The sequence below is a fragment of the Schistocerca nitens genome, chromosome 6 (genome assembly GCF_023898315.1).
Source record: "Schistocerca nitens isolate TAMUIC-IGC-003100 chromosome 6, iqSchNite1.1, whole genome shotgun sequence".
Classification (NCBI taxonomy): Eukaryota; Metazoa; Arthropoda; class Insecta; order Orthoptera; family Acrididae; genus Schistocerca; species Schistocerca nitens.
In genome coordinates this window covers 552,480,704-552,552,792 of record NC_064619.1, presented here as the reverse complement: position 1 = coordinate 552,552,792, position 72,089 = coordinate 552,480,704, and positions in this window count along the sequence as shown.

The following is a 72,089-nucleotide window of genomic DNA, read 5'->3' as shown; positions in this document are numbered from 1 at the left end:
AGATGTAGTTTACAGGAGTTATTCTGAGATGCTAGGCTCGCATAGAATACAGTAGCATGGAGAGCTGCATCAAATAAGTTTTAGGACTGAAGACTACAACAGCAACTGTCCTCCTAATTCGATTTCTCTCTGCAAAAAATTCTTTAGCGAAACGAGTTTCACCTGGTTGCAGCAATTTTCTCCCATAGCAAAAGGACGAAGTGACGAGAACCAATCTCAGTTCATGCCTTACAAAGGCGCATAAACTTTGCCATGCTCAAGACACTAATGTTTCCTGTAGCGCAATGAGACGGGCACTTAGCACTGTTTCAGCCAGTTGTTCTACAGTTTCTACGGGAATTTTCTACACCAACAGCTTCATGTAACCCTATAGAAAAAAGCGGAGGTACCTGTGTATTAATGATCTAGGTGGCACGACTAACAACGACGCAGTTCATTCTGTATAAACATCTGTACAGTTTGTATTGCGATGCGCAGAACATAACCTCTGCTCACGAAATACATTATAGACTACACTCCTGGAAATTGAAATAAGAACACCGTGAATTCATTGTCCCAGGAAGGGGAAACTTTATTGACACATTCCTGGGGTCAGATACATCACATGATCACACTGACAGAACCACAGGCACATAGACACAGGCAACAGAGCATGCACAATGTCGGCACTAGTACAGTGTATATCCACCTTTCGCAGCAATGCAGGCTGCTATTCTCCCATGGAGACGATCGTAGAGATGCTGGATGTAGTCCTGTAGAACGGCTTGCCATGCCATTTCCACCTGGCGCCTCAGTTGGACCAGCGTTCGCGCTGGACGTGCAGACTGCGTGAGACGACGCTTCATCCAGTCCCAAACATGCTCAATGGGGGACAGATCCGGAGATCTTGCTGGCCAGGGTAGTTGACTTACACCTTCTAGAGCACGTTGGGTGGCACGGGATACATGCGGACGTGCATTGTCCTGTTGGAACAGCAAGTTCCCTTGCCGGTCTAGGAATGGTAGAACGATGGGTTCGATGACGGTTTGGATGTACCGTGCACTATTCAGTGTCCCCTCGACGATCACCAGTGGTGTACGGCCAGTGTAGGAGATCGCTCCCCACACCATGATGCCGGGTGTTGGCCCTGTGTGCCTCGGTCGTATGCAGTCCTGATTGTGGCGCTCACCTGCACGGCGCCAAACACGCATACGACCATCATTGGCACCAAGGCAGAAGCGACTCTCATCGCTGAAGACGACACGTCTCCATTCGTCCCTCCATTCACGCCTGTCGCGACACCACTGGAGGCGGGCTGCACGATGTTGGGGCGTGAGCGGAAGACGGCCTAACGGTGTGCGGGACCGTAGCCCAGCTTCATGGAGACGGTTGCGAATGGTCCTCGCCGATACCCCAGGAGCAAGAGTGTCCCTAATTTGCTGGGAAGTGGCGGTGCGGTCCCCTACGGCACTGCGTAGGATCCTACGGTCTTGGCGTGCATCCGTGCGTCGCTGCGGTCCGGTCCCAGGTCGACGGGCACGTGCACCTTCCGCCGACCACTGGCGACAACATCGATGTACTGTGGAGACCTCACGCCCCACGTGTTGAGCAATTCGGCGGTACGTCCATCCGGCCTCCCGCATGCCCACTATACGCCCTCGCTCAAAGTCCGTCAACTGCACATACGGTTCACGTCCACGCTGTCGCGGCATGCTACCAGTGTTAAAGACTGCGATGGAGCTCCGTATGCCACGGCAAACTGGCTGACACTGACGGCGGCGGTGCACAAATGCTGCGCAGCTAGCGCCATTCGACGGCCAACACCGCGGTTCCTGGTGTGTCCGCTGTGCCGTGCGTGGGATCATTGCTTGTACAGCCCTCTCGCAGTGTCCGGAGCAAGTATGGTGGGTCTGACACACCGGTGTCAATGTGTTCTTTTTTCCATTTCCAGGAGTGTATATCAAGTGAATTTTGGTTGGCGCAGGTTTTCCCGTAAAATTCGATGTAGAATGATATTACGTCGGTAGGGAGACCTAGTTAGAAAGTAAATTTTGTACACTGATTCACAGGTGGCTTAACCGTCGATTGTCTATTTTTTTATTTCTCAGTTTTTCTTTATTTATTTTCCTCTTTCCTAGAGGTTAGCGTCTGCAACAAGATAACGTATTTGGAGCATTTTGTGCACAAGTCACCAGCACATTACAGATTAAATAACATATTAAAATATTGAAAAATGACAACCGAATTTAAAATTGAAGAAGTTTTATACAGACACTCTAACACATACAAAAAAATTTTACTAACTTCTTGTGACATGAATTTACGTTGCAAAATTTCCATTACTCGTCCAGTGTCACCTGTTAATTGGACTTTTGATGTGACAGCATAAAAAGAGTGAACAATAAGACAATCATGAAGGAGTTAAATGAATTCTTGTACATCAACATTTTGCACATGCTGATTAAATTGTGGAGACAATAATGTGAAGGGCAAATTCTCAAAAGTTTCTGGAATGATAACATAGCATATGTGTGTTCCTCATTACTACGATTTGCAATCAGTGTGTCGATATCTCAGATTCTCTCTCTCCCTCTCCCTCTCTCTCTCTCTCTCTCTCTCTCTCACACATACACACACACACAGGGAGAGAAACAACTCTGGAGTCAGGTCTGTTGAGATCCGTAAACGAGTTCATTTCAGAGCAAGAGGGGCGCATATCAGCCGAACAGCTCATGCAGCATGTCGCTCAATATAGGGACAGTCAATGACAAGTAACGATGGATTTGAACACGTCTGTGCCAGTGCCATCGCAGCCTTAACTTGGTTGTCTGTTGTTTTCATTCTGATCAGGCAGGGAGCCAAATCCAAGAGGGAAGCAACGGTAATCCAAATCCCAGTGGATTGGATACCGAGGGTGTAAGATGGTTAGGTGAGGGGTTGGTCGAGCATTGAGTGGAATTGTCATCCAGTAAGGAATTTTTATGTTTTGCCTCATATCATGTGTTCAAGAGGACTACACCACATCTGAGTTTTCTAGTAGTAGTAGTAAATATGTCATAAGTACGTGCCGGTCAAAACAAGTTTAAGAGTAGTTAGAGGTTGACCCAGGGATTGGGTCTTTCCGAAGGGGGGGATAATGTAGTGGCACCACCGTTTAAGATGGGAAAGTTAGATTCGGTGCAATATTTCTGAGTGCACAAGTTACAGCCAGGCGCAGGCCTGTTGACAGTATGCTACGCTGACCAGCGGCTGCGAAGTAGAATGGAGGCCATCAAGTGCTGAAAAGAGTAAATGCAGCAGTTTGCATGGCGCAAGTTACAGGTAGAAGGGGCCCACTGGCGCAACCTAGGTGTTATGAGTACGTGACTCGGAGCAGCGCATTAGCAAAACAGAGGCGCACTGGTGCATATAAATAGGAGCCAGTTTTTGGTCGTGGGGGTTTCAAGTGTGGCAACTCTCCTGGATGGTGGTGGCGTGTCACACCACTAGCTACATGCAGCAGCAGATGGGACACCAACATTCCAGTCCACAGCTGATCGCTGGTTCGACCCTCTGAGGTCAATGCAGTGCCTGTAGCCAGCCAGCGACGGGCCACTCGACATCTTGCTACCGCGGGCAGTCTTGTTGGCTCCCGACCCGCGGCCAGAGACATTCTGAGGCGAGGACCGCAGATTTGGCTGTTGGATCACAGGCACTTGTGTTGCCCGCGATCTTAACCATTTCGGCAAAGAAGCATGCAACAGGCTGCCCTGCGGCTCCCAGCGAGTGGCGCTGAGGCAACAAGGACAAAGGCCACTGAGTCGGCTGGCGGTGCATCCTGACGTCGCAAAAACTTCGTGGCTGTACATGGCCGGCACGCCGCAGTATGTTGCACTGGTCGCTGAGGTGTCCCTTCAATAGCAAGTTGTTTTGCAGACAGCAAAGTGGCGTCCTCGGCATCAAGGGACCCTGTGGCGTATACAGAGAGGACTGTAGATGCGAATAATAAAACACTTGAATAAGTTTGCTGAGTTTTAATACGCGCATCCTGACGGTTTCCATCCACGTCCTACATTCCTCCACTGCACGCCAACATCTACATTTGGCAGTGACAGCTACACCTTCAGTGTGCACAGGATGCTGCATAATGCAACCGGCTCATGAAGGAAATGTGCCATATTTATATATTTCCCAAAATATGGGTGCCATGCTTAGGATGAAATGGTTCAGGATCCACAATCTGCCTACAAAGTCGTTATTGTACAGGTTGTGCCCAAAATTCAGATAAAAAGGCTGTCTCAAATTGTTCATATGCGATGCATCTGTCGGCTTCATTATGCGCTCATACAGCTGTGTCGCCTTGGATATAACTGACAACATAAGATATCCTCTTATGGTCACTTCACATACAATGAAATGCTTTTTTGAAGGCTTTAAGAAAGATGGCACGATGTATGGTTCTTTTTTCAGGTATAAATGGTGGAAATTGTCTGTGTTTTATGAGGCTCTCCTCTCCCTTGGCATTATAATAGTGTTTAGTTTCAGAATGATTACTGTGTAAGTAGGCTGCTTAGGTTTTTATAATGGTAACGCCACATAGCGCTCTGTATGAAAACCACTGGCTGTGCTGTGTGCAGTCTGTTGCTGGTTTGCATTGTTGTTTGCTATTGTAGTGTTTGGCAGCTGGATGTTGACGGCGCGTAGCGTTGCGCAATTGGAGGTGAGCCGCCAGCAGCTGTGGATGTGGAGAGAGATACGGCGGAATTTTGAGAGCGGACGATCTGGACGTGTGTCCATCAGAAAGAGTAAATTTGTAATATTGGATATCATGGACTTTTATATATATTATCACTTTTGAACACTACTAAGGTAAATACATTGTATGTTCTCTATCAAAATCTTTCATTTGCTAACTATGCCTATCAGTAGTTAGTGCCTTCAGTTGTTTGAATCTTTTATTTAGCTGGCAGTATTGGTGCTCGCTGTATTGCAGTAGTTTGAGTAACGAAGATTTTTGTGAGATAAGTGATTGACGAAAGGTATAGGTTATTGTCAGTCAGGGCCATTCTTTTGTAGGGATTATTGAAAGACAGATTGCGTTGCGCTAAAAATATTGTGTGTCGGTTTAGTGTTGATCAGAATAGGTAAAGAGCGAAATGTCTGAGTACGTTAAGCTGCGCTCAGCTGTTTGAAAATCAAATAATGTAAGAGGTTTATCAGCACAGTAATTCATTAATTGCCGGCCGAAGTGGCCGTGCGGTTAAAGGCGCTGCAGCCTGGAACCGCAAGACCGCTACGGTCGCAGGTTCGAATCCTGCCTCGGGCATGGATGTTTTTGATGTCCTTAGGTTAGTTAGGTTTAACTAGTTCTAAGTTCTAGGGGACTAATGACCTCAGCAGTTGAGTCCCATAGTGCTCAGAGCCATTTGAACCATTTTTGAATTCATTAATTTTTCGAAGGGGACGTTTCATATATCACTCTGCAAGTACTGACAGGGATCATATCGACGGCGCATTTGATACTAATGAGTTAATTCAGAATAAAATTCAAACAATTGAGAATTGTAATGACACTGATAGGCAGGACCTATTCGAGATTTTACAAGCACATTCCACAGTTTTTACTCACAAAACAGGAACAATCAAGGGATTTCAATACCAATTTCGTGTTCGTGACCTACTAAATTTCGTGTTAGACCCTACGTAATTCCGGCACATTATAGGGACCGTGTCAGAACAGAAATACGACTACAATCTATGCTTGACGAGGGCACTATTGAGCCTGCAGTAAGCTCATACAAAAATCCATTAGCTGCTGTTGAGAAGAAAAATGGATCGATCAGGCTTGTCTTAGATTCGAGACAAATCAATACTATCATCATTCCTGAAACAGACAGGCTGCAAACGTTGGGAGAACTTCTTAAAAATTTTAATGGTGTAAAAGTGTTATCTTCCATTGATCTCAGATCCAGCTTTTATCAGATCGAACTTCATCCAGAATGTAGAAAATACACAGCTTTCCTTTGTTTCGCCGTTTGTTATCAGTTTCGGAAACTTCCTTTTGGTTTGAACATTTCTTCGGCAGCATTCATTCGCGGACTAAATTCCATATTACCTGAGTTCTTAAAACGTCACATCACCTTATATGTGGACGATATTCTAATAGCAGAAGCCTCATGGGAACAACACAATCACATCCTCAACAGCGTGTTACATATTTTTGCAGAATCTGGAATTACAGTTAACTTGGAAAAGTCTGAATTCGGTAGGACAAAGGTGAAGTTTTTGGGACATATTATTTCTTCTGAAGGCATTCAGCCGGATCCTGAAAAGTTAGAAGCAATCAGAGCCATTCCAGTTCCATCCACAAAAAAACAAGTCCGCAGCTTTCTAGGTCTCGTAAATTTTTACCGTCGTTTTCTGAATATGCAAATTCTAGTTACACCAAAACTTTGTTCTCTCACTGGAAAGAATACTATTTGGAACTGGGACGAACAAGCACAGTTTGAATTCAATTCTTTGAAAGAATCGCTACTTAACGCGCCAATACTAGCTCATCCAGATCTGTCACAAGATTTCTGCCTTAGCACGGATTCTTCAAAAGTCGGTCTTGGTGCCCATTTATTTCAAGAAACCACAGAAAATGACACTACTGTTCAGAAAACCATTGCTTTTGCTAGCCGAGTGCTAACAAAATCTGAAAAAAATTATTCCGTTACTGAATTAGAAGCTTTAGCTATCGTTTGGGCATTTAACAAATTCCGTCTCTTTCTTTCTGGTAAGCACGTAAAAGTATACAGGGATCATCGTGTATTACAATTTCTTATGTCTTCAAAAGTAAATCATGACAGGTTAAAACGTTGGGCATTGTTTCTGCAAGAATTCCACTTCACAATAGTCTACATTCCCGGCAAGGAGAACATTGTTGCGGACGCACTGTCACGCGCACCGGCTGGGCTTGAGAAAAGTAACACAGGAGGCAACCTCGAGAAAAATTTCAGTATTCTTTACATTCAGAAGGTCGCCTTTGAAAACTTCATCACCACATCTTTAAAGGGCATCGCTCATGAACAAGATAAAGATCCGATTTGGAAAGACATCAAAAGTAAATGGCATGAAAAGACACACACTCAGATTCGGCATTATTATCTTGTTAGAAACAACATACTCTTCAAACGCTGCACTGTCGATGACAAGCTATGGGTACTTTGCATTCCAGACGATTTTGTTAATAAGCTCATTTGGTACATTCATTTCAGCTACGCACATTTTGGTCCACGAAAATGTTATCATATTCTTCGAACGACTTGTTATTTTAACAATATGGAAAAGAGAATTCGAAGAGTCTTGTCTATTTGTAAACTTTGTCAAAAGGCGAAACCATCTACTATGTCACATTGTGCTCCATTCTTTCCTATCATTCCTTCTAAATTAAAAAAATTGCTGCTGTTGATCTCTTGGGACCCCTTGTCAGAACATCGAATGGATTTTCGTACGTTCTAGTCGCTGTTGAACTTACTTCAAAATTTGTTTCTTTCACTCCGTTACGTAAAGCCACTGGACGGTCTGTATCCAACGCCTTTGTTAAAAATTTATTACGTGAGGTTGGCCACATTGCTAAAGTCATTTCAGATAACGGACCGCAATTCAGATCTGCTGTTTGGTCACGCACGCTTCGGAACCATAAAATCAAACCTGTTTTTTTTTCATTGTACTCACCACATTGTACCCCGTCTGAACGGATTATGAAAGAAATCAATTAGCTTTGCAGACTTTATTGTCACAGAAAGCATCAGCATTGGGACAGATATTTACACTTATTTCAAAATGTGCTGAATGAAATGCCTCATGACTCCACTGCTTTACCACCTACTCTTGTACTGAAGAATGAAGAACCACCTAACAGAATCAGAGAGATTGTACCTTTTCCGAGTACACGTAAACTTCGACACAAAGACACAATTGATTTGGCTATTAAAAATATAAAACCTGCAGCAAACAAAAGGAGAAAACTACACGGTAAAGCAAATGCAAAGAAATTATATATTGGTCAGAAAGTTCTCATTAAAGCTCATATCAGATTCCCTAGGTGCATTTATTGTGGCGTCCTCATTACTAGTGCACGTGGGATAGCTTTCTTCAGGAGTCTCTACTCGATCCCGTGTTGTCTCGGACGCATTAGTGACGAGTAAAGACTCGTGAGGAATGCGAGCCCACGTGTACTAGTTAACGAGGACTCCACAATAAATGCGCCTACGGAATCAAATTCTCTTTTGGCAGTGGTGGAGCCTGAGAATGGCGGTAATGTGCCGCTGGCACTAGTCGTGTGAGACAATAAAGTCTTTCTCAAGATGCAGCTGTTGCGCTACTTTTTCTCACATGCACTGAAGCGTCAAAGAAACTTCTATAGGCATGCGTATCCATATACAGAGATACGTAGACAGGCAGAATATGGCGCTGCGGTCGGAAACGCCTATACAAGACTACAAGTGCCTGGCGCACTTGTTAGATCGGTTACTGCTGCTAGAATGGCACGTTATGAATATTTAAGTGAGTTTGACCGTGTCGCTGTAGTCGGCGCACGAGTGATTGGACACAGCATCTTTGAGAAGCGATGAAGTGGGAATTTTCCCGTGCAACGATTTCACGAGTGTACCGTGAATATCAGGAATCCAGTAAAACAACAAGTCTCCGACATAGCTGCGGTCGTAAGAAGATCCTGCAACGACAACTGTAGAGACTCGTTCAACGTGACAGAAGTGCAACCTTTCCGCAAATTGCTGAAGATATCAATTCTGGGCCAACATAAGTGTCAGCGTGCGAACCATCCAACGAAACATCATCGTTATGGGCATTCCTAGACGATGGCCCACTCGTGTACCTTTGATGACTGCCAACACAAAACCTTACGCCTCACCTGGGTCCGTCAACGCCGACATTGAACTGTTGATGACTGGAAACATGTTGCCTAGTCGGACGAGTCTTGTTTCAAATTGTATCGAGTGGCTCGACGTGTACGGGTATGTAGACAACCTCATGGTCCATGGATGCTGCATGTCGGTAGGGGAGTGTTAAATCTGGTGGAGGCTCTGTAATGGTGTGGGGCATGTCATTCTCAATGGAGAGAAGTCTTCCCAAGTAAGAGTGAATTCAAGTGTGCTTCAGGGGAGTATCGTAGGACCGTTGCTATTTACAATATACATAAATGACCTTGTGGATGACATCGGAAGTTCACTGAGGCTTTTTGCAGATGATCCTGTGGTATATCGAGAGGTTGTAACAATGGAAAATTGTGTTGAAATGCAGGAGGATCTGAAGCGAAATGACGCATGGTGCAGGGAATGGCAATTGAATCTGAATGTAGACAAGTGTAATGTGCTGCGAATACATAGAAAGATAGATCCCTTATCATTTAGCTACAAAATAGCAGATCAGAAACTGGAAGCAATTAATTGCATAAATTATCTGGGAGTACGCATTAGGAGTGATTTAAAATGGAATTATCATATAAAGTTGATCGTTGGTAAATCAGATGCCAGACTGAGATTCATTGGAAGAATCCTAAGGAAATGCAATCCGAAAACAAAGAAAGTAGGTTACAGTACGCTTGTTCGCACCCTGCTTGAATACTGCTCAGAAGGATCATTTAGTAATCGCGAAAACGTTACGGAGACGATAGATAAACTCCAATGGAAGACTCTGCAGGAGAGACGCTCAGTATCTCGGTTCGGGCTTTTGTTGAAGTTTCGAGAACATACCTTCACCGAAGAGTCAAGCAGCATATTGCTCCCTCCTACGTATATCTCGCGAAGAGACCATGAGGATAAAATCAGAGAGATTAGAGCCCACACAGAGGCATCCCGACAATCCTTCTTTCCACGAACAATACGAGACTGGAATAGAAGGGAGAACCGTTAGAGGTACTCAGGGTACATTCCGCCACACACCGTCAGGTGGCTTGCGGAGTATGGATGTAGATGTAGATGTAGATGTGCAGTTTGAGTGACACTCTGACAGGTGACACGTACGGAAGCATCCTGTCTGATCACCTGCATCCATTCATGTCCATTGTGCATTCCTACGAACGTGGGCAATTCTAGTAGGGTTAAGTTACACCCGACACGACCAGCATCGCCACAGAGTGCGTCCAGGAACACTTTTCTGAGTTTAAATACTTCAGCTGGCCACCGGACTCCCCATATATGAACATTATCGAGCATATCTGGGACGCCTTGCAACGCGCTGTTCAGTAGAGATCTCCTATCCCACGTACTCTTATGGTTTTATCGACAGCCCTGTGGGATTCATGGTGTCAGTTCCCGCCAGCACTACTTCAGCATTAATCCAGTCCATGCCACGCCATTTTGAGGCTGTTCTGCGTGCTCGCGGGGGCGCTATGCGACATTGGGCAGGTGTTCCACTTCCTTTGGTTCATCAGTGTATATTATAAGCTGAAGCCCCTCGTCCATGCTTTAGGATGGACATCCATAAATTGAAATGAAGCTTCGTACTCCATTCTTACGACGCTCCGCAGAAATATCTGCAGACTAGGATTGGTGCCATTCCGCAGTACAGCGGATGTCCAGCGACGACAGCGAGGAACAACAGCATACACCAGGTGGGGGAGGTCTTGAACACTGCAAGTACACACGTACCTGGAGACACGACACTCGGCAACAGGGCGATTAGTTTCTTATCAACGCTGTATCAGTTCTTATACCACGCGTTTGTTGCCCGTTTCTGCCGGTATGGTTATTAGAGCAGGACTGATCGCTTTTTCCATTTTCTCTAATAACGCAGAACTTCAAACCAATAGAAATTACAGGAATAAAAACTATTCCTTTGTTAAAAAGGTTTGTTTAAGAACGAAAAATGTTAGCACTGCTGCTATAGCTAACTGATATTCCGGTTTTAAACTAGATTATTAGTTAAAGTAAAAAATAAAAACACCTGTTGTAACCGAAACGCAAGAAATGCCAAAAAATGCTGGTTACTGAGAACTAAAATATCGGTGTCGATTTTAACCGATAGGCTGAATGGAAATGGTACTTCATTGTGAGTCTTCGTGAACTTGTACAAGGGAAACGTTCGTGTGGCACTGGCAACAGTACGCAGCGCCGCCTTTCCCCTGCCGTGGCGACGCCGCCGTCCCTCCGTGGTGTCGGCGTCACCAGCCGTCGCTCACGCGAAGTACGAGTGCGGCCGGCCGACCCAAACTGCCGGCGTAATTGTTTTAAATTACGGTGCGGCCGCGTGGCGTGGCCTTTCTGGCCGAGATACGGTAAACGCCACGCGCCCGCCGGCGTCCGCGCAACCACCTCTGGACACGACACGCCACCGCGCCGCGCTCCGTGCCGAAAGATACGCCCCCCTAACTGGCTGACGTCTGTGGTTAAGTAGCGACCAGGCGGCGGGGCGACGGGCGAGCCCGGCGAGAAAAGGAAAAACGTCGCACCACGACAGCCGTACAAGAGCCGACTAGATGCACGTTCTAGCCATTATCCAAAGCGGCAGTTGCTTTCCTAGAATAGACAGTCCCAACCTTGGTGAGGCAATCGCGCACCATTTAAGGCTACACTGGCAGTGTTATAACATTTGCTTTCAATATTAACGCTGCAGAGGAGATAAATCAGTTAGGTGCACTAACAGCGTTACAATGTACAGGATGTCCCAAAAACGCCGACAACACTTTGTATGTTGTGTGGGAAGGCATACTGTTACACTGATCAGTCGTCGAGAAGGAACCAATATCTGAAAACGCGCGGCTTGGGCTTTGAAGAAGGTGCGAGCGAATTCCACAGTAGCTAAACTTAAGTTTTTGTCTAAATTAAACATAATCATGAAACTGGTCCTTCTCTGTCGGCCTTTAAAATTGCTACACCAATAAGAAATGCAGATGATAAACGGGTATTCATTGGGCAAATATATTATACTAGAACTGAAATGTGATTACATTTTCACGCAATTTGGGTACATTGATCCTGAGAAATCAGTACCCAGAAAAACCACCTCTGGCCGTAATAACAGCCCTGATACGCCTGGGCATTGAGTCAAACAGAGCTTGGATGGCGTGTACAGGTACAGCTGCCTATGCAGCTTCAACACGATACCACAGTTCATCAAGAGTAGTGACTGGCGTATTGTGACGAGCCAGTTGCTCGGCCACCATGGACCAGACGTTTTCAATTGGTGAGAGATCTGGAGAATGTGCTGGCCAGGGCAGCAGTCGAACATTTTCTGTATCCAGAAAGGCCCGTATAGGATCTGCAACATGCGTTCGTGTTTTATCCTGCTGAAATGTAGGGTTTCGCAGGGATCGAATGAAGCGTAGAGCCGCGGGTCGTAACACATTTAAAATTTAACATCCACTGTTCAAAGAGCCGTCAATGCGAACAAGAGGTGACCGAGACGTGTAACCAATGGCACCCCATTCCATCACGCCGGGTGATACACCAGTATGGCGATGACGAATACATGCTTCCAATGTGATTTCACCGCGATGTCGCCAAACACGGACGCGACTATCATGATGCTGTAAACAGAACCTGGATTCATCCGAAAAAATGACTTTTTGCCATTCCTGCACGCAGGTTCATTGTTCAGTACAGCATCGCAGGCGCTCCTGTCTGTGATGCAGCGTCAAGGGTAACCGCAGGCACGGTCCCCAGCTGATAGTCCATGCTGCTGCAAACGTCGTCGAACTGTTCGTGCAGATGGTTGTTGTCTTGAAAACGTCCCCATCTGTTGACTCAGGGATCGAGACGTGGCTACACGATCCGTTACAGCCTTGCGGGTAAGATGCCTGTCATCTCGACTGCTAGTGATACGAGGCCGTTGGCATCCAGCACGGCGTTCCGTATTACCCTCCTGAACAGGGTCGCGATACTATAAACCGCAATCGCAATAGGCTACAATATGACCTTTAGCAAAGTCGGAAACGTGACAGTACGAATTTCGCCTCCTTACACAAGGCATCACAACAACGTTTCACCAGGCAACGCCGTTCAACTGCTGTTTGTGTAAGAGAAATCGGTTGGAAACTTTCCTCATGTCAGTACGTTGTAGGTGTCGACACCGGCGCCAACATTGTGTGCCTATCACAGTATCTTCTTCTTATCGGTTAAATTTCGCGTCTGTAGCACGTCGTCTTCGTGGTGTAGCAATTTTAATGGCCAGAAGTGTAAGATCTATTATTGGCACTACATCCGACAGTGCTGGATAAACCTCTGTAAATGATAGGCTGATCGGTCGTGTCAGTCTATTTCGCAGGAGGTGTGGGCTAATTATGTGATCACCAATTATCCTGGCCCACATGTCAATACCAACTCTGTGTTATGATTTTAAATCACCTGCACGCGCGGACGTTCGTCTGCCCAAACATGCATCTTGTGCAAGTTTGATATGCCGTCTCTACTAAACGTACATTTATCTCTGAACAGCACCAAGCTGGGGAATTGTGGAAGGAGTATGCACTGTTGCAAATACCACTGCACAAACTGTACCCGTCATGGGTAGTTCTCCTCCCACAGTACCTGGACTTTCTGCTGATGGTATGGCTGCAGCTGTCGTACATGGACAACCCGCCACACGGCACCTTTACCAGTGTGCAGCGACTGTGCCACCTGCCAAATGCTGGTGTAGCGTCCTTTTCGAACAATGTCAGCACGTCCACCTCCAACTGTAGTCTTCCAGCCGAACGTATACGTCCGCCATCACGTTTCGGCACCTAACATACGACAATCGGTAGACTGGGGATAGTATTCGTAAGTACCAAGCAGAAAGTGCTATTACTTTATTCTACAATGGGCACCACTCAGGTAGAAAATAAGTACTTACAACTTTCTGGCTTCTTTGAGGTGTCTCTCGATGGTCGCGAACGTGGAATGATGTAGGGTACAACAGTCAATAAAATTCTTCTGGGTTTGAGACCGCATTGCCATCTGTGAAATTCCGACGTTTGGGCGACTGTTGCAAGGCGCCTTCCTCAGGGTGTATTGCTAGTTAACAATACACCCTGAGGAGGAGTCTTGCAACAGTCGCCGAAACGTTGGAATTTTAAAGATGAAAATGCGGCCCCGTAACCAGAAGAATTTTATTGACTGTGACAACGGCCGCGGAAGCCTACATTTACATTTAGGGTACAACAGTTTGGAAAACGTTCCGCATACCATCTACCAGCAGCTCTCCCATTGCAGTCCGCTATGCCGTACGCAAACACCTAGTCGGTAATTTCAGCAGCTGTGTACTGGCAGACGTCGCACTACTTTCAACAACGTTACTACACCAGAAGACTACCAAAGACCGCAGAAGGGTTGTGTGGAAGAATGTAGCGCATGTCCACGAATGTTGTTGGGCTCAGGGAGTCCATGCGCAGTATACAGATGGCTTAAGAGATGCCTATCTTCCGTATTCTAATACCGAAATGAATCGAAGCAAACCGATCCTTCTTGAAAACCGCTCAGGATCCCTCCCTGCAGAACACACTCATCCTTGTTCTTCAGGATACACTGTATTTCAAGAGTAGTAGGAACATTGCAAATAAAGTTCGAGAGATATACACAATATATCAGTACTCCACCTACAAAATTTCGGAGTTCACTCACGGATACGTTCTGAGTAGTTTGATATATGTGATCCACGGTATTTGGCGCCTCGTCATAAAATAATAATACACTACTGGGCATTACAATTGCTACACCAGGAATAAATGCAGATGATAAACGGGTATTCATTGGACAAATATACTGTACTAGAACTAACATGTGATTACATTTTCACGCAATTTGGGTGCATAGGTCCTGAGAAATTAGTGCCCAGAACAACCACCTCTGGCCGTAATAACGGCCTTGACATGCCTGGGCATTGAGTCAAACAGAGCTTGGATGGCGTGTACAGGTACAGCTGCCTATGTAGCTTCAACACGATACCACAGTTCATCAAGAGTAGTGTCTGGCGTATTGTGACGAGCCAGTTGCTCGGCCACCATTGACCAGACGTTTTCAATTGGTGAGAGATCTGGAGAATGTGCTGGCCAGGGCAGCAGTCGAACATTTTATGTATCCCGAAAGGACTGTACAGGACCTGCAACATGCGGTCGTGCATTATCCTGCTGAAATGTATGGTTTCGCAGGGATCGAATGAAGGTTAGAGCCAGGAGTCGTAACGCATCTGAAATGTAACGTCCACTGTTGGAATTACCATCAATGCGAACAAGAGGTGACCGATACGTGTAACCAATGGCACCCCATACCATCATGCCGGGAGATACACCAGTATGGCGATAGCGAATACACGCTTCCAATGTGTGGTCACCTCGATGTCGCCAGACACGGATACGACCATCACGATGATGTAAACAGAACCTGGATTCATTCGAAAAAATGACGTTTTGCCATTCGAGTACCCAGGTTCGTCGTTGAGTACACCATCGCAGGCGCTCCTGTCTATGATGCAGCATCATGGGTTAACCGCAGCCATAGTCTCCGAGCTGGTGGTCCATGCTGCTGCAAACGTCGTCAAACTGTTCGCGCAGATGGTTGTTGTCTTGCAAACGTCCCCATCTGTTGACTCAGGGATCGAGACGTGGCTGCACGATCCGTTACAGCCATGCGGATAAGATGCCTGTCATGTCGACTGCTAGTGATACGAGGCCGTTCGGATCCGGCATGGCGTTCCGTATTACCCTCCTGAACCCACCGATTCCATATTCTGCTAACAGTCACTAGATCTAGACCAACGGGAGCAGCAATGTCGGGATACTATAAACCGCAATCGCTGTAGGCTACAATCCGACCTTTATCAAAGTCGGAAACGTGATGGTACGCATTTCTCCTCCTTACACGAGGCATCAGAATAACGTTTCACCAGGCAACTCCGGTCAACTGCTTTTTGTGTATCAGAAATCGGTTGAAAACTTTCCTCATATCATCACGTTGTAGGTGACGCCGACGGCGCCAACCTTGTGTGAATGTTCTGAAAAGCTAATCATTTGCATATCACAGTATCTTCTTCCTGTCGGTTAAATTTCGCGGCTGTAGCACGTCATCTTCGTGGTGTAGAAATTTTAATGGCCAGTAGTGTATATTAGTGGTGGTCAAGAAATTAGTTTTTGAGGGCGTTTCTGCAGCGTATATGCAACGTAGCGAGACTATGATAAAATTATACAAGCACCAACATGAGCAAGACATTAGGGTTTCTCTCGTGCCTCTTCGACGTTGTTAACAAATGGGTCCAAACAGGACCAACGTACAGTTGTCTTGGCTGCTGAAGAACGAACACCAGTAGACGTCCATCAGAGAGTGAGGATTCTGTACGGAGGAGAAAGTTGTCGAAATCCACCGGCTGAGGAATGGTGCTTCACTGTCCGTAATGGTCGCGATTCGACGGGAGGCACCACTCGATCTGGGAGGTGAGATTCATCTTTCAAGTGGGAGAGACTCGAGCACCAGCCTTATGGCCCTAATCTTTCGCCAAGCCGTTATAACGCCTTCTGTCTCTTAAAGAAGGCTTTGTAGCTTTGGCGATTACTGACGGAGGAGGATTTGCACCAGGCAATAACGGACATTTTCATGCAGAAGGAGACTGTGAATTACCAAACGGGTATTTTCAACCTGGAGCGACGGCGGGAAAACTGCCTCAACGCTAACGGCGAATTTTTCTGACTGGAGTCTACAGCCTTCGAATAGAAACTCTTTGATCGCATATTCGGGTTACTGGATTCAGCCAAGGTTCTGTAAAAGTACCTTCAGAATGGTGAAAAAAACGGTAATATTCAATACAAAAATGTACGATACACAACAACACAAGAACCCTAAGTACTGTTACGCCTTCTGCACCACTTGTTAGCAGCAGATCCAGTGGCTGCGCCAAAGACTGAGATGGCGCGCAGTTTTACAATTATTTATTGAACTTTGTTTACAATTTCTCCCTCGTCATCGCTGCCCAGCTCTGCGGATAACTCCGCCTGACTGCTGCTGTGTAGATTCTCCGACAGTGCGCGCAAAGCGCGCCGCAGATCACACTCGGGAGCTGAAGTCAGGATACCCTATGGTTGAGATGAACTCGGTTCCGCTCGGCGCCCCAGTACGGGCACGCCCACGGAGCCGCACGGCCGTGAGGTCAGCTGCCGACGCCTGCTGCACCGGCAGCTGGGAAGCCATCAGTCGCGATATCCGCGAGGTCATTGACGGACCACACGCCGTGGGTCCGGGTTGCCGTGAAGTCCGGGCGTCAGTCCCTGGCGGCACCTGTGACCAAGTCCGCGTTGCAGCCGGTCCTGCTGGAAGTTCTAGCTGAAGTTAGTCAGCCATGGTGCCGACCGATCTCGGGCCGACCTCCAGAGCTGAAGCTCATATCTGGCAGCGAATGGATGACTCCTGTGAGCTGGAACAGACTTCCGGAATCGTCACCTACGAAGATTGAACATTCGGACGCGGATCACGTCAGTCCTGAGATCAGAACTGCTTCCTAATGGCTTCTGTCTGTTGCTGCTTGAGCTCCATTATTTATATCCAGCAGGAGGCCGTTTTTTACCGCAGTATATTGCAGCGTAACTTAGCTTGCTGACTCACTTCTCCTTACTCAGCACTCTCCAGGCTTTGCTCAGCGCTCGGTCTGTGTGCGTCCTTGCATCAGCCTGTTGTAGACTGCAGCTGTCAGCAAAGCTCTGTGCCTGCTTACTTCACAAGACTTCCGTCGCCTGTGTGCCTCTGTTTTGCCATTCTCCACTGCGTGAAGCAACGCTTACTACATGTGGCATCAACAATACCTCTTCCTAAAAATTAAATTCGTCTCCGAATTTATCCTATACGTTAACTCTAGTTTTTCCTAAATTCTAAAATTCTACTTCTTTCCTATATACATCCAGGTTGCCGTGACTCATGCCCTACTGGTAATCCATTCTACAGGAATCTCATGGAGCGGTCTTGCATTAACATGCTGGATCCTCCGTTTCAATAAGACATATACCACAACGATAAATACAGGGTGCATTCAAGTTCTAAGGCCTCCGATTTTTTTTCTCCGGACTGGAAAGAGATAGAAACATGCGCATTGTTTTAAAATGAGGCCGCGTTCATTGTCAATACGTCCCAGAGATGTTAGCACCGTATGGCAGATGGAATTTTACCGCCAGCGGCGAGAATGAGAACTGTTTTAAATACTTAAAATGGCGACGTTTTCCTTACTTGAACAGCGTGCAATCATTCGTTTTCTGAATTTGCGTGGTGTGAAACCAACTGAAATTCATCGACAGTTGAAGGAGACATGTGGTGATGGAGTTATGGATGTGTCGAAAGTGCGTTCGTGGGGCGACAGTTTAATGAAGGCAGAACATCGTGTGACAACAAACCGAAACAACCTCGGGCTCGCACAAGCCGGTCTGACGACATGATCGAGAAAGTGGAGAGAATTGTTTTGGGGGATCGCCGAATGACCGTTGAACGGATCGCCTCCAGAGTTGGCATTTCTGTGGGTTCTGTGCACACAATCCTGCATGACGACCTGAAAATGCGAAAAGTGTCATCCAGGTGGGTGCCACGAATGCTGACGGACGACCACATGGCTGCCCGTGTGGCATGTTGCCAAGCAATGTTGACGTGCAACGACAGCATGAATGGGACATTCTTTTCGCCGGTTGTGACAATGGATGAGACGTGGATGCCATTTTTCAGTCCACAAAGAAAGCACCAGTCAGCTCAATGGAAGCACACTGATTCACCGCCACCAAAAAAATTTCGGGTAACCGCCAGTGCTGAAAAAATGATGGTGTCCATGTTCTGGGACAGCGAGGGCGTAATCCTTACCCATTGCGTTCCAAAGGGCACTACAGTAACAGGTGCATCCTACGAAAGTGTTTTGAAGAACAAATTCCTTCCTGCACTGCAACAAAAACGTCCGGGAAGGGCCGCGCGTGTGCTGTTTCACCAAGACAACGCACCCGCACATCGAGCTAACATTACACGACAGTTTCTTCGTGATAACAACTTTGATGTGATTCCTCATGCTCCCTACTCACCTGACCTGGCTCCTAGTGACTTTTGGCTTTTTCCAACAATGAAAGACACTCTCCGTGGCCACACATTCACCAGCCGTGCTGCTATTGCCTCAGCGATTTTCCAGTGATCAAAACAGACTCCTAAAGAAGCCTTCGTCGCTGCCATGGAATCATGGCGTCAGCGTTGTGAAAAATGTGTACGTCTACAGGGCGATTACGTCGAGAAGTAACGCCAGTTTCATCGATTTCGGGTGAGTAGTTAATTAGAAAAAAAAATCGGTGGCCATAGAACTTGAATGCACGTCGTAAAATCAACACGGTAATAGTACTGGTTGAATTACCAGTGGTCACTATGCTATGTTTCTGCCTGGTACCGTACTCCTCCTCATGCCTTAATAATTTCTGCCTTGAAATTTGACCTTTCTCCAAATCTACTAGTTTATCTATCGTTTGCAATAGTGTAGCATCCAAGGTGTTGTTAATATACTTCAATTTTCTCTTGGAGCGATGCTGAATGATGCCTGTGGCCAGTACAATATCAGATGAGTATCCGTAACCTTGATGACTCCCGTGACTGTCGCTGGTAAGCTGAAACGGCTCCCTACTATTTCACAATTTGTCCCGTTGATTAGCAAACCACTGTCCCGTAATTCCATCTCCGTGGTTGCAGTCCAGTTCTCATTGTCATATTGCTTGGCTGATATCCTCTTCGTAGCGAATACTGAATACAACCAGAGCTTCCCAAGTTGCTCAAAATGTGGCGTAGGCTTCACTATTATTCTCCGACACTCCGAAGCTTCTGCTTCTGCCCTAAATAACTGGATACCACACGACCCCTTGCCCGTGAAAACAACCTGTGATGGACAAATGGATACTGCCTCCGTTAGACATCTGCTCAACTCTAAACTCGACATAGTAGCACGAGTATCCCTCTCCTTAGAAATTAATAAAACCTCCTGTGTCCTGAACTGTACGCCCTTGCCCATGTGCTCCCATCTGACTGGATAAGGATGCACTGTGTAACAGTGATACTGTCTCCCCACCATAGTTACTGGAAAGACCTGTTACTCCAAAGAAGAGCGGCGCGTTTCGTCACAGGGTTATTTGGTAACCGTGATAGCGTTACGGAGATGTTTAATACACTCAAGTGGCAGACTCTGCAAGAGAGGCGCTCTGCATCGCGGTGTAGCTTGCTCGCCAGGTTTCGAGAGGGTGCGTTTCTGGATGATGTATCGAATATATTGCTTCCCCCTACTTATACCTCCCGAGGAGATCACGAATTTAAAATTAGAGAGATTAGAGCGCGCACGGAGGCTTTCAGACAGTCGTTCTCCCCGTGAACCATACGCGACTGGAACAGGAAAGGGAGGTTCAAAAATGGTTCAAATGGCTCTGAGCACTATGGGACTTAACATCTATGGTCAACAGTCCCCTAGAACTTAGAACTACTTAAACCTAACTAACCTAAGGACGGCACACAACACCCAGTCATCACGAGGCAGAGAAAATCCCTGGCCCCGCCGGGAATCGAACCCGGGAACCCGGGCGTGGGAAGCGAGAACGCTACCGCAGGAAAGGGAGGTAATGACAGTGGCACGTAAAGTGCCCTCCGCCACACACCGTTGGGTGACTTGCGGAGTATAAATGTAGATGTAGATGTAGATGTAAATCTGATCTCTATATACATCTTAACTAGATCTGTGGTTACCTTAATCCTAGACATATTATAAAAAAGTGACACACTCGCTTCAATTATCGGCACTACGTGCTCTACCCCCTCTGGAAACCCTCTGCCTGCTTCAGACTCCGTCTGAATTTTTCTGGTGTTATCAATGTCACACTCACCTGCCCATGCAATGGGTGATGTACTGCCTCTTGCAATTCATCCATCCTCACTCGCGCATCACCAATGCTGTTAACCAGTTCCCGCAGCAGTTTAGCCATTTCCAGCTTCCTTTACACCATATCCAATCGCGTTTGTACCTGTTCCACATCCGTATTCAATAATTTCTGTGTTTGTTCTATATATTCTCGTAACCCTGCAGCCATCCCACGCACCACGCCTGTCACATTCAAGAACTCTGTACCTAATCCCCGTATCTCTGTTGTGTGTATAGCCACTATCTTCCCTATGCTTTCCTCCCTGTCGCGAATAACTTTCAAAGAAGTGTTCAAACCCTCAATATCGTCTCTATCCGCTGTTCCAAAAATTGTTTTCAGCAACGTCTCACCTGCATTCAACCAACCCCTCTTTACTCTCTTTCTCCTCCCTGTAATCATACTCACGACTTGGCGCAGTTGTTCCCTTATTTCCTTACATGACCTATCCAAAGCCTCATACTCTTCTTGCACGCCCCGTAATATTCCGTTCTTAGATGCAACTGTTTCCACACTTGATACCACCTCCTGTAGCTGCCGCATCTCGTTCCTTACCTGCAGGATATTGAGTGCCAGCCGAAGCGCCCACTCGTGACTCGTGAGGACCACACCCGGTTGTTTCCCGAACAAAACCCCACTTCACAACAGCACGTCCTGTACCTGGCCAGCTTGTGTCAGTTGCCAGAGGACTACGCCCCATACTGTCCACTTGTACATCATCCTGCGTCACCTACAGAATGGAGAGAGAAGGAAAAAACTCCCATCACTACCCCTTAATACCAATAAAATAACCCTAGTGCGTTCACAAAAATAATACACACATGATAATTACTGCTAACTACACATCCCTCGAACGCAACTTATACTTAATACCCGGTTTACTGTCAGCTCCTGGTGCTTCTTTTCGCTTTCTGCAAGAAGGAGAAGTACATATACACGGATCTACTACCCCCTGGAACGGCTTAACTCTACTAACGTGAACCACAGTTGTCTTGGTAGGCAATTGTAATTTTACATTGACAGGTGATGTCATTCCCACTACCTGGTACGGTCCCTGGAACTTGTTTGTGAACTTCTTGGTTCTCCTTTTTGGAACATATGGATTAGCTAGTAGCACCCATTGGCCTACTCTGTACTGTGGAAACTTCCTAGGTGTACCTCCCATCCGTTTTTGTCGTTCAAACGCTTTCGTGTTAGCTCGTCTAACTCTCTGTCATACTTCCTTAACGGTTTTCGCAAATTGCTTTACATGCTCGCCCTCCGCTCCCAGCCTTGGATGAAGCATGTCAAAAGGTGATGGCATCTTCCGCCCATACACGACTTCGTACGGCGACAATTCTGTCGATGTATGTACCTTACTATTATATGCACTGGTTACGAATTGCAAGGACACATCGCAGTCGGTGTGTAGACTATTTACATAGTGACTCAACATCTTAGCGATCGTGCGATACACTCTCTCCGTTCGTCCGTTTGCTTGCCGATTGAATGGACTAGTCCGTAGTTTCTTTACCTTCAGTAACTTACACAGTTTGTTCATCAGGTCAGACGTGAAACTGATCCGAGATTAAGGACCGAGGTATCCCATACCTGAGTAACCAATTATTAACTAAAGCTTGTGCCACCGTACTTGCTTTCTGATCTGGTAATGCGACCGTGACTAAATACCTAGAAAAGTGGTCAATCACTGTTGACACACACTTATTCCCTGCTGCACACCTTTTAAATGGGTCTAATACATCAATTCCGATTTGTTGGGAAGGTCTGTCTGCCACTGGTAATCTTTGAAGCTGAATCTTTTGACGACTCAAGTACGCACGCTGTGAGCATGGTACACAATTCCTGACGTACTCGTCCACGTCTTGACGTTGTGTCCTCCACCAAAACGCCTATCCGCCTATCCGTAGCTCTTCTCCCGCCATGTCCTGAAAGAAAATGGTCACGTGCCTGTTGCAAAACTTCAGATCTTAACGCTGCTGGTATGACGACGCGCGGACCGCATTTCGTCGACTTGCAAAGTAACCAGTCCTGTACTAGGAACTGCAGTTGCTTTCTGAACAAATGGCAATCACTATCCACGGCTTGTGCCCTTTTCCACTCATCTTCAGTCACCCCTCTTACTTCTAATACTGCCACTTTCCTGCTCAATGAGTCAGCATTGGCATGTTTCACACCTGGCTTGTGTATTACCTCATAATCGAGCCGGCCGGAGTGGCCATGCGGTTCTAGGCGCTACAGTCTGGAGCCGAGCCACCGCTACTGTCGCAGGTTCGTATCCTGCCTCGGGCATGGATGTGTGTGATGTCCTTAGGTTAGTTAGGTATAGTTAGTTCTAAGTTCTAGGTGACTGATGACCTCAGAAGTTAAGTCGCGTAGTGCTCAGAGTCATTTGAACCATTTTTGAACTCACTGAGTTTCAGCTCCCATCTCACTAGCCTACACGCTGGATCTTTCAGACCTAATAACCATTTCAGAGCTGAATGATCCGTCACAACCTTAAACCTTCTACCGTTCAGATAACATCGAAAGTACGAAGTCCCATATATTACCACTAACAATTCCTTCTCCGTCGTGGAGCAATTTTGTTCCGCCTTGTTAAGCTGACGATAAGCGAACGCAATCGAATGTTCTTTGCCATCAATTTCTTGCCCAAGTACAACCCCAAGAGCGTGATTAGATTTGTCACATTGTAGTATAAACTCCTTCGAAAAGTCTGGAAACTTCAAAACTGGATCTGATGTCAGTATCCGTTTCAACTCATGAAATGCTTTCTCGCACTCTGACTTTGTAAGTGGCCTCACTATTTCTGCGAACCCCTGTACTAATTTTCGATAACAGCTCGCAAGACCAATATACGATTGCAGCTGTTTAACCGTTTGCGGAATCGGAAAATTTCGTACTGCAGAAGTGAGACGAGGATCTGTCGTACCCAGTCCTGATTGATAACATGCCCGAGGTAGTTTACTTGTGCTTGCGCAAAATGGCATTTGTCCAAACTTAATGTTAGCCGTGCTGCCTCTAATCTTTTAAACACCTCCTCTAACCGTTCCACATGCTGCTCTATGCTAAACTATAATGTCATCCAGAAACACCATGCATTTTTTCGGTTTCAACCCGCGAAGGACGCCATCCAACAACCTCTGAAATGTTGCTGGAGCGTTTTTTAGTCCAAACGGTTTTCTTTTATACTCTGACCACAATGCGTCGTAAATGCTGTTTTTGACCTGCACTCCGGACATACTTCGATCTGGTGATAACCGCTTCGCAAATCCATAGTGAAGAAAAATCTACACTGCCCTAGGTTGTCTAACGTTTCTGTGATATTCGGAATCGGATATACGTCCGCCACTGTCCGTTCATTCAAATGTCTGTAATGGCAACAAAAGCGAAATTATTTCGACCCGTCCGGCGTCTTCTTCGGAACTAGGACCACGCTACTAGACGAAGGACTATTACTGTGCTGGATTATCCCATCTCCCAGTTGTTGCTCTGTTAATTGCTCTACTACTGGTTTTAATTGTTTCGGTAGTCTGTATGGCTTACGATACACCGGAGCGTGATTCCCTGTCGGAATACGATGCTGTGTTATCGGTGTAGCAGGTAACGTACCCTGTGCTTCAAACAATGCTTTATACTTTAGTAATAATGCTTCCATACCCGAACGATCACTTCCTCTCAAATGATTTACCTTGTCACGAAGTGCAGACATGCTGACGGATTGCTTTACATCATAGTCTAGCCTCGAACTATCGATGTCCTCTTCATCCATTAACTCTACTGTAGCTATTACTAATCCCTTCAGCAGATCGACATCATCCCGCCCGAAGTAATCTAAACTCACTGGAACCATAAACTGCCCATTTATGGACGTTACCTGTGATACACTCCTACGAATAAAGCAATGCTTTTCGTCTAAAACCTCATTACTCGGTAGTGGCTCTACCAAGAATAACCCCTGCTGTGGCACAACGACATCCACCGGTACCCAGATCAACTTCCCTGTACCTGTTCGTACTTTGTCACACGAAATCACCTTTAATGCACTTGTACGCAGTTTAGTTGGTATCACCTTAGCTATCGGTGCACCTTGCGACTCTGAAGCATTTGTAACGGCTGTACCCATTGAGAACAAGTTCCCATCGAGTTACAGCGTATGTTGCGGAAGGTCAATTTTGGTGTGATATTTAATCAGAAAGTCCCACCCAAGTGACTCTGAAAATCCCTGTACCATAGTTGACAACACCTCCATTTGCTCCCAGAACCACACGTTCCCTATCTTAAACTTGAGCTGTGCTGTCACTAGTGCATCTAATTTTTTACCACCTACTGCGCGCAATCTGTATCTCGGAGATTCCAATCCTTTCTTGCCCACTAGGTCCACACTGACAACTGATACATGCGCTCGAGTATGCACTAAAACTCTTCGCCACTTATCTTTTATCCAAACCGTCAAACTACAATCCGCCTCTTCGTGCACTCTCTGAGTACCTCTTTTTACTGGGAATGCCTCCCGCGGCGGCAACACTCCCTTTTTCGTTTAACAGTTTTTCACCTGCTGTATCATTAACCCGTTTTTTGGCTTTACACTCCCGTGCCTTATGCCCTATTTTCTGACAATTGAAACACTGCGGTTAAGAACATTGTCCCTTAAAATGACCTCGCTTCCCACAACAGTAACACTCTTTGGAAGACGAAAAATTTTCTTGTCATTGCGACTTCCAGTGGCGCAATCCACTTCCTGCAAATGTGTAGCTACGCGCAATGCCGCTGCTAAGCCACTCGGATTTTCCATCCGTATCCGGCGTGAAAAATTCGGCGAGGCCCGTCGCAAAAATGCGTCTAAAGCTCTATTCCCGGCTTCTTTCAACAGAACTTCATTTGCACTAGTATCTTGCGTCAACTCATACGTGTGCACATTCGTTCTCCTAATTCTGTCAGAAAATTCTTCTACCGTTTCACCGGTTTCTGCATCAGTCTCCCCAATTTTTCTCTAAAATATCTGGCACTGTTTTGTTTCCTAAACCTTTGCAATAATCCCTCAGCCAACTCTGTGAACGTAGTAGCAACCTTTAACACTTCGTGGTATGCCACATAAGTCTTTGTGTCACCTACTAACCGTAACCTCGCCATTTGCAAACACATTTCATCCGACCAGCCACACAGTCTAGCCATACTACGTACGTCACCAATGAAAACATTCAAATCCTCTGATGTTTTACCCGAGAAGGAAGGTATCAATTTAGCCACTGAACAATCTGCCATACCGGAAAAGACAGGACCCTTGAATTCTGCACTATCGCTTCCCCCAGCCTGATTGAGTATTTTGCAGCAATTGTTGCTCCATCCTCTGCATGTTCTGCTTTTGCAACTTGTTTTCTTCAATTAGTTTGTTAACTTGCTCTGTCAATGCAACTACGGCGTCACTTGTCCCAGTTGCACGTGTCTCTGGCACTTTCCGTGTGGTATACCTCACATCACAAAAATAAAATTGTATTACCCAGAAGCAAGTTAATTCCTAGCACGTCTAATGGCAAGCCATCTAGACTTACCACATTGCCCCGTTACATGACCATAGAAGCCACACACATGTGCTTGGTACAAATTTATCGCAAGGAGCGACGTGACCTGTTAATCCACACACTACACATTTAGATGGTACTAAGTTAACGTCACTATCGTTCCCACGAAACTGTGATAAGTCTACAGGGCTGCTAGGCCTTTCAACTGACACACTCACATTCCTTAACGTTACCCTCGACATGTCTAGCTACACAGAAAACATAGAGAGATGGCAGTTGCTGGACTCACACTATTCGGTGTTTCTCGGTTGCTCCGCACGGTGCTAGTCAAAGTCGTGGCGTGGGTGCGCCTGACACCACTTGTTACGACTTCTGCACAACTTGTTAGCAGCAAATCCAGTGGCTGCGCCAAAGACTGAGATGGCGCGCATTTTTACAATCATTTATTGAACTTTCTTTACAATTTCTCCCTCGTCACCGCTGTTCAGCCGTGCGGATCCCTCCGCTTGGCTGCTGCTGTGTATATTCTCCGACAATGCGCGCAACGCGCGCCGCTGATCGCGCTCGGGGGCCTCAGGCCACCGGTGGTCTGCTGAAGCCGTATGCCCTGTGGTTGAGATGAACTCGTTGCCGCTCGGCGCCCCCAGTACGGGCACGTCCACAGAGCCGCACCGCAGTGAGGTCAGCTGCCGACGCCTGCTGCACCGGCAGCTGGGAAGCCATCAGTCGCGATATCCGCGAGGTCATTGACGGACCACGCGCCGTGGGTCCGTGTTGCCGTGAAGTCCGGGCGTCAGTCCCTGGCGGCACCTGAGACCAAGTCCGCGTTGCAGCCGGTCCTGCTGGAAGTTCTCGCTGTAGTTAGTCAGCCATGGTGCCGACCGATCTCGGACCGACCTACAGAGCTGAAGCTCATATCTGGCATCGAACGGATGACTCCTGTGAGCTGGAACAGACTTCCGGAATCGTCTCCTACGAAGATTGAACATTCGGAAACGGATCACGTCCTTCCTCAGATCAGAACTGCTTCCTAATGCCTTCTGTCTGTTGCTGCCTGCGCTCCACAATTTATATCCGGCAGAAGGACCCTCGATGGCAGCTTTTTGTTATTACTCCCGCAGTATATTGCAACGTAACTGCCGGCCACGGTGGTCTCGCGGTTCTAGGCGCACAGTCCGGAACCGCGCGACTGCTACGGTCGCATGTTCGAATCCTGCCTCGGGCATGGATGTGTGTGATGTTCTTAGGTTAGTTAGGTTTAACTAGTTCTAAGTTCTAGGGGACTGATGACCTACGATGTTAAGTCCCATAGTGCTCAGAGCCATTTGAAACATTTTTTTTGCAGCGTAACTTAGCTTGCTGACTCACTTCTCCTTACAAAGCACTCTCCAGGCTTTGCTCAGCGCTTGGCCTGTGTGCGTCCTTGCGTCTGCCTGTTGTAGACTGCTGCTGTCAGCTAAGCTATCTGTGCCTGCTTACTTCGCAACGCCATGGTTGCCGGCGTGCCTCTGTTTTGCCATTCTCCATTGCGTGAAGCAACGCTTACTACTTGTGGCAGGACCAGTATTGTGACGTGGCTGCCGTCAGTGCAGGAAGAGCTCCAGTACAGCGTCTTACTGCCGTACATCTTTTGCATTTAGTAAAACCTTACACGAGCTGCAATGTCAGCCACCTCATCATAGATACTGGTGTGTATCACTGTTAAAGCATGGCTTACATTGCCAGACTACAGAACTGTAGACGGAATAAAGCAGTTCTGAATACAAACTTGAGGGCAACGTGGTAACTATGGCATTTGTGATGAGGCGTCAGATACCGTGCGCGAATGAAGCAAGACATACATCGCATACCGACGACATTTGCACTCCTGTGCACTATTTTCAGTGAAACGCTAGTAAAAAGCAGGCTGGAAAGAGAAGCGCAAAGCACTGTATGACTCAGTAATAATCATACGGAGGATGTGGGTCCCTTATAAAAACGTACTCCGAGGGAATCTCTAAACCACCTCTGAAAGTCCGTCGGTGTAATTCCGGTTCTTGCCGTGTATAATATGTTGATAAAAACGTACCCATATTTTGAGAGGCCGTGGCATCAACAGAAACAAGACAAAAATTATCAGTAAACATGGGTTCTACAATGCATACCGTAAGACCTATGAGCACATGTTCATCTTTACTGTTGTGAAACACATCTCTTGTACAGCGAGTTCCTTGATTTTAAAAACGATCTAGAGAATGCATTTAAAAAATGAGGACTCAATCCTCTGATTTTGTATACATGACGAGTCACTTCTCAGGAGTTCACAAACCACTCTGTACACTGAAACTCGACTGCACTCCGCAGTTTCATTACCAGTCAGTTTGCTTTCATTCCCACAATCATACGACATTTCACTTAATTTTTCTTCGCTGATCATCAATAAATATCCACATTTACATCAGATTCCAAAAAAAAAAAAAAAAAAAAAACGGTTACAGCCATTGTCTAGTCAATTCCATTTCTGTTCTACAACAGGGACAACATCATCTACTTAATTAACTATTTGTCTATCACTATTCTCCTGATCCTTTATTAACACAGCGACGGCCTGGTACATCTGATCCATCATAATTTAACCCAAACTGAACAACATTCTGGGTTATATGTACTGGTTCAAATGGCTCTGAGCACTATGGGACTTAACTTCTGAGGTCATCAGTCCCCTAGAACTTAGAACTACTTAAACCTAACTAACCTAAGGACATCACACACATCCATGCCCAAGGCAGCATTCGAACCTGCCACCGTAGCGTATACGTACCGTATTTTAATCAGGTGCAGTGAGACCGTCCTGTTGAACTATATAAACTCCTGCACCTCAGTACAGTCTTTAATATGGTGTCCAACTTCCTGGAAGATGTTATCATGTCTCGCACTTCAGCCTGCTTCCTTTTATTGGCTTCAGCCTACATTCCTCTCATCTGATCTCATTTCGAGCAGCTCCGATTGTCTAAGATCAGCCTTGAGTAATTCAGTCTTTTTCTTTTCTCTCGCACCAGCATCCTCTTGTTTCATTTCCTGTTCTTTTACTATATTTGGTCGGGTTACTAGCAGTTCCTATTGCGTAAGATTAGTCTCCTCAAGTCTCATTAATTTCTCATATTCTGCTGACTTCATAAAAGCTTTTCCAAACTGTTCTGATACCTTCGTAACTTCCTACCCTGTACAGACCAGATGTCTTTGCTACAAGCTCAAAGCGAATGGCGCCCTAGACGCTAAAGCTACACGTAGTTCATTACGTTTAGTCGTACTTATCTTCAGACAATAATGTACCAGGTAGTTAATTAAAGTGCATCTACGCACGAAGTTACAATGTTGACTGTAATCATGGTATGGCACGAAACTTGGTAGGTATTATAACACGTTAAATCAGAACCGATGTACCCTCACCACGTTAAAATCTGCTCTTATGAAGGCAAGAAAGATATATATAAATGTTTCCAGGTGGAATGGATTAGGAACGGTACGTGAGCAGCAAAGATCAGGAAAACGAGAGAGGCATAGTGTAATTTCATTATTATCCGCCACTTACACATTTTTTCAGTGTGAGCACTGGAGACATTGACAAGATGTTCCACTATTAAAACAAAATGATCTCTTTGGATTCTGAGCAACGAGTTCCTGTATACTGGCCTTCAGAGCGGGTAGAGACCGAATGTGTTTCTGGTGAACACATTCTTTTGTATACCCCCAGAGCCAAAAGTCACATGGATTAAGATCACGTAATAAAGAAGGTTGTATTAAGCAAATCTTCCACTGGACGAGCGTCATGACGTGTTGCAAAATCTCCCATGAAAACAGTGGTTTCCACATGTTTGTGCTCTTCCAAATCAGGAATCACATGTTTTACATTGCGGTGTCGATAACGTCAAGACGTGACGGTACACCTGAGAGGTCTGTGAGTCTATTCTCTTCAAAGAACAATGGAGTGAGAATAAAGGTGGTTGTGAATTCGTGCGACACAGTCACATACGGCGATGTAATGGTGCTCAATTTGCGGTTTAACAGTACCCCATATTCGGCAGATCTGTGTTGTCACTCCAGTGTGCCTCACCATTTCATATTGTCCTGCAACATGTCATCAACTGCGATCCCTGAAAGGAATCCAAGAGCCAATTCAGGACGTGGCTGCGGATCATGAAGTTCGAGTTGCAGCACCGTCTGGATCTTGTACGGGTACGAGTATAATGTAAGCCAAAATACTTCCCGTTCTGTTTACCATGGTGTAGCCAGTTCAACATGGTAGAGCAAGAGCGCTAGCACTACCCGTGGCACGTGCTGCATGGTCAGTTAAAGCAACAGAAACCTTGTCGATCACTTCCACCAGGATAGAACGTCGCCGGCCGGTGTGGCCGTGCGGTTCTAGGCGCTTCAGTCTGGAACCGCGTGATCGCTACGGTAGCAGGTTCGAATCCTGCCTCGGGAACGGATGTGTGTGATGTCCTTAGGTTAGCTAGGTTTAAGTAGTTCTAAGTTCTAGGGGACTGATGACCGCAGCTGTTAAGTCCCATAGCGTTCAGAGCCACTTGAACCATTTGATAGAACTCCTTCTTCTTCCAGATGCCACACCAAGATCATCCGCATTTTCAAATTTCGTTATCATCATATTTTTAAAAAATTAATGAAATCATAACAATTTGTCCATTTTATTTCGACTGTTGAGCTCCGTGGCCGTGGATAATGATATTTCACTATAAAAATACAGCAACCAGCCACTTGGTTGCTGTATTTTTATAGTGAAATATAATGAAATCATGCCTCTCCTCAGAGCTTTAAATCGTCGTTACTCTCTCAATGTAGCGCTGTAATTGCTGCCGTTAACAAAAAACAGTTTCAGTTACAATGCACGGACTCTTTTTCTCAGCAGCCATACTTTTCAATCACGTTATGGCATGCCAAATGACAGCGTGGATGTCATATCGCTATACAGAGAGTGTACAACGCCAGTTTTTCACCTGGTGGCGAAACTGGAACCAATTTTTTCCAGCACAAATCGGTTCCGCATACCATATCTACCAGGCCTCTCTGCCATATTTAATGACAGTCCCCACTGAAACTCCTTAAGTAGCCGTCTGGTGGTAACGCGATCAGTTTCCCCACAGCACACTTCAAAAATTAAAAAAATCTTCCCCACATAAACAATGCATGAAGACCCATGAAAATAATTTGACTTCACTTTGTAATATCCTAGCATCAGTCTCCCTTTCTCGCAACACAAGCCACGAACATATAATTTCACATAACAAAAAACTTTCCTGTGCCAGAAGATCACAACAAAATCTTAATCACCCCCATTTCTAAAACACACCACTTATCATGAACTTCACAATATTCCAACCAACAGCATTTAACCACTGTGCGACAAAACATTTCACTGTACTTTCAGATCACAAATAAGAAATATTCTCCACACTAACCAAACCCCTAACCTATAATTTACAAAGCACAATAATATTCTAATGTAAGGCAAACACATGAACACATATCCTCCAAAAACTGTACTTCGCAAAGCATAATAAGACCCTAACCTAAAGCAAACACAAGAACATAAATCCTCCAAAAATTGTAAGAGGAAAAAATTCATAATAGTAGTACAATTTTCACACTAACCTTTCCTTCAAAGAAGTACAAATTAGTAACAGCACCTTCAACTTGCTACATACATTCTTGAAGTTCTTATATGATTAAGTATGTGTCTTTACTTTTATGATTAAATTTAGATCGATAAAAAAGAAAACTGGCCTCCAAAAATCAGAATACAGCGTAATTTCGGAAATTAATTTGGACAGTGGTATACAAAATCGTATTTTGTTAACTTATAAAGTTCTTGGGTATGTTATAAAACTGTCAGGGTTCAGAGTCATGGAACATGGTCGACAAAATAGTGTGTGGTGTTCGTTGTGCTGTTTAACATACACCTAATATACTATAGTTCGGTCTCTAGTGATCTACGAGAGTGGAAACACCTCATAAGATAATGCAGACTTTAAGGAAATGATAATGTCGTGCAAAAGAACACGTGTTATCGAATAAGAGATTATAGGGGTGCATCAATCAAACATGAAAATATGGATACCACACCACTCATAGATATATTAATGATGAGATGGATCATCTACCTATAGCAGAAACAAGTGCTCACTGTAACAATCAAGTTTATTACCGTAAAGTATAAACATCTGAGTTACATCTCAATTACCTGGCTAAGTGAATAAAAATTTAATAAACGAGCAAGGGACTGAAAAATTTAAACTAGACACAGGTAAAACCATGGAATAATTCGTGGATACGTCAATGTCATCAAGAGTAGTTAATGGTTAAAGAGGTGGAGGAGATTAATGATAACGTTCCGTCGACAACGAGGTCATTAGAGATTAAACACAAGCTCGGATTAGGGAAAATTGCAGAACGAAAGCGGTCATGCCATTACAAAGGAACCATCCCAGCATTTGCCGTAAGCGATTTAGGGAACACTTTCCCTTCTGAGGTGTCTAAACTGTCTTTCTGACATATGTTCCATGACTCGCTATATAATTCTGAGCTTTCTACTTCGTGTTTCAGCTGCCTCTCGGTTCCGAGAATAATTTGAGAGTGACAAGTTTCCTGGAGCGTAATAAATGTGGGAACTTCCACAATTGACATGGTACAATTTTGACAATCGATGTATCTTTTCGCTGCAGCTACTCTGATTTCGTTATCTGCGTGTCGGTTGTCGAGCGTTCATCAGAGCACCCCGCGCCTAAAACACCCCTATTTGCGCTACACAAGCGCTCCACTACCCGATTGGCTGTTTCCTTTGTGTGGTGCAACCTGACCTATCAAGAGGAGTCCTGCAAGTCTCTAGCGGTGACGCCTGTGCAGAAATCCGATGCCAAGACCGATAAAGAGTCGTCAAAGCCTGCGACTGAAACGTCCCATCCGCTCCAGACCCAATCTGTTTTGGCATTGATGCTGCAGATTGCCTTCTCTGCTTGCTCCCACGCACGATCCGAGCAGATAACGACAGACAAGGCATCCACATCTCTGATCTCTCCCCTCCCCTTCGCTGTCCCTCTCTGAAACATTGGAAGGAGGGGACTTCTGTGCAGGCTGCCGCCATACCCCACGACGGTGGTCAACCAGGGTCTTCCAGAACTACGATTCATCGCTGAACACAATACGACACCATTCACCAGCAGTCCATTCTTCCCTCACATTCTCGTCCAATCCGCCAACGGACCACTGTCACATCTGAATGCTTTATAGACTCACACATTTCGCGGTGCGACCGGCTGTCAAATAGAGACTCACAAAGAGGCCCCTATGAAACCAGGTGCTGATAACCCTTTCTCATACGACAGAGTTCTTTACAGTGATCACTCGACATATATCCCTTTTCACTCCATATATACGCCAGTTGGCTTGGTGACAGCGCTAAATACGAGCAGCATTAACTCTTAGTGTTGGTCTTTCTATTTATCACAGAAAATTGCTGCTCATTTACCCACTCACCGATGGTGTGTACGTGTAAAATGTTACATTGACTTGAGGGTTACATTGACTTCGGCACACATCTGCTGGATCCTTCATTTTTTCTGACAGGTTGTGTAAAAAGTAGACCTGTTTTTGTACAATGACTTCTGTGGCTGCGTGTGTACTATTGGGGAATTTTAAACAACGTTGGCATTGTTGGTGTCTGCTCCCGATGTTGGCCGAGTTCCTGACATCTGGACGTCTGCAATTCAGCAACTAGGTGTGAAGCAGTTTCTAATGCGTCAGCACGATATTTTGTGGTTTTATAATCATGGAGGTGAATTTTATCTTCATTTGTTCCTTACGACTACATTTTAACGTACCTCCACAACATCATTTTACCAGTGGCAGTCACTGATCCTTGAGAACAAGACTTTTGAAAGATGTCGAAACCTGGGTCAAGGAGTTTTCCGCAATGCAGAGATTTTGCTGCCCTTTTCACCTCTTCCTCACGAAATGTTTATCATCAATGTAGCAAGAATTAGTGTGTTCATACAATTTGTGCGTTTCCGATTGGTCCAAAAGCTGAGAGATAGTCACTTCACCATTCCAAAAGTACTGTCTGTTATGTAAATTTAATGTCGTTTTGTATTTATGATCCATGCTAGTCAGGGCACTGTCTGAAAATAAAGAGATATTGGTGCGAGTTTATTGTAGACTGAATACCAATTCCTTTAACGCTATTTTCCTCGATAGCTCCAGCGTGAAACTTCCGCTGCATGAAATATCAGTTGTTCTAAGACAGCTTGCACACAAGGACTTTGTTGCTTTGCTTTTGTTTCGCTGTACCTAACACACATCTTCTTTCCATTAATAAGTAGCATCTGGCGATACCATACCACTGTACGACTCTGTGACCGACATCTCACAACCTAATTTTTACTGACTGACAGCTAGCAGCCGACACGTTGTTCAGCAGCCACGACTCAGCTTTTCAGGACAGACTTCAAGCATGCTCACTTTCTCCTCCACACCTTCACCTTTGTCAACTTTGCTCTTTTAGAATTCAAAGGAACCTCCCCAAACCCTCTGTCCCACCTTAACGCCACATTACTACTACTCCTTATACGTATAATAGAGTCACAGTTACTGTTCGCCTCTTTAGTTTAGTAGTCACTGCCTTGCAGTGTCCCCGGGTTTGATTATCGGCCAGGTCGGAGATTTTCTCTGTCTGAGGATTGGATGTTGAATTGTTCAAAATAATGTTCAAATGTGTGTGAAATCTTATGGGACTTAACTGCTGTGGTCATCAGTCCCCTAGAACTTAGAACTACTTAAACCTAACTAAACTAAGGACATCACACACATCCATGCCCGAGGCAGGATTAGAATCTGCGACCGTAGCAGCAGCGCGGTCCCGGACTGAAGCGCCTAGAACCGCTCGGCCACAGCGGCAGGTTCACTGTCCTGAAACTACACTTTTACCACATTTAGTAACACGTATTTATGTGTTAATTTTAACAAGAGACGTGTTCACGGTACATCAAATATCCAGTTTTGGATTTAAGTTAGATGAATTACAAGGCCATTGAAGCACGTTGATGCTAAAACATTTCTCCACAATCTGGAAATGTCTGCAGGAACGACACAATCTTGCGCCTAAGAATTTCCAAGTATTTCGTTGAAACCATCATCCTATCAATAGGAATTAGTGCCCCAGGGCTACTTGCAGTGAAGAAACACCCCAAACAATTTTGGAAGGGTATTTTACTATCTGTTCAAGATGCTCAGGTCTGACTAACTCATCGGTGCTTTGCCTGACAACCATTGCTCTATATCCTTGCCACAGCAGAATGTGACCCATCTCTCAATATTACACGTTCCCTGTCATTGGAGGTGGTACAATTATATATTGTGATCCGTGACAATAGTTGTTTTCTTCATGACAGGTGTTAACAACTGCTTTCTTATTGGCTTTCGTACCTTCTGCCCTAAATCAAGAAGCCTACGCCGTAATCTTGGAGTCAGATTCAACTCCGGTAGCTAATAAATCTCTACTGATTGTATGTAGAGTTTCGTCAGTTCTTGGGGTGATTTTTCACGTTAGTCCATATATGCCTTTTCCCTTTGGAGACAATCAGGCACCATCACAATATGCCCTAATAAGTCTTGAAACACTCGATTTCCTCACAGCAACAACGGAGGCAAAGCTTCTTTTAGTCTTAGACGTATGTTCATGAAGAGCAAATATTTTGGCGCGCATCTCAAGTCGAATGTCCATTTTAACACAAACACAAAGTTCTCCTGTCGAGGACACAGAAAATTTACAATTCTTCATAGTCAAGGGGCAACAGTCCGCCAAGAGTCCAATAGTTGGGCGGAGATTTTGGTTATAGAGAACAAATTTCGGTTCCTTGTAAAATATAAGCGTCTCCCAGTTGCTTTGCGCTTCACTATATAAAGCCTATGACAGGACCATTCAATTCACATAAAGGGGTAAAGTATAAACATACAGAAATCATGTTGTTGTTTTGGTCTTCAGTACAGAGACTGGTTTGATGCAGCTCTCCACGCTATTCTATCCTGTGCAAGCTTCTTCATCTCCTAGTACCTACTGCAACCTACATCATTCAGAATCTGCATAGTGTATTCATCTCTTAGTCTCATTCTACTATTTTTACCCTTCGTGCTGCCCTCCAATACCAAATTGGTGATCGCTTGACGCCTCAGAATATGTCCTACCAACCGATCCCTTCTTCTAGTCAAGTTGTGCCACAAATTTCTCTTCTCCCCAATCCTATTCAATACCTCCTCATTAATTATGTGATCTACCCATCTAATCTTCAGCATTCTTTTGTAGAACCACATTTCGAAAGCTTCTATTCTATTTTTGTCTAAACTATGTATCGTCCACGTTTCACTTCCATACATGGCTACACTCCATACAAATACTTTCAGAAACGACTTCCTGACATTTAAATCTATACTCGATGTTAACAACTTTTTCGTCTTCAGAAACGCTTTCCTTGCCATTGCCAGTCTACATTTTATAGCCTCTCTACTTCGAAGATCATCAGTTATTTTGCCGCCCAAGTAGCAATTCTCATTTATTACTTTAAGCGCCTCATTTCCTAATCTAATACCCTCAGCACCACCCGATTTACTTCGACTACATTCCATTATCCTCGTTTTGCTTATGTTGATGTTTATCTAATATCCTCCTTTCAAGACACTGTCCATTCCGTTCAATTGCTCTACCAAGTCCTTTGCTGTCTCTGACAGAATTACAATGTCATCGGCGAAACTCAAAGTTTTTATTTCTTCTCCATAGATTTTAATACCTACTCCGAATGTTTCTTTTGTTTACTTTACACTGAAATCATAAGACTGTAGAATAATTACTACAAATACATTCGTCTTCGTCTTTAATTAGAATTTATCACGTCTAGAACAGTCCCTGCTGTAATCAATATTTGGCAAATTTATTTTATTTAGCTTTAAGGCAGGAAACCCTCCCTGTCGACGCAGTCGTCGGTTGCCTGACAGAGGGGAGAAGGGGTGGGAGAAGCTGTGTGACCCACATATGTATGTGTGAACCGTCTACGCTATGTTCTGCGTGAAGTCGTATTTTAACTGCCTGTGTGTAGTATTTTCTGAATCATTAAGTGGGGACTGGTCCAGTATCTGCCTAAACGAGCGTCGGAAACGAATTAAAAGCCACACTCGGACTAGCGTTTACACTAGCCACAACCGTTAACCCGCGGCGCGGATTTGATGAAGGTCTGACTCACCACGTTGTCTCGCAAGCTAGCGTGATACGCTGTACGAGCATGCAAACATGCATTTAGGAAACTGTTTTACAACTTGGAGTCGAATAATGAAAGAAGTTGCTCCTTGTATGCAAGGAACATATGATACACGAGATCTCCCAGCATTGTCAACTTAGATCCGCTATATCTTCCTGATATAGATGCGCTATTTGTTCCTTAAATGGAGCAAAGAGGTTTCACATAAAACCTCAAGTGCTGAATACGTATTTCCATAATTTCAAAAAAATGCAACAAATGATAAAATATTACAATGTAAGTGTGAGGGGACTTCAATAAGTAACGCTTCACATGTGTCTTTTTCTTTTCTTTTTTCATCAAAATCCCCACTCCATGTGACAGCCTTACGGCATCTTAGAGGGAGGGTGTTTGTTACCGCATGGTACCTATCTACTGCTCAATGTCGGAACTGACGTCTTGCTCCAACGGTAACCTACCCCTCATGCACGCACTGCTTGCCGTGCAGTGAATCCTTCATGGAAAACAGAATGTGCGAGATCCGGGCTATAGGTTGGATGAGGAGGTGCAGTCCGATGAAGTTTTCTCAGCTCCTCTAGAGTGTGCAAGCTTGGGTGAGGCCTTGCTTTGTCACGGAGAAAGACGCGCAATCAATTACACACACATGGCCCTTCGTAAAGCGGCGAGGAACTCAGGAGACACTCACCTTTGTTTAACCCAATAGGTGGACGAATGTGTCAGCACTGCTAACAGAGACTTCCAGTTGCGCAGCGAGGTGTTTGATTCTGATCCATGTGTCACATCGAATGAGAGTGTCCACACGTTTCAACGTTGGAGGAGTTAAAGCTGTATGCGTTCGGCCAGGTCTGCACGGCCTTGTGGCGAAGATGGCAGAAGCCTTGCCTACGGCTCATCATGTTTTTGTTCAGTGCCAGATCTCCGTAGACATTTTGGAAGCGCCCATGAATATCTGTGATTCTCTGGTCTACCATAAGAAAGTCAATGACACTCTCTGTTTGGAAAGCACCTCCTTTACAGACGTCATTTTGAAGGTTACGTATAGCACCGCCACCAATCGGACTGAAGCTGAGATATTTCGCGATGTTCCACAAAACATTCTGCATTTTATGAACCGAAATTGGCCGAGAAAATAATGTGTTGCATTACTTACTGACCCTCCCTTGCACATTAAGAGATGGCTTGCGTCTTACCTTTACGCGTGAAGCATAATTGCTTCCGACGTTGTGTGACATCTCTTGCCTCCTTCACTACGTGATATGATGAAAACCCCTGTGCACAGTACGTACTAGACCTATTTCACTATTGCCCGTAAATTGGTCTTCACTGTTTGAAAATCATGGTTTAGATATATTGCATTTCAGCAGTTCGAGCGAAGGTTTAAGCTCTGTTGTCCGCAAAAAAAGTAATAAGTAAATAAATAAATAAATAATTTACTTAGTTTTCTTCGCTGCGTTGTTTTCTTATATAAATGGAACAAATGTTAATCGTGAGTGGTTTCGGCTGTCAGTGGTCATTTTTGGAACACTTTTTTGATGTCGGAGCAGCCATTCTCAGCGACGAATATCACGTGTTATATACTAAACAACGAATGGCGATCTGAAGATCACTTATATCATTTTGCATTCATGGTTGGAAGAAGTGAATTTTTAAATTATTTGTAGTGTTGAAATATTTATTTCATATATGAAAATAAAGTAATTGATAGTTATTCGGTAAATATAAATATTTTATAACGTAGAGTAGGTACTTCATATCAATCCTAAAAAAAAGGAAGAAAAGAAAAAAAAACTGGATTCGTTATTTTGTTGGCTAGTATTAACAACAGACTTCATAAAGGTGTACTGATGTGTCAGTAGGATACAGAAGCTGAAAACATCCCTTAGCACACTCTTAGCAAATATCTACACATTTTCAATAATGTGCGCCTCCACAAAAAAGTTAAATTGTTCAATTGTGTGTGAAATCTTATGGGACTTAACTGCTAAGGTCGTCAGTTCCTAAGCTTACACACTACTTAACCTAAATTATCTTAAGGACAAACACAAACACTCATGCCCAAAGGAGGGCTCGAACCTCCGCCAGGACCAGACGCACAGTCCATGACGGCAGCGCCCTAGATCGCTCGGCAAATACTGCGCGCCAAAAAGTTAAGAATGAAAATTTCGTTAATTGTCGTTTACTTTGAATACAACATACTGTTTAAAGCGATACTGACGTGTAAGTAAGGTCATCAGCCTGAAGATACTGGATACGACATTCATTATGGAAAGTGACAGCACTACTAACACTTAAACTTTTGGTTTAAATTAAACTGAAAAATTTAAAACATCGAAGGAACCTGATAGAAAAATTCATAAAAAAACAACAAATATTCTCTCATAATCTTAAAATGTAATATAACAAACTGAATTACAATATTTTCAAAAGCTAGGCCTGACAATACCCTCCCCCAAGGTATGACCAGTCATTGGCTAATATTAACAGAGATTTATTAAAGTTCATTATCATGAAGATTCTTGACGTTATCTTTGTGTAATTTATTGCTGAAGGACAATTATATCTGCTAAATGTTCATTAATTGTGATGGAGAGTTACTGAACATGTGTTTGCTAGGCATCCGGTAATTAGATAGTACTCCATTTAGACTATGTTCATTAATTGTGATGGAGAGTTACTGAACATGTGTTTGCTAGGCATCCGCTAATTAGGTAGTACTCCATTTAGACTTTGTTCATTAATTGTGATGGAGAGTTACTGAACATGTGTTTGCTAGGCATCCGGTAATTAGGTAGTACTCCATTTAGACTATGCTCATTAATTGTGATGGAGAGTTACTGAACATGTGTTTGCTAGGCATCCGGTAATTAGGTAGTACTCCATTAGTCGCCTACTAAAGTCTCCTTCGTATTAAGCTGAACAGTAATTCCGATGGTTCTGCTTAATTTAAGCATTTGAGCCTCGTCTAAGTAAGCCCTGATGTTGTAACTCGTCTTTACTGCCAATGAGGAGCATTCTGCTTTTCGTTTCTATCTTACGTTATTTAGGTACTTTTTTAACCTTTTTACGGACAGTGTATTTCTCAGAAATGAAATACTGATTTTAGTATGGGCATGAAGAAGTAAATTTATTATGCGTAGATATCTGCTCCATCGAAATGGTACGCCTCTGATTGCGTAGAATATTGTTTTTTGTTAAATGTAAGAAGAATTTTACTACGTAAGTATATCTGTTAGGTTTCGTAGTACACGTGCGCCTTATGATTATGTAGATTTCTGATAAGGTCACGAGTTCACTAAATTACAAAATTATCGGTCGCCAACTGTCAAGTTTTTCGTTTAATTCAACAAATATTTTCTTCCTATTTCGAAAGCTCAATTAATAAAGCTACTGTGATTGTCTGCTTGTACCCACGCAATTCTTCTCATTTCAAAGTATTTTAGATTCAGAGTTTTTGAAATTCTATCGGGCAGATTTAAGAAAGATATCAATGTATGTTAAGTCTAATTGTATTTGTCATTGCCTTAAATAGTCAAGTGCTATACACTTTACTTGTAGCCAGTAGGGGTAGCTGACTAAGTTCTGACATATTAAAGAGTTGCTTTACAAACAACTGCCAGCAAGGCTTCCTTTTGTAGCGGGGGAGGGGGGAGGGATTACCTGTTCCGGTATTTCCGTGACCCATGACAGTTATTGGAGACCTCCCTAAAACCTCTTTCGGAAATGAGAATTGGATGTGTTTTTAATTAATTTCTGGGGCATTTTTCCCGCTGACACAGGAAAAAAAAAATATTTGTGTATTTTGTTTGTGTGTGTGTGTGTGTGTGTGTGTGTGTGTGTGTGTGTGTACGAAGAATCTGCGATCAGGTGTTAATGTATCATCAGTATGGCTGACTTCAGGAAGCCAGTTCTCCCATGTTTTAATTTATCCTGTGCTATACATTAGTTACGATTTTAATATCACATTTCAACATGAACAAGGCTGACAATTTTACATTCAGTATGATTGGGGGGGGGGGGGGGGGCATCGATAAGTAAATGTGAGTGAGACTAGGAGATAATGATTTTAAGTGAATCTGAATTTTATGCATTTTTTACTTTTATTTCTTTGAACCAAGTTCGTCTGAGATTTTATTACCAGGGATTTTAATAACCTCGATGTTATACTACTTAAAACTACAAACACCTTTTAACTTTCCGGTTATATTACATGTCGCCATCTTCGATCATTTCAGTTACGTTGTTATATCAAACTAGTTGTGACTGTATTTGTGTTGTTACAGTTTATCATTAGAATTAATTAGGTGTGCAGGAGCTGACATTATTCGCAGCACGCTGCTCATACAGCCCTTAAAATTGGGATTTATTTTCGAATATGCTAGGTACATGATTCCACGGTCTCTATCATTTAGCGAGGGGTTATGGTACACATTTGTTTACACTGAATTTTACTGACACTCTTGACAACACTTCCATGATGCATTTTTGCTTGCAGTAAAAGCACGCATCTTGCACATATTGCCAGCAGGGAGGATAATCTTCGGAAAACACTCAGCAACGCGATGACGAAATTTCCTGGATACTATCGACCCGTACTGCTGTAGAGAGTTTTTCAGTTCACGGAGGAAAGATATAAATAAGAGAGAAACCACAGACCGGAAACTTTGTTGCATATTAAAACAGGACAGGCTACGGAATTATCCTTCGTTTTATAAGAAAGTGTGTTATGTTACATAGAATAATTCGTGTGGAAAATGTCATAGCAACTGCTGCACGATCTGCATCGGGTTGCTGACACAAGTTACATTAAAAATAACGCTCCTGAAGTTGAGGCACGTCGCGATCGATAGCGAGCTAGCTGCCAAAACAGAAAGGCTCGTCTCCGTATGCCACGGTGAAGTCACAGTTTCAGCGATAGTAAAAAGTGGCATTTAGCCTTCTGATTGACAGCAGTTATACAGGGTGTTACAAAACGGTACGGCCAAACTTGCAGGAAACATTCCTCACACACAAAGAAAGAAAATGTGTTATGTGGACATGATCCGGAAACGCTTACTTTCCATGTTAGATCTCATTTTATTACTTCTCTTCAAATCACATTAATCATGGAATGGAAACACACAGCAACAGAACGTACCAGCGTGACTTCAAACACTTTGTTACAGGAAATGTTCAAAATGTCCTCCGTTAGCGAGGATACATGCATCCACCCTCCGTCGCATGGAATCCCTGATGCGCTGATGCAGCCCTGGAGAATGGCGTATTGTATCACAGCCGTCCACAATACGAGCACGAAGAGTCTCTACATTTGGTACCGGGGTTGCGTAGACAAGAGTTTTCCAATGCCCCCATAAATGAAAGTCAAGAGGGTTGAGGTCGGGAGAGCGTGGAGGCCGTGGAATTGGTCCGCCTCTACCAATCAATCGGTCACCGAATCTGTTGTTGAGAAGCGTACGAACACTTCGACTGAAATGTGTAGGAGCTCCATCGTGCATGAACCACATGTTGTGTCGTACTTGTAAAGGCACATGTTCTAGCAGCACAGGTAGAGTATCCCATATCAAATCATGATAAGGTGCTCCATTGAGCGTAGGTGGAAGAACATGGGGCCCAATCAAGACATCACCTGCCCAAACGTTCACAGAAAATCTATGTTGATGACGTGATTGCACAATTGCGTGCGGATTCTCGTCAGCCCACACATGTTGATTGTGATAATTTACTATTTGGTCACGTTGGAATGAAGCCTCATCCGTAAAGAGAACATTTGCACTGAAATGAGGATTGACACATTGTTGGATGAACCATTCGCAGAAGTGTACCCGTTGAGGCCAATCAGCTGCTGATAGTGCCTGCACACGCTGTACATGGTACGGAAACAACTGGTTCTCCCGTAGCACTCTCCATACAGTGACGTGGTCAACGTTACCTTGTACAGCAGCAACTTCTCTGACGCTGACATTAGGGTTATCGTCAACTGCACGAAGAATTGCCTCGTCCATTGCAGGTGTCCTCGTCGTTCTAGGTCTTCCCCAGTCGCGAGTCATAGGCTGGAATGTTCCGTGCTCCCTAAGACGCCGATCAATTGCTTCGAACGTCTTCTTGTCGGGACACGTTCGGTCGTGAAATCTGTCTCGATACATACGTACCGCGCCACGGCTATTGCCCCGTGCTAATCCATACATCAAATGGGCATCTGCCAACTCCGCATTTGTAAGCATTGCACTGACTGCAAAACCCCGTTCGTGATGAACACTGACCTGCTGATGCTACGTACTGATGTACTTGATGCTAGTACTGTAGAGCAATGAGTCGCATGTCAATACAAGCACCGAAGTCAACATTACCTTCCTTCAATTGGGCCAACTGGCGGTGAATCGAAGAAGTACAGTACATACTGACGAAACTAAAATGAGGTCTAACATGGAAATTAAGCTTTTCCGGACACATGTCCACATAACATCTTTTCTTTATTTGTGTGTGAGGAAAGTTTCTTTGAAGTTTGGCCGTACCTTTTTGTAACACCCTGTATACTGGAACGATAAGCAAGATACTCGTCTTTTAGAGTCCGTATATTAGAAACAGCATTACGAAAGTAACCGATGGTGTTGCAGTTTGTAACATACTGAAAAACACACAAACACACACACGAGCACTTGTGGCTGTATATTGTAACATATCATCCACAACGTGACTTTGATCTGTAGCTGGAACTGTGCACTCTTCTTATGTTTGTAAAGATGATCTCCTTACCTTGACAACCACGTAAATATCGGCGCTGTAGCTAGAGACTGCTTTAGAATAAGTTAATTTGCAATGCACTTGAAAGAAGATAATAATTAGGCTTCCTTTGCTTCATCCCCTTCTTTTACTGAACTAGGCCTGTTTCATCTTCAAGAATTAACATTCTAACTATTTTTCATACTGGTTTAGAATGTAACGCTGACTTAGGACAGTGTATGTTCTCGATTATGAGTATGTGACAGTAAGACATATTATGTTATTTATTTACGACGTATTCCTTAGAATGGACTAGAGATGTTTGAGGAGACCAGTGACCTATGGAGCTAGTAACTAAATAATGAAATTCGGTTTCGGCACATGCTTCTATTGTTACACTAGTGACATAACAACATGGCAATGTTTGTGTTTCAGTTTCCAGTCGTTTTGTGGAAGTCTTGATTACCTTCTTAGTGGATCACAGTAGCGGATTAGCGAGAATCGCGATCTCGAGGTTGGATGTTTGTGGGAGATTTTGGTTGCTACAGGTACGCCTTCCACATTATAACTCCCTCATTCTCACATTTTAAGCTATGTGATGTCATCCACCATAGGCTTTCGACAAATGTTTATGCTTATAACTTTTAACATGCATTTCGAAGGAAGGAAGAAAGGAAGTTCTAATGGCTCTGAGTACTATGGGACTTAACGTCTGAGGTCATCAGTCCCCTAGAACTTAGAACTACTTAAACCTAACCGGCCGACGAAGAAAGGAAGTTTGGGTTTAACGTCCCGTCGACATGGAGGTCATTACAGACGGAACACAAGCTCAGGTTGTGTCAAGGAAGGGGAAGGAAATCGGCAGTGCCGTTTCAAATAAAACATCGCGGCATTTGCCTGGAGAGATTTAGGTACATCAGTGAAAACCTAAATCAGGATGGCCGGACGCGGGTGTCAACCGCGTTCCTACAGAAGGCGAGTCCAGAGTGCTAACCACTGCGCCACCTCGCTCGGTATGCGTTTCGAGAAACATTTACATAACTTGGCTATTATAACCTAATCTTAAAACACAACGATAAATGTTTTCATATACACTGATGAACTAAAACGTTATGATCATCTGCTTGATAGCTTGTTTTTTCGTCACTGTTTCTGCGTGTCACGCATCCGACTGTTTGTTGGTAGGTTTGTGGAGGTATGTGGCATTAGACGTCGTCGCACAGGTCGTGTAATTCGCATAAATAACGGCCGCTGATATGGGTTCTTGATGATCACACCGCCAGCGGTCCAGTTTGGTTCCAGAGGATCTGGTCGCCGGGACTTCAACGTGAGCTCACTTTAATGTTCCTGAAACCAGGCTGTAGCAGGGGTCTAGCTCCGAGACACGGACAATTATACTGGTGAAAGATGTCATCGCTGTCGGGGAAGGAAAATGTACACCGTACCATAGTATTGCTCCCACCAGCCTGCGTCTTACGCTCACTGCACGTTTCGAGCCTCGATGACGACTTTTATGGAGACGAACATCGACCTAGTGTAGCAAACATACACTCCTGGAAATGGAAAAAAGAACACATTGACACCGGTGTGTCAGACCCACCATACTTGCTCCGGACACTGCGAGAGGGCTGTACAAGCAATGATCACACCAGGACCCGCGGTGTTGGCCGTCGAATGGCGCTAGCTGCGCAGCATTTGTGCACCGCCGCCGTCAGTGTGAGCCAGTTTGCCGTGGCATACGGAGCTCCATCGCAGTCTTTAACACTGGTAGCATGCCGCGACAGCGTGGACGTGAACCGTATGTGCAGTTGACGGACTTTGAGCGAGGGCGTATAGTGGGCATGCGGGAGGCCGGGTGGACGTACCGCCGAATTGCTCATCACGTGGGGCGTGAGGTCTCCACAGTACATCGATGTTGTCGCCAGTGGTCGGCGGAAGGTGCACGTGCCCGTCGACCTGGGACCGGACCGCAGCGACGCACGGATGCACGCCAAGACCGTAGGATCCTACGCAGTGCCGTAGGGGACCGCACCGCCACTTCCCAGCAAATTAGGGACACTGTTGCTCCTGGGGTATCGGCGAGGACCATTCGCAACCGTCTCCATGAAGCTGGGCTACGGTCCCGCACACCGTTAGGCCGTCTTCCGCTCACGCCCCAACATCGTGCAGCCCGCCTCCAGTGGTGTCGCGACAGGCGTGAATGGAGGGACGAATGGAGACGTGTCGTCTTCAGCGATGAGAGTCGCTTCTGCCTTGGTGCCAATGATGGTCGTATGCGTGTTTGGCGCCGTGCAGGTGAGCGCCACAATCAGGACTGCATACGACCGAGGCACACAGGGCCAACACCCGGCATCATGGTGTAGGGAGCGATCTCCTACACTGGCCGTACACCACTGGTGATCGTCGAGGGGACACTGAATAGTACACGGTACATCCAAACCGTCATCGAACCCATCGTTCTACCATTCCTAGACCGGCAAGGGAACTTGCTGTTCCAACAGGACAATGCATGTCCGCATGTATCCCGTGCCACCCAACGTGCTCTAGAAGGTGTAAGTCAACTACCCTGGCCAGCAAGATCTCCGGATCTGTCCCCCATTGAGCATGTTTGGGACTGGATGAAGCGTCGTCTCACGCGGTCTGCACGCCCAGCACGAACGCTGGTCCAACTGAGGCGCCAGGTGGAAATGGCATGGCAAGCCGTTCCACAGGACTACATCCAGCATCTCTACGATCGTCTCCATGGGAGAATAGCAGCCTGCATTGCTGCGAAAGGTGGATATACACTGTACTAGTGCCGACATTGTGCATGCTCTGTTGCCTGTGTCTATGTGCCTGTGGTTCTGTCAGTGTGATCATGTGATGTATCTGACCCCAGGAATGTGTCAATAAAGTTTCCCCTTCCTGGGACAATGAATTCACGGTGTTCTTATTTCAATTTCCAGGAGTGTATGAATCATGCGAAGATCCGACAAGTTTCCTTTGATCGAGGGTCGAATCCCAATGGTCACTTGTCAACTGCGATTGTAATTCGTGATGTCATTGGATCAGCATGTGATCAAGTAGGGATGGTCTACTGCAGACCTCCATGTTCGACAACGTGAGATGAACGGAGTGCTCCGACGCAGTTGTGTTTGCCCAAGCACTCTTTCGGCAGAGAAGCCACACATCACTAGCTATCCTACATTACACTGCAGGCAAGCCTCCGAACCGCACGTACTGTGAATAGTCGTGGACATCCAATCATTTAACGCCTATTAGTAGTTTCACAGTCGTTCTACCTCTCACGACAGTAGCAAGTGAACATTCGACCGGCTTTGTCGTTTTCGAGATACTCGTTCACAGGCTTTGCGTAATAATAACCTGTCCTTTGATAAATTCGCTTATCTCGAACGGTTTAAACATTTGTAGCCCTTATCTCTGCTAAGATGATACCCATCCGTCTCCATTGCGCTTATATAGTGTTTATAGTGCGTCACGTGTCAGCAACATTACCAGGCGGCATCCAATGTCGCTGTAGGCAATGGTCATAATGTTTTTTTTTGCTGTTCAGTGTAAATAACATCTCTGCTTTACTGAAGACGGTCTTATGGCAGCCCCCCCCCCCCTCACGAACCATGGACCTTGCCGTTGGTGGGGTGGCTTGCGTGCCTCAGCGATACAGATGGCCGTACCGTAGGTGCAACCACAACGGAGGAGTATCTGTTGAGATGCCAGACAAACGTGTGGTTCCTGAAGAGGGGCAGCAGCTTTTCAGTAGTTGCAGGGGCACTAGTCTGGATCATTGACTGATCTAGCCTTGTAACACTAACCAAAACGGCCTTGCTGTACTGGTACTGCGAACAGCTGAAAGCTAGGAGAAACTACAGCCGTAATTTTTCCCGAGGGCATGCAGCTTTACTGTATGGTTAAATGATGATGGCGTCCTTTTGGGTAAAATATTCCGGAGGTAATATAGTCCCCCATTCGGATCTCCGGGCGGGGACTACTGAAGAGGACGTCGTTATCAGGAGAAAGAAAACTGGCAATCTACGGATCGGAGCGTGGAATGTCAGATCCCTTAATCGGGCAGGTAGGTTAGAAAATTTAAAAAGCAAAATGGATAGGTTAAAGTTAGATATAGTGGGAATTAGTGAAGTTCGGTGGCAGGAGGAACAAGACTTTTGGTCAGGTGAATACAGGGTTATAAATACAAAATCAAATAGAGGTAATGCAGGAGTAGGTTTAATAATGAATAAAAAAGTAGGAGTGCGGGTTAGCTACTACAAACAGCAAAGTGAACGCATTATTGTGGCAGATAGACACGAAGCCCATGCCTTCTACAGTAGTATAAGTTTATATGCCAACTAGATCTGCAGAGGATGAAGAAATTGATGAAATGTATGATGAGCTAAAAGAAATTCTTCAGGTAGTGAAGGGAGACGAAAATTTAATAGTCATGGGTGACTGGAACTCGAGAGCAGGAAAAGGGAGAGAAGGAAACATAGTAGGTGAATATGGATTGGGGGGATGAAATGAAAGAGGAAGCTCGCTGGTAGAATTTTGCACAGAGCATAATTTAATCATAGCTAACACTTGGTTCAAGAATTATAAAAGAAGGTTGTATACATGGAAGAATCCTGGAGATACTAATAGGTATCCGATAGATTATATAATGGTAAGACCGAGATTTAGGAACCAAGTTTTAAATTGTAAGACGTTTCCAGGGGCAGAAGTGGACTCTGACTACAATCTGTTGGTTATGAACTATAGATTAAAACTGAAGATACTGCAAAAAGGTGTAAATTTAAGGAGATGGGACCTGGATAAACTGACTAAACCACAGGTTGTACAGAGTTACAGGGAGAGCATAAGGGAACAATTGACAGGAATGGGGGAAGGAAATACAGTAGAAGAAGAATGGGTAGCTCTGAGGGATGGAGTAGTGAAAGCAACAGAGGATCAAGTAAGTAAAAAGACGAGGGCTAGTAGAAATCCTTGAGTAACAGAAGAAATATTGAATTTAATTGATGAAAGGAGAAAATATAAAAACGCAGTAAATGAAACAGGCAAAATGGAATACAAACATCTCAAAAATGAGGTCGACAGGAAGTGCAAAATGGCGAAGCAGGGATGGCTAGAGGACAAATGTAAGGATGTAGAGGCTTATCTCACTAGGGGCAAGATAGATACTGCCTACAGGAAAATTAAAGATGCATTTGGAGAAAAGAGAACCATTTCTATGAATATCAAGAACTCAGATGGTAACTCAGATCTAAGCAAAGAAGGGAAAGCAGAAAGGTGGAAGGAGTATATAGAGGGTCTATACAAGGGCGATGTACTTGAGGACAATATTATGGAAATGGAAAAGGATGTAGATGAAGATGAAATGGGAGATACGATACTGCGTGAAGAGTGACAGAGTACTGAAAGACCTGAGTCGAAACAAGGCCCCGGGAGTAGACAACCATCCTTTAGAACTATTGACGGCCTTGGGAGAGCCAGTCCTGACAAAACTCTACCATCTGGTGAGCAAGATGTATGAGACAGGTGAAATACCCTCAGACTTCAAGAAGAACATAGTAATTACAATCCTAAAGAAAGCAGGTATTGACAGATGTGAAAATTACCGAACTATCAGATTAATACGTCACAGCTGCAAAATACTAACGCGAATTCTTTACAGATGAATGGAAAAACTGGTAGAAGCCGACTTCGGGGAAGATCAGTTTGGATTCCGTAGAAATGTGGGAACACGTGAGGCAATACTGACCTTACGACTTGTCTTAAAGGAAAGATTAAGGAAAGGCAAACCTACGTTTCTAGCATTTATAGGCTTAGAGAAGGCTTTTGACAATGTTGATTGGAATACTCTCTTTCTAATTCTAAAGGTGGCAGGGGTAAAATACAGGGAGCGAAAGGCTATTTACAGTTTGTACAGAAACCAGATGGCAGTTATAAGAGTCGAGAGGCACGAAAGGGAAGCAGTGGTTGGGAAGGGAGTGAGACAGGGTTGTAGCCACACCCCGATGTTATTCAATCTGTATATTGAGCAAGCAGTAAAGGAAACAAAAGAAAAAATTGGTGTAGGTATTAAAATCCATGGAGAAGAAATAAAAAGTTTGAGGTTTGCCGATGACATTGTAATTCTGTCAGAGACAGCAAAGGACTTGCAAGAGCAGTTGAACGGAATGGACAGTGGCTTGAAAGGAGGATATAACATGAACATCAACAAAAGCAAAACGAGGATAATGGAATGTAGTCGAATTAAGTCGGGTGATGCTGAGGGAATTAGATTAGGAAATGAGACACTTAAAGTAGAAAAGGAGTTTTGCTATTTGGGGAGCAAAATACCTGATGATGGTCGAAGTATAGAGGATATAAAATGTAGACTGGCAATGGCAAGGAAATCTTTTCTGAAGAAGAGAAATTTGTTAACATCGAGTATAGATTTAAGGGTCAGGAAGTCGTTTCTGAAAGTATTTGTATAGAGTGTAGCCATGTATGGAAGTGAAACATGGACGATAAATAGTTTGGACAAGAAGAGAACAGAAGATTTCGAAATGTGGTGCTACAGAAGAATGCTGAAGATTAGATGGGTAGATCACATAACTAATGAGGAGGTACTGAATAGAACTGGGGAGAGGAGGAGTTTGTGGCACAACTTCACAAGAAGAAGGGACTGGTTGGTAGGATTTGTGCTGAGGCATCAGGGGATCACAAATTTAGCATTCGAGGGCAGTGTGGAGGGTACAAATCGTAGAGGGGAGACCAAGAGATCAGTACACTAAGATTCAGAAGGATGTAGGTTGCAGTAAGTACTGGGAGATGAAGAAGCTTGCACAGGATAGAGTAGCATGGAGAGCTGCATCAAACCAGTCTCAGGACTGATGACCACAATAACAACAACTTATGGCAGAGTATTATTTAACGGAACTGTAGCTTTCTTAGTAATGCATGCAATTTAAGGTCGAGAAGACAGGTTTTTAAGGGAGAATTCAAATTTAAAGGTTGTTCAGCTCTTGTTGAGCTCAGTAATGTAAATCTTAGTAACATTTAAGTGATACGGTAAGTAAATTCCATTTATATCGATATATTGAGATATAATTGATGATATTTACTTCCATTCGGTAAAAACTACCGATATTGTCATATAATACTTAATGGGAAAAAAATATCTCTGGCTAGCGCCGAAATATTGTGTATCCCTGTTTAAATCAGTTCTTACTCTCCAAGAGACTCTGCTGTAGATCAATGGATTTCGTCCACCTTGTTTTTATTTTTAGATTTCATGTCTGGCTCCTACTGAGACGCTGGTAAAATACCAGTAACCTGTTCTTACCGAAGTAAATCATTCTTTGTCATCAAATTTCTTTGGATGTGTTATGCGATGGAAGGCAGATCGTGGAATATATGGTCTTCAGTTTTGTAGTTTGTTAATCGTCAACGTCAAGAAGTCCATTATTGAGAAAGTACACTATTGAAATGGTAGGGTACTTTCCATATTTCCATTTAGACTTTTTCTATCATTTTTTCTGCATGCTGTTGCTGCAGCTGTCTACAGCAATATTTGGTACTTATTGTGCTAGGTCTGTAATATACTTTTACTAGATGAAGAATTACTTTGGTGTTCCAAAGATCAATACCCATAAACTTTCAAACGTATTAAATGGATATCCTTTCTTTGATGCTGGCTCATTAGTTCCAAAGACTGCTTTGATTTCGGGAGGAAAGCTGGTTATCAAGGCCACAAACCAATCGAAAAAATTCGTTGTATTGTCCTAACCTGGTAAAAAACCTCACTCCGCTATTTCTTGTAGCCAATATACTAAACTGACTTTTTATCTTCGGTCCTGATTTATGGTGTCAAGACTGTTTTGATTGCAGTTCCGGGATGCAGTTGGTTACTATGCCAGTAAACTAATCGGAAAAACTATCTGAATTCTTCTTAAAACTACATTCACATCGTGATAAATTGGATTCCACGATTCTGTCAGCTTTCTACGGTTTCGGCTCCCGTTATAAATAAGGGAATGAATCTGTCGAGTAAGATATACAGGACCCTTCGTTCTGACGGAAGGACTGCGTCAGCAGTTTCATTGAATCGTCGAAAATCATATTCTGTATAATATTGATACTTATATCTGTGGCTCTATTTCTGCGAATTCTACACATAGTTCTGCTGACATTTCCTAGGCCATGAGCTAAATGTTAAATATGACATAACAAAGTCCTTATTAATCGCCATTAATTATGTATAAGTTTCGATTAGAGAAAATCATTGTAGTTATTGAATTTTGTGGTATTTCACAAGATGTTGATTTATAATAGCCAATATGTCCACTTATAATCTGTCATCTAAAGACATTTATTGATAATACATAAAATATCCTTGTAGCACAATCTGATAACGGTAGAACAGCGAAGTCATCGATAGAAAACATGAATAAGTCCAGCCAGAATCAGAGTCCAATTCGTAGGCATTTCCGTAGCAAAATGGCATCAATTTGATTTAAGGAGACTAGATCTACTCGGTCTGAGCAGACCATCCTTACAGAGCACTGCGGTTCGGGTCCTTGTACCGCTTAATGAAGTTTCCAGTCAGGGCAAAAATAAATGTCGGTGGCGGCGCTCGTATCACCTTGACTGGCGAAGCTCAGCGGTCAAAACAACTTCGGCACTTTCTCTGTCGGGAAGGTCACAATATGTGACCAGACGTGACACGGCCAAAAAAATGCCGAATCCACTTAGTACTTGGAGAGAGGACAGTTGCACAGTAGCAATTAATAATTGTTTGAGATGAATTTTTATGCTAATGTTTCATATTTTTCTACACTGTTTCTGCAGGGCTCGTTTGGGGACTTCCGCTAAAAATTATAACTATACCTCCCGCAACCATCACAAATTTTTCTATTCACTTGTCGTTCAAAGTCGGATATTGTAGTACAACATCCGATTTTCTGGAATTCGAACCGGGGCTGCTTATTTCCCTTTGTAATAATGTGACGTTAAGGGACATGTCCCAGGGACATAACGAGCCTCTCTTTCGTCCAATTCGATAACATTTCGGAGGTGATGCTTTTACTAATATAATGATTTTACAACATTCTGGAATCTTTAAGTCAGAGTTCATATCGGTAGCATAATCGGAATCATTTGTGAACTGTGAATTTCGTAATATCTTACGTAATTAATTTTCGTATGTTACATGTACACTCTCTGATGTTGCAATTCAGAGAGGATAGAAGGAGTTTCAACATCAGCGAATCGAAATATATGGCTAGTAGAACCGGAAATCCCATTTATGTCTTGATACAGTCTTTTCTTTGAATTTTATATTTAGTATTCAATTTTCGTTTCAAGTATGACAGAGCTAGACGGCTAATATATCTGTACTTTTGCACAGAGTTTCTGATTTCACATTAAAGGGGTTTAAAAGTTAGAAGTATGCAATTTTACAAGCGAATAGCATATGAATGCATTGCTTGATCGTTTATGTGGATTTTAATGACACATATGTACACACCGACAGCAAAACTCTTCTCTGTCTTCCTGAAACGCGTTCTATAATACCTTACGGAGAATATTTTATGATCGTAGTTCTAACATTTGACGGTAGATCGAAGAGAGAAGTTTCATTATTATTCCACAGGACAAATTTAATTAAGCAATTCAACTACTTGCTTTATGAATGCTGACAAAATGAAGTTTCACTTACAGTCGTGACAGAAACGCAGTTACCAGGACTCTCTGAAACCGTGTTCCCGAGAAACTTTCGCACCAGAAGAGGAAAAGTTTGAGTGTCAAAGAGAGACTTGCTCAGAAGAGAGAAATTGAATTTGTTGGATTTGTTCCGACTGAGTTCTGAATGCAGCTGTGGAATGCTTTACACATTTCTGCCTACCGTGTCTTTCCAGTCAGAAACGGTCATACATAATTAGAAGTTCCTGTTTCCACACCCACTTCAGTTTGTGATCATTAAAATCCAAACCGTATACTTCAACATTAAATGAGTAATGTGTTAAAATAGCCAGAAACTACGGTGAAGCTTGGTGGTGTGGGGTTGAATACTCCCTGAACGATACAAATTGTAGAAACCCAGAAGCAAACATCTTCGGAAGGTATCTACAACAGATGACAGACCAATATACGTTTACTAAAAAAAGTGCAGTAGCTTTTTAATTGCATACGATTATGTAGGTGACTGATTTGTAGCATTAGCCAACACGGACCTCTTTTGTTGTTACTGTTGCAGGGCGAAGTGATGCTGAAACGGCTATATTCCCCGACAACAGCTCTATTGGTCTATCGTGCGCACATACATCAAATCATACATCAGACTGGTGTTTACAGAATGAAGCTGTGGATGTTGCTCTGCTCCCATCTTAATGCAGGACGCTAGGTTTATAGCCACACCTCGCTAATGCGTGTCAGTACCAGGCAACTCCTTTTTGGGTTCCAAAGACCGAATGGATTGCGTTCAAGATCTCTTCAACATAAAGTCAACGTAAATGGAACACGGACCTCCGGATATCACACATGCACCTGTAATCTCAGACAGCGGATGTAGTCAACAGCTCAGAAGCATAGTATAGTAGAGTCTCGATAGTTCGAGGTGAACGGGACCGGAACCACCTCAAACTATCGAAAACTTGGACTATCGAAATTTAAATGGGAAAAAGAAATATGATATTGTAAGTAATACAGGTCAAAATATGAACTTCATTAAAATAAAAGTATTTACACATGCATTTGCATTGGCAGAATAACTATAATTATTCATTTAGACAAGTAATAGTGAAGTGTCTTTTGTTTGGCGAAGCTGCAACGTTTCCTCGCGGCAATGTCACGCCACCGTCTCAGGAGCAGTAGGCCATTTGGTGTCGCCTCAGGCTGTTGTTCCACGTAGCATATGGTGGCCTCGAGAGCAGCGTAGCCATCGGTGTGACTCATCATCGGTGCAGCCTCTGCCTCGTCATCCTCGTCACTCTCACACTGCGATGGAATGTTAACCATGCCAATTATAGAAGAGTCTGTCACTTCCAACTGTTCGTCGGAATTTAACCACTCGCCTACTTCCACCTCTTCAGCCTCTTCACACCCTGGCAATCATCTGATTAAATTATACAATGGTTGATCGTCCTCATCTGCTAAATCTTCAGTTTCTGTGTCTGGCATACTTTCCTGTAGATGTCTTAGAGAAATTGTGTCTGACTTTATTTCGCTCCAAGATTCGCTAATCCAGTACACGACGTCCTTCAAATTCACTTTATTCAAAGCACCTACAATGCTTTCGTTGTCTTCGGAATGCAGGATTGACTGTAGCAATCGCCGTCGATACATTTTTTTAGACATTCCTGAACGCCCTGATCCATGGGCTGAATGAGACAGGTAATGTTTGGTGGGAGAAACAAGGCGCGGATACCGTCGCACTGCCGTTATCCCGCACTTGGATGTGAGGACGCATTAACCGGGAGCAAAATTGCTGTGCATGGCAGTCCCCTTTCCCTTAAAAAATTCTTCCTCAGGTACAAATGAGTTAAAAAACCAGTTCTTGAAGATTTCCTGATTCATCCAGGCATTATTGTGATGCGTATAGACAACCGGAAGAGCTGAGATGGATACATTCTTGAATGCTCTTGGCTTGGCAGACTTCCCAATCGCTGCTAGATTTAGTTTGTGGTTTCCATTTGCATTTGAAGCTGCCATAACTGTGAGCCGCTCTTTGCTTTCTTTGTGCCCAGGAGCACTTTTTTCTTCACAATAAGCAACTGTTCTCGCTGGTAACATTTTAAGATTTAGCCGAGTTTCGTCACAGTTATATATTTGTTCATTAGACAAATTTTCCCTTAAAAAATTTTTCCAATCAGGTACAAATGAGTTAAAAAACCAGTTCTTGAAGATTTCCTGATTCATCCAGGCATTATTCTGATGTGTATAGACAACCGGAACAGCTGAGATGGATTCATTCTTGAATGCTCTTGGCTTGGCAGACTTCCCAATCACTGCTAGATTTAGTTAGTGTTTTCCATTTGCATTTGAAGCTGCCATAACTGTGAGCCGCTCTTTGCTTTCTTTGTGCCCAGGAGCACTTTTTTCTTCACAATAAGCAACTGTTCTCGCTGGTAACATTTTAAAATTTAGCCCAGTTTCGTCACAGTTATATATTTGTTCATTAGACAAATTTTCGTCAGTTATAATTTTTTTTGAAACTCGACGATAAATTCAGAAACGGCGTCACCAGAGAGTATTTCTCCACATACGTCTAGTTGACGCACTCCATACCTCTTCTTCCACTTGTCGAGCCAGCCCACACTAGCGGCGAAATTGTCATCTCCTTCCTGCAACTGGTTTCTGAAAAACAAAGCTTTTTCTTGCAAGATTGGGCCAGAAATTGGAGCACCCTTCTGTCTCTGTTGGCTAAACCACATGAACAATGCCTCACTTGGTTTTTCGAAATCTGACTTCTTTATACTTCTTCGACTGAGAGATTCGTGTGAGCATTTCTGTGAAGAAAACTGTTTCAATTTAAGTCGGTTTCTTCGCCAGTCACCAACAGTATCTTCACCGACACCGTATTCGAGAGCAAGTTTTTTTATTGTTTCTCCTTTGTCAAGTCGTCTTAGTGCTTCTAATTTTAGTTGCAAAGGCACAAATTTCCTCTTTTTTGTTGCAGCACTCATCTTTGTAAGGTGCACAACGGAACACACAGTCAACAAACGAAACGACACACAACACTGTACAGTACAGGTACTGGGAACTACAGCAGCGTATGAACTCCCCAGTTTTGATCGGTAGCAGCCGGCAGCAGTCAGGGTATTTCGTGCCATACTGACAACAGATGTTCGTGCAACAGGCCAGCGAGCTAATTGTCGGTGTTGATTGCACTGTTGTGTGCTTTGTCACTGAGCTGTACTCTCCCTATCTATCTTTTGCAATGATGTTTTCATTATTTATCATGTCAGTAAAAAAAAGAAAGTAGATCGTTGCAACCTTTTTTTTCTTTATTTCCTTTTTTTTTTGAAAAAAAAAGAGGCTCGTATTATGGGAAACTCGAACTATCGAGACTCGAACTATCGAGACTCTACTGTACATACACTCCTGGAAATGGAAAAAAGAACACATTGACACCTGTGTGTCAGACCCACCATACATGCTCCGGACACTGCGAGAGGGCTGTACAAGCAATGATCACACGCACGGCACAGCGGACACACCAGGAACCGCGGTGTTGGCCGTCGAATGGCGCTAGCTACGCAGCATTTGTGCACCGCCGCCGTCGGTGTCAGCCAGTTTGCCGTGGCATACGGAGCTCCATCGCAGTCTTTAACACTGGTAGCATGCCGCGACAGCGTAGACGTGAACCGTATGTGCAGTTGACGGACTTTGAGCGAGGGCGTATAGTGGGCATGCGGGAGGCCGGGTGGACGTACCGCCGAATTGCTCAACACGTGGGGCGTGAGGTCTCCACAGTACATCGATGTTGTCGCCAGTAGTCGGCGGAAGTGCAGGTGCCCGTCGACCTGGGACCGGACCGCAGCGACGCACGGATGCACGCCAAGACCGTAGGATCCTACGCAGTGCCGTAGGGGACCGCACCGCCACTTCCCAGCAAATTAGGGACACTGTTGCTCTTGGGGTATCGGCGAGGACCATTCGCAACCGTCTCCATGAAGCTGGGCTACGGTCCCGCACACCGTTAGGCCGTCTTCCGCTCATGCCCCAACATCGTGCAGCCCGCCTCCAGTGGTGTCGCGACAGGCGTGAATGGAGGGACGAATGGAGACGTGTCGTCTTCAGCGATGAGAGTCGCTTCTGCCTTGGTGCCAATGATGGTCGTATGCGTGTTTGGCGCCGTGCAGGTGAGCGCCACAATCAGGACTGCATACGACCGAGGCACACAGGGCCAACACCCGGCATCATGGTGTGGGGAGCGATCTCCCACACTGGCCGTACACCACTGGTTATCGTCGAGGGGACACTGAATAGTGCACGGTACATCCAAACCGTCATCGAACCCATCGTTCTACCATTCCTAGACCGGCAAGGGAACTTGCTGTTCCAACAGGACAATGCATGTCCGCATGTATCCCGTGCCACCCAACGTGCTCTAAAAGGTGTAAGTCAACTACCCTGGCCGGCAAGATCTCCGGATCTGTCCCCCATTGAGCATGTTTGGGACTGGATGAAGCGTCGTCTCACGCGGTCTGCACGTCCAGCACGAACGCTGGTCCAACTGAGGCGCCAGGTGGAAATGGCATGGCAAGCCGTTCCACAGGACTACATCCAGTATCTCTACGATCGTCTCCATGGGAGAATAGCAGCCTGCATTGCTGCGAAAGATGGATATACACTGTACTAGTGCCGACATTGTGCATGCTGTGTTGCCTGTGTCTATGTGCCTGTGGTTCTGTCAGTGTGATCATGTGATGTATCTGACCCCAGGAATGTGTCAATAAAGTTTCCCCTTCCTGGGACAATGAATTCACGGTGTTCTTATTTCAATTTCCAGGAGTGTATATTCTCCCAGAACTAACTTCTACATTCTGTGCTACAAAATCACAGCTTTCTGTAAAAGGGCAAACTGGATATAGTGAAATTAATCTTGAACGTGGAAAAAGTGAAACTGCACTTTGATCAATGTACGGTAGCAGAACTTAAACGCCATTCCATGCGTCTATGAGAGTCATACAGTGCATTCTTTTAAATGACCATGCTTATCAGTAAGAAGGGAACCATGATACCGATTTCACATCATATTTTATACTGCCTAGCACTGTTTATTATTTCGACATCACCGGTTTCCGAAATTGTCACCCATATTCACACCATATATGTAGTTACATTGTAACAAGTCGTAGAGAAATATTATCAGCTTGACTTCCAAATATGCTGATGAGGTAGAACGTTAAGTACGCTTGTGGAGAGTGCGACAGTATCTAACCGTTACTCCCCGTCTGGTTACACTTGCAAACAGCATCCTTTACTAGCTAACCGGTTGCATCTTTACCTGCGGTTACTCGTACCTTACGTACCTGGGCTGTGAACTGCTGTTTAAAAAAGAATAACTCGATGTAGTCATAGGGTCGAGCCGCGTGGGTCTTCTTTCATGCCTCGCAGGTAATTCACTGCAAATAATAAACTGTAGCTGTGATCTTGCAGTTAATTTATGCGTTAGATAGAATTGCGAGTTAATAAAATACATAGAAATACAAAATACAAGCAAAAGGAATAATTTAATGCCAAGGGTTTTATTCTGATGCCTGTAATTCATGTAGACGACAAGGAATTATGCTGAATAACGTTTGTTCGAGATAGGACATTTCAAATAAATGGGAAGTGGTCGTAAGGTATTTAATTGAAATACAGACACAAAAATCGCTTTATCAAATGCAGAAAAGATACATTGAGATAACTTTGAGAACGTTAGCAAATTATCCAAAGCCAATAGTCACCAAAGACTTGCGAAACCTACGTCCAATTCGTGATCACAGTACACCAAATATTCACCAGGTCAAAACAATTCAGAGTTCAACATGGTGAATCACAAATTAAAACGAATTACGCAAAGAATGGTAAACCATACTCCTTCTGTTCTCAGATCTGAAAATCAAGTGGAAAAAGTCAGTTTGCTGCTATGAAGCACATTCAGTCCTCTCTAAACACGAAGTGTCTTCAGAAGTGTTGTAGCGGCCGTTCATCGCCTACAATCAATCACCTATGTGTCTGAATCATACACACTACCAGAGACAGATATGCCTTCTTCCAACACAAACGTAAATTTGTCCTCAAAAGTTAAATTCTCATAGCAGCTGTTCACCATCGAGAATCTGTCACTTACATTTTCAAATCATGCACGTTACCACAGGCAGGTCTGCCTTCTTCCAGAACTCAACAATAAGTGTCCAGAAGCACTGTTTTCAGCCCTTTACTCGAAAAGTTCCAGTTTCCACGGTACTGTCTGCTTTTCCATTGGCTAAAGACCATCGCGACCAAAAAACTTCGTCCTTAAAATGATTTGACTCATCTTGATTACTTTCCAATATTAAACTAATATATTATAACAATATATCAATAAAGAATGTCAAAAACACTGAGATCATTTACAATAAATATATAAAAATTATTATTCATAAATAAATAAGCTACAATTCTTGCACATGTACACTCACGTTGCATGACAATGAATTGTCTTGAAATATTATTCAGGCAATTATTTATGCCTTCTTCACAGAAGCATCTTTTGATTCACTTTTCAATTGTGGTGCCCGCTAACATATCCAATAGACTACTTTTAAAGTATCACAATTTTTAATAGCACTTGCAATTAACATATAAATAAACTTACTGCTCTGATAGTAATCTTTTCGTTAAATAAATACACAAGTTTGACAGATTCTGGGTTATTCATGCAGTACTCATTTGCTGTGTAACAGTTGAGGATACGATGTTCTGACAAACATTTGCATAATGAAAAGATACAATAGACGTAGCACTCTGCTAACCTCGTAACAGGGACACTTTTCTTTCTGGAAGCTGCCATCTGCGAAGATATCAAGCATTAATGAATGCATAGGCCTTAAATTATTTTCCATGTAGGCCACAGGTGTCTTGATATGTTCGATTACTATCACACGTCCCAGGGAAGGTGAATGTCCCACCTATAATAACACGACCCAACTGGCATGCGTCTGTGGCTCAGTACATGTTTCACGTAGCCGCACCTCAAGATCATTACAGTGATTTGTAAATTACGACTGCCTCTCACATAGGACGGATTCTTTTATATCGCCAGATATGTTTCCTTGTTCCAGACAGAGAAATAAAGAACAAGGCATAGCTTTTCTGTAAAGCAAGGGCCGTTGCAACAATCCTTAAAGCAACGCAGATATTCACTGTTAAAGTCAGCAATCTACAAACCGCGACTTGCGGAGAAAATTTCCAGACGAGACAATGAGACCACTTCTGACGATATGAGGTAAACACAACTCTTCTTGTACACCCAGTAGACCACCAAATCCAGACATAGATCTACTCTTCCAGACAACCCAACGCAGATACTTGATTTACTCTTTATACATTTATTTTCATTTATCTATCCATGTTAGTAGAAGGTTACCGCACAAATGTTGCACATCAAGCTGTAAAATTACAACTAGGTTACATTCACAGTATAATAGATGTGTGTACGCTTTCTTTAGGGGTTACTGTCTTTCAAAACTCCCCTATTATTGTTAAATTTCATTCTTGTAACTGTTGTTATATTAATTTCTGTAGTTTATTCTTATGTTTATCCTTCATGAAAATTTGGTGCATTGCCTTGGATGATACTGGTAGCAGAAATATTCGAAACACGGAAATTCCAAATGCCACTAGCGTTGCGCGAAGCAGGTCTGCGCACTGATATTTCTTCGTATAAATCTCACTCGACCGAGAACTGTCGTTAACATTACTGAATATTTGAAACGTTGGCAGTAATGTCGGGACAAACCACGCAAACACGCATAACGGTCATTTTACCGAAAACTGGGGGTTCTCTTTGGTTAAGAATCAAGATACGCTACAGGTATTTCACCGAAAATAATGTCAAATAAACATGGGTAGATAAATGAAAAACAAAAATAAAAATAATGATCGAGTTTAGAACACAGGGCACAAAAGTGTGCAACAGCGATGCTAGCGACTGTGCCATTGCATTCATTCAGTTGCTTACTCGCTAAAAGGCACGTAAAATACCTCAGAATGTTTGTCGTTTTCTCAGAAACGATCGGATAAGGCGAGACACCTGCCCGCTTATTTTGACCTCTCTTCTACTGAAGGAAGTCTCTGGGAAATCGGGTTATGCCACTTGTCGTTTTCTTCTCGCAAGTGATAGATTAGTCCTGGGTCACAGGTTCAATCCTAGCGGTAGCTTAAATTTTGGAGAAAAATCATGAGAAAGGAATCGACCTCATTCTGCCGAAGGTACTGTCAAAACAGAACGGAGGAGTGGACTGGGTTCTCCTTGGGTTGGGAAAATTCCCGGAGGAAGCAGAATGATTGTCAATGATCAGTGACATTAGGATGCAGAAGACTGCGGGAATCATTGCATTTAAAGTTACATAGAAAAGCACCTTCAGATTAGCCCCCATCTGGATATCCGGGAGGAGACTGCCATTGGCTAGCTGACCATGAAGAAAAGATGCAATAACCAACGAAAGAGTAATATACTGTGACATATAGAGTGGAACGTCAGAAGTTTGAATGAGGTAGGGAAGCTATGATATCTGAATAGGGAAATGCAAAGGCTCAGTCTAGATATAGCAGGGAATCAGTGAAGAGAATTGGTAAGTGGATAAGGATTTAAGGCCAGACAAACATAGGGTAATATTGATAGCAGCAGAAAACGGTATGAAGGGAATGAGGTTCGTTATGAATAGGAGAGCTACTGTGTGCAGTTCAGTGATAGGGAGAATATAGCACACTTAGAATGAGAGAGTAGAAAGGCTAATTGAGATCTAGAATAAATTTTAACTAATAACAGCGAATAATTTTTTTAAAATCTCAGAAGTGGAATGGGTATACTTGGAAAAGACCAGGTGACATGTGAAGACTACATAGCTGTCAGGCTGACTTCCAAAATCAGTTATTTTAGTATAAAGCATACCAAGGAGCAGATGCAGACTCAGATCACAATTTACTGGTAATGAAGAGCACGCTCAAGTTTAAGAGAAGCGCGCGAAACAGTGTGGCATGAAGTAGGATAGTGATGTACTGAGGGATAATTAGTTGCGTATGAAAATGTTTAAGACTGTAAATGTTGTGATGATGAATATCACTGCAAGCAGTTCAATTGAAGAGAAATGCATATATGGATAAAACGCCAATGACTCAAGTAGGACAGAAAAACTTGGGTACATGGAAGGCAACCGCTAAGAAATCTTGATTAATGGAAAAACCACTGATCGATGAAAGAAGGAAATATAAAAATATTCTGGGAAAAACAAGAATTTACGTCACCAGGGGTGATATAAGTAGTTAGTGCAGGGAAGCCATGCAGAAATGGCTGTAGGAAAAATTTGAAGAAATCGAAAAATAAATGGTCATGGACTGACTGATTCAGCATACAGAAAATACAAAACAGCTATCCGTGAAAGTAAAAGCAAGCGGGGCAAAATTAAGAGTGCAATGGGAACTCTACTGTAAATCACAGAGGAGATAGCGTGCAAGTGGAAACTACACTGAAGACCTCTGTGAGGTGGAAGACCTGTCTGAAGACGTGATACAAGAATTTGGAGTCGACATGGTAAGCATGAGAGACCCATTAACAACAGACTTTATCAGAGCCTAGGAGACCTTAGGTAATATAATGCAATCAAACGACTTTTCAGGTTAGTGCTCAGAATCTATGAGTCCAGAGACATGCAACCAGACTTCGCGGAACAGATCATCCACTCCGAAAGGGCAGTTAAGTGCGATAACTATCGTAAAATCAGCTCAATTGCGAAAGCATCGAAGTTGCTAACAAGAGTGGTACACAGAAGAATGCAAGAGAAAACTCAGGATATGTGAGATGATCAGGTAAACACAATATAGAGGCAGTTAGAACGTTGCACCCAACACTGGAAGCAAGATTTAATCAAAATTAAGGTATGTTTATAGGATAGCCGATATAGAAACAGCGTTTCACAGTGTCAACTTGATCAAGAGGTTTGATATTTTTAGAATTAGAGTACGGTATAGTAAAGAAAGTATAATATACAACATGTACGAGAATCAAGGTGGAAAAATAAGAACGGAAAAACAATAACGATATACTCAGATTAAAATGGGTACAAGACAGGGATAAAGTCTTTTTCCCCTGTTGTTCAGTCTATATATCAAAGAAGCAATGTCGAAAATAAAAGAATGTGTGAACAGTGGGATTACAATATTGTTGAAAGGATTTCACTGACGACAGTGCTATCCTCAATGACAGTGAAGGAGAAGTATGGCATCTTTGGAACGGACAGTGCAAGGAGCACACACTATAGAGGGTAAATCGATAAAAGACGAATGTAATAAGGAATAGGAAAAATGAGATTAGCAATGAACTTATCATTGAAATACGTAACATAAAGTAGGTAAAGTGAAGGAATACTGCTACTTGGAAGCAAAACAATAGATGACTCACGATACAAGGAGGAGACAAAAAAGCCGACTACCGCAATTAAAAATTGTATTCCTGGCAGAAAGAAATGTGTTAGGCTCACCCATTGGCCTTAATACGAGGAAGAATTTCTGAGCAGGTACGTTTGGAGCCCAGATTTGTAAGATAGTGAATCATGCGCTGTGGGAAACGTGAACGGAATATTTTCTTCGCCTGTTTTGCTGAAGAAATTTGGGAACGCCCACTTTAGTAACGGTGCTTTAGGGGCACTGTCATTAGGAGTATTAACATTGCTATCGTGAAATGAAGGTATTTACTGTGTCTTGCCGCAAGTGTTCTTTAGGTAGGACCAGAATCTCTTCGGGTTTTCTGTCAGAGTTTCCAATGTTGAGCTAATTGGTTCAAATGGCTCTGAGCACTATGAGACTTAACATCAAGGTCATCAGTCCCCTAGAACTTAGATCTACTTAAACCTAACTAACCTAAGGACATCACACACAGCCATGCCCGAGGCAGGATTCGTACCGGCGACCATAGCAGTCGCGCGGCTCCGGACTGAGCGCCTAGAACCGCGAGACCACCGCGGCCGGCGTTGAGCTAATTGTAAGCCGTTGTATCTGTAATGTTTTGGTTTTGGCGCTAGACCGGACATAGAGCAGAAGCTGTAATACGGATGTCAGGGCCTACTTTTTGTTATTAACGGCTTATGTGGAATGATATTGAATATGAATGTTTCAGAGAGCGCAGGAATTTTTCGTGCATCCTTTAAAGGTGTGCGCACAGTTTAAGATAAATCCGTTCCTTGTGCCTTAAAACCGTGTTGCTATTGCATTACAGCTAATTCATGTTGTCAAAGACAGTTACAATTCACACGAGCTTCGAAAACTTACTTCAGCACCTAGTGGGATGGTCAGTGGTGACTGTGGACGGAAGGAGCAGGGGGGGGGGGGGGCTACAGGCAAAGATATGTGACTTTTGCATTCTTTTCTGCCTTACAATTACGTATCAATATTGTACTATAACAACGCAATGATAATATAAAGGAAGTGTGACTGTGTGTCTGTGAGTTTGCCGCCATACCAGTTGTGCACTGTCAGCTTTAAAGCCTGTTCGAAGGCTTCCAGTCCGGGCCTTTCCGCTTCCTCCGACGATATTAATTAACTTTCCATCGACTTTCTGATTGAAGTCGGTGTACGTCTGAGAGAATGGCCAGATTTTCCGTCTGGAAACACTCCGGGGCACAACTTAAATACACCGATAACTTTTTGCCTCTCGCTCAGAGCAACGAGCTTAATGAACTTCACGGCTCGCAGAAGTCAAGCGCGGCCTCCGATAGCGGTGGACGGCGAAGCCGGAGCCGGGTGGCGCAGTAAACGAGTTTCCACGTGTTTGTGCACTCGAGAAATAAAGTTCCCGGCTGCTGCAGAAACGTCGTTACTTCGGAGTCGATGCTCGCACAGGAAACTTCAAAGGGAAAACAATGCGCATGTACACTGTTTCTCACCTCGCCAACCGAAAGTCCAACATAAAGACATTGGGATCCGGAACGGCGAGGGTGGAGTTCGTCCCTATATGGTCAAAATGACATACGTCTTCCATAGCTTCCTTAAATCAGTCCACCCAGACATTGGGATGCTTTCTGTCAGAGAGACAGCCTTCATCCTATCTTCCCCCTTGCCAGCAGGGATGTAGATTGGTTAAATACACTCCTGGAAATTGAAATAGGAACACCGTGAATTCATTGTCCCAGGAAGGGGAAACTTTATTGACACATTCCTGGGGTCAGATACATCACATGATCACACTGACAGAACCACAGGCACACAGGCACAGGCAACAGAGCATGCACAATGTCGGCACTAGTACAGTGTATATCCACCTTTCGCAGCAATGCAGGCTGCTATTCTCCCATGGAGACGATCGTAGAGATGCTGGATGTAGTCCTGTGTGCCATTTCCACCTGGCGCCTCAGTTGGACCAGCGTTCGTGCTGGACGTGCAGACCGCGTGAGACGACGCTTCATCCAGTCCCAAACATTCTCAATGGGGGACAGATCCGGAGATCTTGCCGGCCAGGGTAGTTGACTTACACCTGCTAGAGCACGTTGGGTGGCACGGGATACATGCGGACGTGCATTGTCCTGTTGGAACAGCAAGTTCCCTTGCCGGTCTAGGAATGGTAGAACGATGGGTTCGATGACGGTTTGGATGTACCGTGCACTATTCAGTGTCCCCTCGACGATCACCAGTGGTGTACGGCCAGTGTAGGAGATCGCTCCCCACACCATGATGCCGGGTGTTGGCCCTGTGTGCCTCGGTCGTATGCAGTCCTGATTGTGGCGCTCACCTGCACGGCGCCAAACACGCATACGACCATCATTGGCACCAAGGCAGAAGCGACTCTCATCGCTGAAGACGACACGTCTCCATTCGTCCCTCCATTCACGCCTGTCGCGACACCACTGGAGGCGGGCTGCACGATGTTGGGGCGTGAGCGGAAGACGGCCTCACGGTGTGCGGGACCGTAGCCCAGCTTCATGGAGACGGTTGCGAATGGTCCTCGCCGATACCCCAGGAGCAACAGTGTCCCTAATTTGCTGGGAAGTGGCGGTGCGGTCCCCTACGGCACTGCGTAGGATCCTACGGTCTTGGCGTGCATCCGTGCGTCGCTGCGGTCCGGTCCCAGGTCGACGGGCACCTGCACTTCCGCCGACTACTGGCGACAACATCGATGTACTGTGGAGACCTCACGCCCCACGTGTTGAGCAATTCGGCGGTACGTCCACCCGGCCTCCCGCATGCCCACTATACGCCCTCGCTCAAAGTCCGTCAACTGCACATACGGTTCACGTCCACGCTGTCGCGGCATGCTACCAGTGTTAAAGACTGCGATGGAGCTCCGTATGCCACGGCAAACTGGCTGACACTGACAGCGGCGGTGCACAAATGCTGCGCAGCTAGCGCCATTCGACGGTCAACACCGCGGTTCCTGGTGTGTCCGCTGTGCCGTGCATGTGATCATTGCTTGTACAGCCCTCTCGCAGTGTCCGGAGCAAGTATGGTGGGTCTGACACACCGGTGTCAATGTGTTCTTTTTTCCATTTCCAGGAGTGTATTTCGAGCGATAAACTATTTTAAAATTAGCTGAGATCACTGGAAAAATTATTAGTCACACCTAAAAATGCACGCTGATCACTTTGAGGTGCTGCTGATGGTGTTGAACTGATATTAGTTAATTCCTGCGCCGACGCACGTCCTGGCAGTGAAGTTGTATGTGCGTCCTAGTCTCTTGGCTGGAATCAGTGCAACAAGGTGTATCGACGCTGAGACCAGGCAGAATGGTAAAATGGAGCTTCCGTGTTGCGTCGTGCACGAGGCCACACCGTGACTGTTGTCCGATATGGTGCTGTATCAGAGAAGTCCAACAAGTCTACAACTGAAGATGTAAGGCTTGAAGTCACATGACACGGCGTAGGAAGGCAAGCATAAAAATACTCGGAATGGAACATATAACGTAAGGATACCACAAATTTTAAACATTTTCTAAAAATTTCATTAAGTTGAAAATCGATGTTCTTGTGAAACAGCAGCAAGAACACGGGAAAGATTTTAAAACAATGGTATTGTCTGTGAACTTAAATGTTTAGAAGTTTTAATTATGTATATGGATTAGGAATTCGAAATGACTGCTCCCAAGGGAATTATATTCAAGGACGCCAAAAAACATATCTTCTTAGTCGCCACACATTATAACTGCCCATCTGCTACAAGGCAAGACCTTTGACGTAATTTTGCATTTGGAATTGTATGGGGAGTAAGAGTCACATCTGAAAGTGTTAGTATTGTCTTTTATTGGAGAAATGTTGATTCCAAGTAATCTTTTATTAATAGCACCCATAAACATTTTACTTGCGATTCAATTTGTCATTAAAAAAAACTGATTTATTGATAAGCTGATAACTCAGGAAATGTCATTTTCTGTAAGGAGAATAATCATTTATTTAACACTGTAAGTAGTTGTGTTAACTACCAAAAATGAGAATATATAATTAGAGGGGTCGCCTTTCACACTAACACGATCAATTTCAATTTTTTAAAGTTTACATTTTAACTTGAAACTAACGTTGCAGAGCAGTTTTTTGTCAGGCCTTGTAGTTAAATAGCGAGTTAATGACAATCTTGTTGCATCCCTCTTATTCTCAATTAAATCTACCATATTAAAACAAACTCTTCCAATATAACCTTATAGTAAATTACAATAGCAAAGCACAGAGACGCTTCCTTTAGAAATGACGACATTTCTATACTATTAGTATTTATCTCATGTGGTATTAGTAGCAGTAAATTAGCCGCAGCTCTCATCTTGTCGCTGGATATAGTCACTGCTGTTTGGCGAGTAACAATAACATATCAAAACAATAATGTAGGTAGGCAGTGCAATAAAGTGTTTGCGACTGTATTTTGTATGGAAACAATAGAAACGCGTATCCTTCCAGTGCTTCAGATTGTACATTGTATGACAGATACACACTACTGGCCATTAAAATTGCTACACCACGAAGATATGGTGCTACAGACGCGAAATTTAACCAACAGGGAGAAGACGCTGTCAAATGCAAATGATATGCTTTTCAGAGCATTCACACAAGGTTGGCGCCGGTGGCGACACATACAACGTGCTGACATGAGGAAAGTTTCAAACCAAAAACAGCAGTTGACCGGCGGTGCCTGGTGAAACGTTGTTGTGATGCCTCGTGTAAGGAGGAGAAATACGTACCATCACGTTTCCGACTTTCATCAAGGTCGGATTGTAGCCTATCGCGATTGTGGTTTATCGTATCGCAACACTGCTGCTCGGGTTGGTCAAGATCCAATGACTGTTAGCAGAATATGGAATCGGTGAGTTCAGGAGGGTAATACGGAACGCCGTGCTGGATCTCAACAGCCTCATATAATTAGCAGTCGAGATGAAAGGCATCTTATCCGCATGTCTGTAACGGATCGTGCAGCCACGTCTCAATCCCTGAGTCAACAGATGGGGACGTTTGCAAGACAACAACCATCTGCACGAACAGTTCGACGACGTTTGCAGCAGCATGGACTATCAGCTATGGGACCATGGCTGCGGTTACCCTTGACGCTGCATCTAAGACAGGGGCGCCTGCGATGGTGTACTCAACGACGAACCTGGGTGCACGAATGGCAAAACGTCATTCGATCCCTGCGAAACCCTACATTTCAGCAGGATAATGCACAACCGCATGCTGCAGGTCCTGTAAGGGCCTTTCTGGATACAGAAAATGTTTGACTGCTGCCCTGGCCGGCACGAGCGGTGGCGGCGGTCACTGTGCCCGAGCGGTTCTAGGCGCTTCAGTCCGGAACCGCGCTGCTGCTGCGGTCGCAGGTTCGAATCCTGCCTCGGGTATGGATGTGTGTGATGTCCTTAGCTTAGTTAGGTTTAAGTAGTTCTAAGTCTAAGGGACTGATGACCTCAGATATTAAATCCCATAGTGCTTAGAGTCATTTGCACCATTTTCGAGCGGTGGCTTCTGCCTGGTGCTGCAGAGACGGCGCCTCACGCTGCTGAGGCCGGCAGCTTCTGTGGGCCATGGTTATAGACGTCAATGAACCGTTGTGTTGTGCTGCGCCCCACTCGGGAGACAGCCCAACGATTTGGAACGCGACAATGGTGGCGGTGTGTGGTGTCTACTGTATGCGAGGTACAACCCGATACCCTCAGACAGAAGGCGGCCAGCGGCTGGCGCGTCCCACTAGGAACTGAGCATTGGCAGCAACAGCCACGAACGGCTGGTCGGCGGCGGTATTTTTCCGGCACGAGGTTTTCACGGAGTCCCGTGAAGGACCTACTGCTGACGGCAGGCAAAGCCCAATCTCGAACCCTTGGCTGCGGCTGGTGGAGTCCACTTGTGTCACTGTCCAGCGTCACCCTGCCGCTGCGGTTGCACTGCTGGCCTTAGGAGATGACAAGTGATCCCTGCCTTAAAATCCAGACTTTCGTCAACCGATGACCCAAAACATTATTGTCAAATACCGTTGGACCACCTCTGGAACGCAGTCGATCAGAGATTCTGAGTGCCATGGATTCGCCAAGTGCTTGATGGGTTTCCAAAGGTTTGTCGCATCAGATGCCTACGCACGGGTCACACAGTTCCCGTAATTTACGGGCGATTGGTACGAGGGGCTGAGCTGGCGCCTAATACCGTCCTAGTAATGGTTCACTGTATTCAGATAAGCCGAATTTGATGGCCAAGACGACTACGTGCGTTCCGTATCACGCTCCTGAACCCGTTGCAGCAAGATTCTGGTCTTGTGATAGGGACATTTAGTCTGCTGGAAGATGCCTTCGCTGTTGGAGAAGACATCAAGCATAATGTGTTTCAGGTGGTCCCTAATAATATCCATGAAGTTCACAGCTGTCATGGTGGCTTCAATTACTATTGGAGGTCCCATGGAAGCCCAGGAGAATATGTCCCAAAAGATAATACTGCTCCCACCGGCCTGCGCCAATGGCGCCCTGCATGTTTCGAGCAGCTGTTTGTCTGAATGAGGGCGTATCTGTACACGACAATCCATCTGGTTCAACAATAATGGGGATTCTTTAGACCAGGTGACACGATTACATAGATCAGCGATCCAGTCTCGTTGATCCCGTGCTCTCTGTAATCGTAGTTGATGATGTTGTTGGGTGGCCCTTTACGACTTTCGCGTTCAGGTGTGGTGCCTCAAACTGGGGGGGGGGGGGGGGGGGGGGGCGGCAACTGAGGTCCGAACCTCTCAATGCACAACATCTATGGGTTCGGTGTGGGCGGCGGTGGGGTGAGTGGATTGCTGTAGACTTGTGTACCACTGTGGGCTACGGCGTGGACGAAGCCTCTCCGTCGATTCAAGGTCCCCAGGTCCATATAATACAATTTAATACAAGTTGTAATATCTTTTTTGTCTCTGTTCTATTAACATTGTTGCTTGTTTCGATGCTTGATGAATAAAGTCTGTTGTTCGGAATCCTCTATTGACTTGGTCCTTTAACACCCTATAGACTTTTAACCATGTACCTTGTTTAATATTGCCAATTGCATCAAATGTAATTTACAATGTAAAAAATCGCACAACATAAACGTAAAGCGCTCAGTTTTGCAGTTTCTCAGCCAGTGTTAAGACCACACAAAATTTAGCACTACAACCATCTAACCCATAATATTATGTAGTTCAGTCATTTACTAAACGTAAATTGTCCACTGTGGAGAGTGTAATTTCAACATTAAGAATCAAGATTGTGGCACAACATTCTAGGCAGTTATTGTATGTTTACTTACAATGTTTGGTAACCTAAGAACTAGAGCTCCTTTCCGACGCTATTCAGTTGCTTCCTGAAGATGGTCACATAAGCCGAACACTAGACTGAAACACACAAAAATGAGTACAACAAAAACAGTATATATGATGTTCAATGTTCAACGTTAAATATGAGACTGTTCCAACAAGAAGTAACGGAAGACTCCACAAATACGGAAAAATCTAACGTGTCCGTTATCAGTTACAAGAATATCATGTTTCTTACCAGTGTGTTTAACATGTGGATGCTACGAGACAAACGAAACT